Source organism: Schistocerca serialis, chromosome 6, assembly GCF_023864345.2.
Source record: "Schistocerca serialis cubense isolate TAMUIC-IGC-003099 chromosome 6, iqSchSeri2.2, whole genome shotgun sequence".
In the NCBI taxonomy this organism is placed as follows: domain Eukaryota; kingdom Metazoa; phylum Arthropoda; class Insecta; order Orthoptera; family Acrididae; genus Schistocerca; species Schistocerca serialis.
This window is the reverse complement of record NC_064643.1, coordinates 751,821,619-751,893,707: the sequence shown is the minus strand read 5'-3', so window position 1 is coordinate 751,893,707 and position 72,089 is coordinate 751,821,619.

Sequence of the window (72,089 nt, the reverse complement as noted above, 5' to 3'; positions counted from 1 at the left end):
TCGTGCGTTTGTCCGTATAGCGCCCTGTCTATTTCGAAAGTTGGTTGGTTGGTTGTTTCGAGGAAGGAGACCAGACAGCGGGGTCATCGGTCTCATCGGATTAGGGAAGGACGGGGAAGGAAATCGGCCGTGCCCTTTGAAAGGAACCATCCCGGGATTTGCCTGGAGCGATGTAGGGAAATCATGGAAAACCTAAATCAGGATGGCCGGACGCGGGATTGAACCGTCGTCCTCCCGAATGTATTTCGAAAGTCACTACATCCCTAGTACAGACGGATTCTTTTCGCACGTGTCGTGGATTATTTATATATGTTGCGCAGACATTTTAACAGTAACCATTTGATACTAGGGGTAAACCAGCTACGTAAATTTTAAGGGCAAGTGATATTGCATTCTGCTTCTTTGTGATAGGTGCCACAGTTCAGATGCACTCGATTTTTGGTAGTTTTCGGTATGATACGGCACTTAATAGTATTACAGAGCCTGACGTACATTTTTGCAGTGATAGTCTTGCAAAACGACTTGACAGTACGCTAGTACTTTTGCAAGTGTCCGAAAAAACACCGAATTTGGCTTACATTAGTGATTATGTCACTGCTAATTCGTCCTTTTTTCTGCTATTTCTGCGTATTTGTTTTCTCGTTCTTGCGACCTAAAGCACAATTTTCTTACTGGTGACACTTTGAAGTGTTTATTTAACGCATTTTACGTACTTGCTCCCAGTTTATTAAATAAATGGTAGACTGAGTAAGAACGGGGAAAAAAGGCGATCGGAGAATAAATGTACTGTAAAGGAAAAACAGTTGGTCATGTAACAGTCAACCCACATAACACCATTAAGGGAAGTGGAAAGTGACACAAATGAAAGAGTTTGGGGACATGTTTACTAATATTTTACACTTCTTAATCAAATGGTGAAGAAAATAAATTGAAGGCAAAATACACCAAAGAAGATGAATGTGTACTTTGATTAGCTACACTATTGTGTTTTTTATTTGAGTTGTGCAGAAAATGTATTTAAGCTGAATGCAGAAATTGGTAGTAGGTGCTGTGGAAAATTAAAAATAGTTGGTATAGAATCTACCTTCAGCCACACACGTCCAAATTTTTCTCTTTCTAAACATTCCGCTTCAAAGTGTTTTGACCATACTTTGTAATATTTTGTGGGGACAAAATTACTCCTCCATGTTTTTTGGAGCCACGTCTTTACTCATTGTTCATACTTCGGGAAACTAAAATATAAATCACACATAATCATTCTCCATGTTCTAGACACACTTAACATGGTCTCCTACTGTAACTTTATAGTAAACAAAAGGTTTCGACAGACATATTATACGAAGACAATTACAGACTCCCACTCCATTGAATTTATCTGTCTCCTGTCTTTCAAATCTATATACATAATCGACAAGTCACTGATAAATGCATAGAGGATAGTATTTGCTGAAACAACTAACCTTTCCTTTTTCCTGTTCCACTAGCAAATTTACGAGAAGAAGCGATTGTTTGTAAGCTTTCGTACAGGTCGTAATATCTATTATATAGTCATAAAATCGTAGAAAAATAGGTGTAAAGTATCAAGCCTTAATTACAATCAGTCTCGAAATTTTTAAACATAGTACCCATGAAAAGTTACTATCCCTCCTTTCGCATATTTTTCTTTGTATCCGTAGCAACAACAGTTATTCACCATCGCTATTACTCTATCAACAAACGGTGAAAACACAGCAAAAACTCTTTGATATTATAAATTTCATACTCTGAGGAAAGCACACACGCACAGCGAAGTCTCGAAAACACGTGACAACCCTGGTTTAATGTTGACAACATGCGCAGAACGCAGTGCTCACTCCAGAGATATTTACTCTATGGTAGCAGTCAGTGGTTCACAACGCCACAACAGGCTGCAGCAGTCCACTCCACCTCTCCGCCGCCCCACACCGAACCCAGGGTTATTGTGCGGTTCGGCCCCCAGTGGACCCCCCTGGGAACTTCTCATTCCAAACGAGTGTAACCCCAAATGTTTACAACCGGCTGCGGTGACCGAGCGGTTCTAGGCGCTTCAGTCCGGAACCACGCGACTGCTGCGGTCGCAGGTTAGAATCCTGCCTCGGGCATGGGTGTGTGTGATGTCCTTAGGTTAGTTAGGTTTAAGTAGTTCTAAGGTCTAGGGGACTGATGACCTTAGATGTTAAGTCCCATAGTCCGCAGAACCAACCCAAATGTTTACATGGTAGAGTAATTATGGTGTACGCGTACGTGTTTACGCAGCTATCGCCGACAACTGAGGCAGAATAAGGGGAACCAGCCCGAATTCGCCGAGGAAGATGTAAAATCGCCTTAAAAACCAACCACAGGCTGGCCGGCACACCGGACGTCGACAATAATCTCCGGGCGGATTCGTGCAGGGGACAGGTACGCCTTCCCGCTCGGGAAGCATCGCTTTAGACCGCGCGGCTAGCCGGGCACACTAAATATAAAAATTGTTTCCTGAAGAATACTAATTTTATGTTACATTCATGTTTTCTGTTTATAATGTACAAGACTATTTTAGATATGTTGCCAAGATTACACTTAATGCATAATTAAAATCTGTGTAGTCTTTGATCATGTTATAAATTTTTTCGTGTATGATATTTTACAATACGTGCAGAAAATAGGCGCACTGACCAGTTCCATTACACTAGCACAATACACAGATACTGCGTTATCAGCAGGCATCGTTTTTACTGTTGGTCGATTACGCCAAAGGGTTCTGGCTACTCACCAAATCAAAATGCACCCCAAATGTGTCCTTTTATGCACGCTACAAAACCAGACTGTAACTCAAATTTGGATGCAATCCTGTTCCTTCCGCTGCATAACAAGTACTGTGCAAGCGAATGGAGACCAGTGATAAACGTTACGTGGCCAGCGAGATCATTAGAGAACGAGAACGACCTCAATTTGGAGAAGACCAGGTAGAGAAGTGAACTGCGTACTGAGAACTACCTACGTTTCTTTGTAATGACGTGAATTCCAGTATCCGCTAATAACGTGGAACCTCAAATCCACTACTTGGTTACCCAAGGTTGCCGAACAACGGATCCATCTCATGCTCGATGTGGTCTTAACTTTATAAATAACAAACGAAAACTTTGAGTAATGTTTTCTAATACTACGCAATATAAAAACGACAACACAAGTGAGATACACTGGTACGTCTTGTTACATCAGTGCTGCCACCTTCACATTAGGCAAAAGCAATACAACGCCTTTCTGAGTAATACGTAAATTTGTAGCTGTCAAAACGTCTGCTTGTCACACCAGTCGATATAGCCAAGACTCCCCGAACTGCTGCTACTGGCCACCTTCGGGTGGGGTTGTTTTTCTGTTCTGGTGGCTTATGACGTTGTACCCATGACGTCAAACAAGCGCCACGTCAGACATACCAGGTATCTTGTGAATCAAATTATGTGATGCTGATGGCAAATTATGTGGGTAATTTCGTGTCACTAGAAGACATATGTAGTCTCTGGTCTGTTCGCAAATAATGACCGTACCGGGTAAGAAGCGGGGTGGATGATCTAAAAAAGGTAAGAGCGAAAATCACAGGAAAAATGCCAAAATAAAATTGAGTGTGAATGTCACCATGATATATATCAAATAATATCAGTTGACGAGAGGATTACGAAACTTGATTTGGGTTTTGTCTAGGTAAAGTACACACATCAAAAAAAGTTTTGCATCAACTGAAGATAGACGTTGACTGGATATTGTATCACAGACCCAGTCCCTTTCACTGTTCAGAAAAGTCACTAAATCCGCCCAATGATTTAAACAACAACCATGCATGAATGCATGAACAGCGCCTATTAGACGGGGGGGGGGGGGGGGGTCCGACAGCCGATCAGCTCCAGTCATTCCACCAGGAAGGAGGTACACGGCTCGTGTTGTCTGTAGTCCAACCATGCCTAAACGGTCAGTACCGCGATGCGATCGCGTCCGCATTGTTACTTTGTGCCAGGAAGGGCTCTCAACAAGGGAAGTGCCCAGGCGTCTCGGAGTGAACCAAAGCGATGTTGTTCGGACATGGAGGAGGTAAAGAGAGACAGGAAGTGTCGATGACATGCCTCGCCCAGGCCGCCCAAGGGTACAACTGCAGTGGATGACCGCTACCTACGCATTATGGCTCGGATGAACCCTTGCTGCAACGCCATCATGTTGAATAATGCTTTTCGTGCAGCCACAGAACGCCGTGCTACGACTCAAACTGTGCGCAATAGGCTGCATGATGCACAACTTCACTCCCGACGTCCATTGCGAGGTCCATCTTTGCAACCACGACACCATGCAGCGTGGTACAGATGGGCCCAACAATGTGCCGAATGGACCGCTCAGGATTCGCATCACGTTTTCTTCACCGATGAGTGTCGCACGTGCCTTCAACCAGACAATCGTCGGAGACGTGTTTGGAGAAAACCCGATCAGGCTGAACGCCTTAGAAACACTGTCCAGCGAGTGCAACAAGGTGGAGGTTCCCTGCTGTCTTGGGGTGGCATTATGTGGGGCCGACGTACGCCGCTGGTGGTCATGGAAGGTGCCGTAATGGCTGTACGATACGTGAGTGCCATCCTCCGACCGACAGTGCAACCATATCGGCAGCATATTGGCGAGGCATCCGTCTTCATGGACGAAAATTCGCGGCCCCGTCATGCACGTCTTGTGAATGACTTCCTTCAAGACAACGACATCGCTCGACTAAAGTGGCCAGCATGTTCTCCAGACATGAAGCCTATGAAACATGCCTGGGATAGATTGAAAAGGGCTGTTTATGGACGACGTGACCCACCAACCACTGCGAGGGATCTACGCCGAATCGTCGTTGAGGTTTGGGACAATCTGGACCAACAGTGCCTTGATGAACTTGTGAGTAGTATGCGATGAGGAATACAGGCATGCATCAATGCAAGAGGGCGTGCTACTGAGTATTAGAGGTACCGGTGTGTGCAGCAAACTGGACCACCACCTATGAAGGTCTCACTGTATGGTGATACAAGAAGCAATGTATGGTTTTCATGAGCAATAAAAAGGCCGGAAATGTGTTTATATTGATTTCTATTCCAATTTTCTGTACAGGTTCCGGAACTCTTGCAACCGAGGTGATGCAAAACGTTTTTTATGTGTGTATTACAAGAGTTGTCGGAGTATCTTTATATAAAAGTACCTAATAGTCATTCAAACGCAGTTTTTCGAGTAAAAGTAGTTATAAGAATCGAGATTTTTTGAACTCGTACTTCGAATGAAATACGTGCTTCAGAAATGATTACTGGGGGAAATTTCTAGAAGAGAAGCCAAATATGAAAACTCAAACAACACTAAGGGAGCTGATTAAGTAAATATAGGTAAGAAAAGTTTTGATAATTTCAAGCAATTTTATGTAGTAGTCTAATGTGTGTTATGTTACATCAGAACCCGCATTCAGTACGCAACGTTTCCAGGTTCGAATCCTGGCAGGATCGCCATATGGAACTTCCCCTTTGAATAATTAATAATGACTGTGCTGGTAAACTTCAATGTTGTTTTATACTGAAACAGCTGAGTAAAACTGAACGTACTCAGACAGTTTTCTCTTTACTTATTTTGATCATCACTAAACTGACACACAAAATTTTTTGCGCAACGCAATTTGACTTTCAATAATCCCTACGAAAGGATGCCCCTGACTAACAATAACCTATACCTATCATGAATCACTTACCTCACAAAAATCTTCGTGACTCGAACTACTTCAATACAGCGAGCCCCAATACTGCCAGCTAGGTAAAAGATTCTAACTACTGAAGGAACTAACTACTGATAGGCATAGTTAGCAAATCAAAGATTTTGATACTGAACAAGCAATGTATTTATTCGTAAACCATATCAAATACTGACGAACCGATTCCACAGACCGAACGTGAGGAGAGGGGCTAGTGTAATTGTTTAATACAAACCATATAAAAATGCACGGAAGTATGTTTTTTAACACAAACCTACGTTTTTTTAAATGGAACCACGTTAGTTTTGTTAGCACATCTGAACATATAAACAAATACGTAATCAGTGCCGTTTGTTGCATTGTAAAATGTTAATTACATCCGGAGATATTGTAACCTAAATTTGACGCTTGAAACCTCCGACGTTCAGTTGCGTGTTGTAACAAACACGGGCCACGGTCGGCGAGCAGCATCTGCAGGGACATGTTTACGATGACGACCGTGTTTACGAGTGTGGCCGTAGTGCACTGTTGTGGTTTGGTCTAGCTGTCGCAGTGTCCGCATGTAGCGCTTGCTGCTATTGTTATTCTGCATTCGTCTCCGCACGCAGATCAACTGTAGTACACCGTGTTACCAGACGTCTGTGATAGTGTAGTGTTGTAGGAACTGTGACCATGGTGTATTCGAACTCTGAAAAGGTGGAGATGATACTCATCTATGGCGAATGTCGACGAAATGCAGCTGAATACTGCAGGGTGTATGCAGAACGGTACCCGGACAGAGAGCATCCAACGTGCCGCACATTGCAAAACATCTACCGCCAACTGTATGCAACAGGTATGGTCGTAGCACGCAAACGGGTCCGTAACAGGCCCGTCACAGGAGAAGTGGGAGCAGTTGGTGTGTTAGCTGCTGTTTCCATGAACCCACACATGCGTACACGGGACATTGCGAGAGCCGGTGGACTGAGTCAAAGTAATGTCATGCGCATACTGCATCGTCACCGCTTTCACCCGTTTCATGTGTCGCTACATCAGCAATTACATGGTGATGACTTTAATCATCGAGTGCAATTCTGTCAATGGGCATTAACAGAGAATGCGTTGCAGTTCTACCTGTTTACCGATGAAGCGGGTTTCACAAACCACGGGGCAGTGAATCTACGGCACATGCATTACTGGTCCGTGGACAATCCTCGCTGGCTCAGACAGGTAGAGCGACAGCGACCGTGCACTGTAAATGTATGGTGCGGAATCATTGGTGACCACCTTATTGGTCCTCACTTCATTGCAGGGGCCCAAACAGCTGCAACATACATCGCGTTTCTACAGAATGATCTGCCAACGTTGCTCGAAAATGTCTCACTGGAAACGCGTCGACGTATGTAATATCAGCATGATGGTGCACCTGCACATTCCGCAATTAACGCTAGGCTGACCCTTGACAGGATGTTCGACGGGCGTTTCATGGGACGGGTGGACGCATAAATTGGCCAGCCCGTTCTCCTGATCTTACACCTCTGGACTTCTTTCTGTGGGGTACGTTGAAGGAGAATGTGTACCGTTATGTGCCTACAACCCCAGAGGATATGAAACAACGTATTGTGGCAGCCTGCGGCGACATTACACCAGATGTACTGCGGCGTGTACGACATTCATTACGTCAGAGATTGCAATTGTGTGCAGCAAATGATGGCCACCACATTGAACATCTATTGGCCTGACATGTCGGGACACACTCTATTCCACTCCGTAATTGAAAACGGAAACCACGTGTGTACGTGTACCTCACCCCTCATGGTGATGTACACAAGCGTCAACTTTAGGTTACAATATCTCCGGATGTAATTAACATTTTACAATGCAACAAACGGCACTGATTACGTATTTGTTTATATATTCAGATGTGCTAACAAAACTAACGGGGTTCCTTTTAAAAAAAACGTAGGTTTGTTTTAAAAAACATACTTCCGTGCGGGTCAGGGATTTTCTCTGCCTCGTGATGGCTGGGTGTTGGGTGCTGTCCTTTGGTTAGTTAGGTTTAAGTAGTTCTAAGTTCTAGGGGACTGATGACCATAGATGTTAAGTCCCATAGTGCTCAGAGCCAGCCAACATACTTCCGTGCATTTTTTTTTATGGTTTGTACTAAACAATTACACTAGCCCCTCTCCTCACGTTTGGTCTGTGGAATCGATTCGTCAATATTTGATATGGTTTACGAAATATATCCAGCGGTAATGTTAGGTGACTCATCCTGTATATGTTCATGATATCCAGTTTTACAAATTTCCTTTTTCTGACGGACACACGTCCAGATCGGCCGCTCATAGCAATGTCTCAGAACTCTGGCATCTTTCTCCCCACATCCACCACTGCTGGCGGCTCACTTCCAACTGCCCAACGCTACGCAATGTTCACATCGAACTGCCGAACACTATACTAGCGAATATTCCAACAATGAGTCCAACCGGCCACAGGCTGCACACAGTGCAGTCAGCGATTTTCATACAGAGCGCTACGTGGCGTTACCAACATAAAAACCGAAATAGCCTACTTACAGTGTATCAGAGTAACCGGACGCTATTTCTACAGTCATCCAGTCTTAACCACTGTGCCTCTTCATTCGGTTATAAAAATGGAATGTACTGAAAACTGGCGGAGTTCGTCGCCCTCAGCTGCCCGTTCTTTGTCGACAGATAGTTTCATTGCAGTCTGAATTACGGAAGATTAACATTGTATTCAGCCTGGCACCTTTATACCAGTCTGATAAATCTCCCATCCGCACATGGTCTTCCGTTACAATTGGTTTAAATATTACCCCGGTGCCATCTGACGTGGTCCTCTGACTTGCAAAACAGCAGCTGCTGTGGTAATCTGAAACATACGGTGTCCGTCTGAGTACAGATTACGCAGATTGCGCCACAGGTGGTACGTGTGTAATAGTTTTCTGCAGCTGCTGTGCGCTTTTTTCAGTTATATACCTATCTTTCCTCCAGTTATCAGTGGCTTTGTGATTTTCTCTAATTTATGAAAACTAAGAGTAAAATATAAAGAAAGATAGCATAGTTTTGCTATAGTAGACTGTGGTGGACTGGCACGGTAATGACCTTAAGGTGAACAGCTCAGTGGCCAGTAGAATGGCTCCAGTGCGGCTTGAAGGAAGTCGGCAGCAGCCCTTACGTAACGAGGCATGGCATCGCTGCCTCTGTTCCAGTATTCGCCGATTTGCTTCCAGACGGTGCCCGACCTGGATTCCTGAGGCGGAGCGGCACCGACGAAACGGGCGCAGCTTCAGCCGCCGGCCGGGTTACCGCGGGCCCGCCACATTGTATGCAAATCCTGGCGGCTGGCTGGCGAGGCAGCGCGCAGGTGCCCTCGCGGCGTTCCAGCCCCGGGATCTGCCAGCGATACTGTGGCCTGAGGACGCTTCCTGCACTGACTCCGAAACATTGCGGGTACAGCTGTCCACCAAACGTGGCCTCGGTTGCTTATACTGAATCAGGGGGACTTCTAATGCATTACTGCTTGATTCTACTTCTGTTTCTATGCGGCAAGCACGCAAGCAGCGCGACTATAAGGACCGTAAATGTGGAGATCGAGTAACATTAGCTGCACATCTTTCCATAAAATTATTGTTTGTTATAATGCATGACGGTGAGCCTTATCATTTCCTTGTTTTTTCGCTGCTTACTACGCTGACATTTTAGATTTGTGGTAATTTTTATGTATTCTGTTTACGTCATTTGAGCCCGTGATGTATCATACATATGTCGATTTTCTTTGCGTGTATATGTCACAATTAATTTTTATCAATATTTTTACTGTTTCTTATACCCTGTTCATTCATTTTGCCTATGTTACTCTTTCAAATTTTGAAGGTGGCAGGAGTCAAATAGAGAGAGCGAAAGGCTATCTACAATTTGTACAGAAACCAGATGGCACTTAGAAGCGTCGACGGGCATGAAAGGGAAGCAGTGGTTGGGAAGGGAGTGAGACAGGTTGTAGCCTATCCCCGATGTTATTGAATCTGTATACTGAGCAAACAGTAAAGAAAACAAAAGAAAAATTTGGAGTAGTAATTAAAATCCATGGAGAAGAAATAAAAACTTTGAGGTTTACCGATGACATTTTAATTCTGCCAGAGTCAGCAAAGGACCTGGGAGAGCAGTTGAACAGAATCGACAATGTCTCGGAAGGAGGATATAAGACGAACATCAACAAAAGCAAAACGAGAATAATGGAATGTAGTCGAATTACATCGGGTGATGCTGAGGGAATTAGATTAGGAAATAAGACACTTAAAGTAGTAGACGAGTTTTGCTATTTGGGGAGCAAAATAACTGATGATGGTCGAAGTAGGGAGGATATTATATGTAGACTGGCAATGGCAAAGGAAGCGTTTCTGAGGAAGAGAAATTTGTTAACATCGAGTATAGGTTTAAGTGTCGTTTATGAAAGTACTTGTATGGAGTGCAGCCATGTATGGAAATGAATGATGGCCGATAAATAATTTAGACAAGAAGAGACTAGAAGCTTTCGAAATGTGGTGCTACAGAAGAATGCTGAAGATTAGATGGGTAGATCACATAACTAATGAGGGGGTACTGAATAGAATTGGGGAGAAGAGAAATTCGTGGCTCAGCTTGACTAGAAGAAGGGATCGTTTGGTAGGTCATGTTCAAGGGATCACCAATTTCGTGTTGGAGGACGGCGTAGATGGTAAAAATCGTTGAGGGAGACCAAGGGATGAATACACTAAGCAGATTCAGAAGGATGTGTGGTGCAGTAGGTACTGGGAGATGCAGAAGCTTTCACAAGATAGAGTAGCATGGAGAGCTGCATCAAACCAATCTCTGGACTAAAGATCACAACAACAATACGTTACATTGGCTTGTTGTCTAAAACGTCACATATTGTTATATTATTGAGAGTTATCTAGCCTATTCGCATACCACAGCTCGTTTATATTTTATTATACTTTCAAATGAAGTGCTGTAAGCGCTCTGACCAGCCAGTTGAGACTTTGTGTATCTTCGCTGATAACGATGACAGTTTACTTGCTTGTACACCGTTGTCGCCCGCGTCGCACCGCGCCTCCAGACCTCTGGCGTGGCCTTCCACTCAGTCTTGGTTGGCGTTCCTACGCTGCGCCTACCGACGGCGGACAGCGGGAGTACAGTGTTCGTTCTCGGTTTCTTTTCTCTTCGTCCCACCATCCCGGACGTTAGATTTTTATGTTAGTTTATCAGGCCTTCTCCATTCTTCTAGCTCCGCCGAAATGCAGTGATTTGGAGTCCTTGCACCGACTGACCCTACCAAATGCAGTAAGTCTTCCTTCCTAACCTTTTTATGTTACAGTTTTATTCCCCTGAAAATGGGATTTAAACATCCAAAAACTGGTCGTGGTTTGAACAGTCGTTAGTACAACTGGAGCACAGCCCTTTAAATTAATTAATATAAGTAACTTTTACCAGAGCAGGCTGTCATGATCTGACTCCTGGGAGCTAGCAGTGCGGAAACGGCGAACCTGGTTGGCTGCTCGCGTGCTACTGTCGTCGGCGTCTACATAGATGCGTCACGACTAGGCGACAGGGTGTTGGACGTCCGCGCCTTGTCACAGAACACTGAAGTTGGAGCCTTGCGGGCTCTGTGAAGGAGGATAGGCGGCGATCTGTGGTTGATCTGACCACGGAATAGAATGTCGATGCAGGCTCAAGTGTTTCGGAGTTCACCGTTCGGTGAACATTGATGACCATTGCGCTTCACAGCAGGCTATCAGTACGTGTCCCCACTACGACTTCAGTCAGCACGTGATCGTCGAGAATCGGCCTTGGGAGAACGAAAACGCGTCATCTGGTTGGATGTCGTTGCTCATAACACAAGGTCGTTGGCCGTGTCCAGATTCACCGTCATCCAGGCGAATGGCTGCTCGGAGGTGGAGAGTGCGTACTATTATGTTATGGAGGACTTCAGCATTGTCTTCCATGGGACCCATGGTAGTAATCTAAGATACCATAACAGTGAAGTACGCGAAAATCACTGCAGACCACCTGCATCCCTTCTGGTTTGATGTCTTCCGCGACGGTGGCAGCATGTTCCAGCAAAATAACTGCCCGTTATTCACAAAGGTTGTACTTGATGCTCTTGACAGAGATGAGTGTATCACAGGCATATTTTTGGATCTTTCTAAGGCCTTTGATACAGTTGACCACAAGATTCTATTAAACAAATTAGAAGCATTAGGAATGAGAGGTGTAGCTAGTGACTGGTTTCCATCATACCTAGCAGATAGGGCACAAAGAGTAGAGATAATATATACTTCAAATAGATCCAAACATTTAATAAAAGACTTATCAGAACCAAAATACCTTAATGTAGGTGTTCCGCAAGGTAGCATATTAGGACCAATACTATTCCTGATATACATCAATGACTTTCCCAGTAGTGTTACTTATGGCGAAAAAATTCTCTTCGCTGATGGCAGTCACTGAGGAAACAAGAGAACTCCTTGCAGAGAAAGCAAATGAAGCTCACAAGGAAGTTTACGATTGGTCAATAAGCAATAAAGTGACACTGAACATAAACAAAACTAATGCCATGAACTTCAGTTTGAAGAGGGAAAATGACAATGTTAATTTATATATAGATGGCACCTCTATAGACTATATAACAAATGAAAAATTTCTCGGAATGAATATTGATTCTCAGTTGAAGTGGTGTGAACACACAAAGGTACTTGCAAAAAGAGAATGTCATTAGCATGTTATGCCCTTAGAATCCTATCATCAGTGTGTAACATGCAGTGTCTTTTAGTTACGTGCTATTCATATGTACACTCAATTCTTAGCTATGACATTCTTTTTTGGAGAAGAAATGCACACAATATGAACACAATTTTCAAACATCAAAAAAGAGCCATAAGAATCATAACCAAAAATGGTAGTCGAGCTCATTGTAAAGATCTGTTCAAAACACTGGAGATTTTAACTGCTTCGTGTGAATATATTTACCAGTCAGTTGTACACATCAAAAAAACATTGGTAATTACTGTTACAAACAGTTCTGTCTATGACCATGGAACAAGAGCTAGACTCAACTTACGTTTGCCAAGGAAAAATGAACATAAAACTCAAAAGAGCATTTTCTACCAAGGAATAAAACTGTACAATAAATTACCAAAAGAGATAAAAGAAATTTGTAAAATACACTTAATCAAAAAGGGAGCTAAAAATTACCTGTTATGCAATACATTTTATACACTGAATGATTACTCAGATAAAACAGAGTAGGGATTTGGTATAAAAAATGTTATACAAATAAATAATAATAATGATTATAAAACATCCAACATTCCACATAACACCTTCACACTAGGTCTTTTCCCTTCTTTTTTCCTTTTCTAGAAAAACGTGCCCCCGAGCTATGCATTGCACAATACTAACACCTCTTCCTCTTTCTGAGCTCAACATCTCACTCATTATAGAGGGATGCTAACTCGGTTTTTCAGGATATCAAATGGGAAGCTGTGGTACAGAAAATGGCCAGAGATCACCCGTGTGTGTGTGTGTGTGTGTGTGTGTGTGTGTGTGTGTTGGTGTGTGTAGTGAGTGAAGTGTTATGAAACAATGTGTGTGTATAGTGTGTTCAGTGACTGCTAGTGAGGTATGAGTGAACAGCGTGGCATTACATCAAATGGTTCAAATGGCTCTGAGCACTATGGGACTTAACATCTATGGTCATCAGTCCCCTAGAACTTAGAACTACTTAAACCTAACTAACCTAAGGACATCACGCAACACCCAGCCATCACGAGGCAGAGAAAATCCCTGACCCCGCCGGGAATTGAACCCGGGAACCCGGGCGTGGGAAGCGAGAACGCTACCGCACGACCACGAGATGCGGGCGGCATTACATCATTTAATAAGTTATTTGTAGCAAAAAAATATTGTATACCAGGATAAATCTAATGATTGTGTCTAACTAGAAGTCTGTAAATGTATGTGTATACGAATTAGCTTATTTTAAATTGGTCTAAACTTGTAAATACTTTGACATGTCCTATGTCCTTGTAAAAAGAGATCTACGGATGAATAAAGCTGCTACTACATCTACTACTGTTACAAGGCCAGAATCATTCTGCGGTGATTCGAAGAACAAGTTAGTGAGCCCACGCTGACGTCTTGGCGCCCAAGTTAGCCTCAGCTGCTCACGTTGGAACACACCTGGTACGCTGTCACCCGCCACGTCCGTACCGTAATTTAAGGGAATTGTGTGGCCTGTGCCGTAGACGTCTGGTGTCACGTGCCTCCACCAAGCTACCAAGGATCTGCTGAATCCGCTGTGTTCCTTCCCAGATGTTAAGAAGATTGTGCAAATGTTTTCGTTCATAAGAGTAGAACGAGACGTGTTCAAAGGTAAATTCATTGTTTTAATATTTTTGTTTTCCTCACACCTTTGTCTCTTTTCAGAGCTACACACATTAGAAATTTGTCGTTGTTAGCAAGAGTGTATCGAAAATCAGAGCTAGAGAAGCTAGGGAGGGGGAAGCGGCAACTCCTATTTGTTTCTCTGTGACCTGTGACACTCTTTTGAGATTTCACTGTAAAAGAGTCAGAAACATTTGCTTTTCGTAAGGATCTAGTTTTCTTCAAACTGATACCGAAGTGATTCTTTTGTCTGCCTCGCGGTGCAGTATGCCAATTTGGTTTTCGACGACCTTTGTTTTTGTTTTTGGTGAGATGTGGGTGGGGGCTAGAGAGCAGGCAGCTGCCCTTCCCTGCTCCTCGCTGCGTGTGCCTTTGATTTGTAAGCTGATTCTGTCCGCTGATATTAAGAGTTTGCTAACTGTATTTTCTTCGTATTCGGACGAATGAATCCCAGCTAAAACGAGAACGGACAGGTGTAGGAACGTTTTTGACGTCGTACTAGGCACAACTTCTGAAACTGTGCTGTGTCTCGTTATGTGTCGAATGGGGACGAAAGAAAAGAAATAAAGAGTTCAGATGACAGCACAGCATTGGAAAGACGGTTGTGTAACAAAAGTTAGAATTTTATTTTCCACTTTTTGTTGTCGCTGCTTAAGTACACTTCCAGCAGAACTTCACTCATGCAAAACTGTTGTGATTAAAAGAGAAATCTATGAGGGCGTTCACTAAATAATGCAACACTTTTTTCCTGGCCAATTTCGGTTGAAAAAAAAAAATGCGGAATATGTTGTCGGACATCGCAGAGTATTCTCGCACCAGCCCCTATAGTTTCGTAATGTTCTGATGGGTGGCAGTGCTATACGCAGCCTTTAAAATGGCGTCTGTAAATTAGCTGCGTTCCAGGTAGAGAACTGTCACTGAGTTTCTTTTGGCGGCAAACCAGAGCATCGCAGATATTTATAGGCGCTTGCAAAATGCCTACGGAGACCTGGCAGTGAACAAAAGCACGGTGAGTCGTTGAGCGAGGCGTCTGTCATCATGGCAACAAGGTCGCGGAACCTTTCCGTTCTCCTGCGGCCTGGCCGGCCTCGCACAGCCGTGACTCTTGCATCGTTGGAGCGTGCGGACACTCTCGTTCGAGATGATCGGTGAGTCTCAATCACCTTGCTGCTCAACTGGACGTCCCTGTTGGTAGTGCTGACACACTAGTCCACTGGTTGGCGTACTGAAAGGCGTGCACCCCCTTGGTTCCTCGTCGCTTAACAGAACATCAGAAAAATCATCGAAGGGTCATTTGTGCGGAATTGCTTGGGCCTTACGAGGCTGATCGTGACGATTTTTTGTCGAACATCATGACAGGATATGTAAGATGAGTTCATAGCCTCGAACCGGAAATAAAACGGTAATCTACGGAGTGGCGCAACACTACCCATCCTCCGAAGAAAAAGTTACAAGCCGCACACGCAGCCGGTATAATCATGCCGACAGCCTTCTGCGACTCTGAAGGGGTTCTTCTGTTTGATGTCCTCCCAGGTGCAATGATTAACTCTAAAGCGTACAGTACTGCCCACAGGAATCTGATTAAACGGCTTCAGCGTGCTCATCGCCAATAAAATGCAAACGAATTACTCCTTCTCCATGACAACGCAAGGCCTCACACACAGTAAGCGCACCCTAGAGGAGTTCACGAAACTTAACTAGACTGTTCTTCTTCATCCGCCCTACAGGCCGGGCCTTGCACCTCCCGACTTCCGTCTGTTTGGCCCAACGAAGGATACACTCCGCGATAAGCAGTATATGCATGATGGAAAGGTTACTGATGCATCAAGGCTTTGCCACCGACGTCGACCAGTGAAGTGGAACCGTGAGGGAATACAGGCCCTCCCAGAAAGGTGGCCCAGTGGTAGTCGTCGCCTCGCACCTTACCTACCTGTGAGGTAACGTAAGACATCTGTAAGCAGGCTGTTTAGGTTTTTATGTTGGTAACGCTACGTAGCGCTCTGTATGAAGATCACTGACTGTGCTGTGTGCAGCCTGTGGCTGGTTTGCATTGTTGGAATTTGCTATTGTAGTGTTGGGCAGTTGGCTGTTAACTAGAGATGGGCAAACTGAAACACGTAACTGTTTCGAAACAAATGAAACAGTACAATGTAATGTTTCGATACGATGTTTCGAAAGAGTGAAACAGTTTGTGTTTTGTAATCTAATAAACCTACACATTTTATCATCTTAAATGTCTAGTGTATGAATATGTCCATATAAACACAAATGAGGTGCGAGAGCGCTAATCATATCGCAGAAAGTATGAAACTATCACTTAGGCGTCTTGGCAGTTTCGTATTTCCTGCAGCAAATGCGCTGCTTTCGTGTCGTGTGACTTTCATACTTTTCAATTGGCTGAGGACAGCCGTAACTGAAGACAGAAGAACCACCACGAACGGAACTGGAGATGGGAGCAAACTGCAGAAACAACGGATATGCTACTGGGATTCCCACATTCCGTTAGTATGGGTAATATACCCATCCTGTGCTAATTTCCATGCACACAAAGGGTATCATTGTGGATAATAGGCACGCCAAATAATTCGAATAAATAACAAAATATAACAGATAAAAATTTTGTCTATCAAGGTATTTCGAACCGTTTCTATAAATTCACCATGCTTCCCAGCCCTTCCCGTTCACCATTACACTATCAGTGATATGTCAAACAGATTGCTTGCAATTATACCTACATAAAATTTATGTATGTGTCTAATAACTGTCGCTCTACGCCTTTTTTTATTCAAAATGTTGTAGACTTACTTGCGTTTCTTAATATGATTACTGTACATGAATAGAGAAGCGTACGTTATAAAAAAAAAGTGTAATTTAACTGAATGATTTTCACATATTTATTACTTTGAATGTGAATAGTATGCGTTGTTTTATTGTTTGGTTAGTGTTTATAAAGCAGGTGCAACGCCATTTCGGAGTAGGGCAGTCAGCTAGAAACGAAGCTTTATTTTCGGATATCTTAAGCTTCATGCTATTGCTTGTCAAAAAGATTTCGGCACTCTTGACAGTGTTTCATGAAGTGGTATGTTGTGTTTCAGTACCTGTGGCGAGCCCGAATCTCATCTGACACAGAGCGGAATGAGACATCACTGTTTTGATACAATTAGTCCGTTCCAAGCACAGGTGGACTGAAACAACCTTATTTTGAAACAACGATACAGTTTCTGTGTCTGGCTCGAGATCGAATCGGGTCCGGTTATCCGAGACAGGGACGGAATGAAACACCACTGTTTCGAAACAGTGAACCACAGCCGTTCCGAAACACTGAAACAGTTCCACGTATCGATACACTGTATCGAAACATAGAAACAGTGGCCAACTCTACTGTTAACAGCACGTAGCGTTGCGCAGTTGGAGGTGAGCCGCCAGCAGTAAATAAATTGTTTGTTCTCTATCAAAATCTTTCATTTGCTAAGTATGCCTATCAGTAGTTAGTGCCTTCAGTAGTTAGAATCATTTATTTAGCTGGCAGTATTGGCGCTCGCTGTATTGCAGTAGTTCGAGTAACGAAGATCTTTGTGAGGTAAATGATTCATGAAAGGTATAGGTTATTGTTAGTCAGGGCCATTCTTTTGTAGGGATTTTTCAAAGTCAGATTGCGTTGCGCTAAAAACATTGTGTGTCAGTTTAGTGTTGATCAGAGTAAGTAAAGAGAGAAATGTCTGAGTACGTTCAGTATTGCTCAGCTGTTTGAAAATCAAATAACGTAGAGGTTTATCACCACAGTAATTCAATAATTTTTGTAAGGGGACGTTTCACATGGTATAGAGTTATGATGTTCACACGGACAACATTCAAGAATTACCATTGAAGGTAAGTATTCAATTAGTTCCTGTACTAAAATGTGTCTTAAACACGTGTGCATTTTGTGTTGTAGTGAGAGGAAATCGGCCACCTGCCTATCGTACCACCCTCTCCTCATCCAGCCAGGAACCACAAAACAATACAGGAGGGCACAGCCACAACACATACAACCTCCGACAGGACCACAAGCAGTAAAGAAGTGCGGTGTCAAACCAATTACAGCGCGTTAATGACAGCATTTCCTACCATTTTTGCATAGAAATACTGCTCGTATAACTCTTTTTACCAGTTGCTTTTTAAATGGGTGGTAGCTATCAAGGTAACATCGTATCTTGAAATTCAAAGGAAACCTATTGAACTCAAATCGTTAAAAAGGAGAAGATCGTCTTTAACATCTAGCGACTGCGTGCAGAACTCTACCAGTCATGCTCGCTTCCCGCGCCCGAGTTCCCGGGTTCGATTCCCGGCGGGGTCAGGGATTTTCTCAGCCGCGTGATGACTGGGTGTTGTGTGATGTCCTTAGGTTAGTTAGGTTTAAGTAGTTCTAAGTTCTAGGGGACTTATGACCATAGATGTTGAGTCCCATAGTGCTCAGAGCCATCTGAACCATTTTCTACCAGTCATGCCAACCCTTCTATAAAACCGTTCACAGGGAATGTGAGTCGATTTTAATTTTAGATTACAGTCACATTCGTCACAGCTTAAAAGGAAACGAGTGTTATTTTTAATGGGTCCGAAGTTTATGAGTAGTAAAATCTATTAAAAACGCGCCAGGCATTCCAACGGCGTCGCTTCTGCCTCCAGTGGCAGGCATCTGAGGCTGTGGACTACATCTTCACGTGATGCGAAACCCGCTTCTTTCACTGACGTGGTGGTTTTTCTATGAAAGCCAAATGTACGAATGTCCTAAAATATAATTTCTTCCTTGACGAATCAGATGTAGGAATGCTTTTTATTGATGTTTGCATTTGGCTTTTCCGTATTCTGATGAGACCACAAATGGCTTCTTGGTGACAGTGTCAACAGAATTAGGTTAAATGGGCACCGAACAGGATCCACTCAGCCGGTTTCCGCCACATTATCCCAGCAAAGAACCGCCATGACACAGATTTCTATGACTTCTCTTCGTCGACACATTGCCCCAACTTTACTCGTATCCAGTGTACATCGTGATGTCTTAAATACTTTTTTTTATCGATTGTATGCATTCAACAGACGTATTTCTATTATTGTACAGGGCACATAAAATAACGTTTCTAAGACTCGCTACAACGCCCAACACGGGACTCAAACAGAGGACCTCTAGTTTATGAGGCAATGGCATCTCCGAGGCCATGAAACACAGTTACTATAGTTGTTATAGTGATCTCTGTTTCAGTAGAGAAAATTATTGTGGTGGTCGTAGCTGAAAAGATATTACAGAAATAAAGTTTCCGAATGTGCATTTTACTCCATTACTCATTTATTCTGTCAAAACCGGTTTCGAGACTAAAATAGCATTCTATAATGAGCTTTTAACCTTGAAACCGTTGATGACAGAGTAAATAAATTAAAAAGTTAACTGTACCTTTGGAAGTTTTAGTTCCTGAAAAAAAAATTCTTCGTTGGTTCATTGGCTACATATCCAACAAGTCGTTTGTGCGACACGCCGTAACACTGTCCAACAGGCAATTTGTTAGCGTGATTCATTTTTGTAAGTAGAAACATACTTCCCACTTAAAAATAATACACCTAATCATGAAACATTCTTTAGTCTGACGACAGTCAGTGAGCTGTTTATTACGCTTTAAATGACAGTTACTGCTAAATAAAATTTTATGTCAACTACAAGGAAGGAAATGTCAATAAAAAAGTTTCTTTCAAATGTTAAGTTTTTTCTCCGTCATGCATTGTGCATCGTTATCGAGGTGTTGTTTCGGCATTTTCAGCTCGTAGTTTTAGAGTTAGTCGTCTTCAGAGAAGAGTAATGAACTTTTTTCACATTGTATATTACCTGGTCTTACACAAAGAAAAAACTACTGATTTTCTGCAATAATTTATTGCGGTACAAACCGCTTTCCTGCTTCTTCCACTATCGCCCGACAGACTCCCTCAACACAGATTTACGTTATTTAAGAACACTGTGATTTTCTTCCACGGAAGGAGATTATAAAATCGAAAATTGCTGTATTTTAAAACAAAGTTAATAATATATTTACGCTTATCTCATTTAATATACATATCACTCTTACGAGGTGTGTGTAATATTAACAAGTGCTTGAATATTGTGCCCAATGTACAGTGGCGTTGTGATAAACATGTAAATAACGAAAAGGTCTTTAATGGTGAGGCGACGAGAAAAGGAAATGAGAATCGTTTATTTACGAGGGAAATACACTCCTGGAAATTGAAATAAGAACACCGTGAATTCATTGTCCCAGGAAGGGGAAACTTTATTGACACATTCCTGGGGTCAGATACATCACATGATCACACTGACAGAACCACAGGCACATAGAAACAGGCAACAGAGCATGCACAATGTCGGCACTAGTACAGTGTATATCCACCTTTCGCAGCAATGCAGGCTGCTATTCTCCCATGGAGACGATCGTAGAGATGCTGGATGTAGTCCTGTGGAACGGCTTGCCATGCCATTTCCACCTGGCGCCTCAGTTGGACCAGCGTTCGTGCTGGACGTGCAGACCGCGTGAGACGACGCTTCATCCAGTCCCAAACATGCTCAATGGGGGACAGATCCGGAGATCTTGCTGGCCAGGGTAGTTGACTTACACCTTCTAGAGCACGTTGGGTGGCACGGGATACATGCAGACGTGCATTGTCCTGTTGGAACAGCAAGTTCCCTTGCCGGTCTAGGAATGGTAGAACGATGGGTTCGATGACGGTTTGGATGTACCGTGCACTATTCAGTGTCCCCTCGACGATCACCAGTGGTGTACGGCCAGTGTAGGAGATCGCTCCCCACACCATGATGCCGGGTGTTGGCCCTGTGTGCCTCGGTCGTATGCAGTCCTGATTGTGGCGCTCACCTGCACGGCGCCAAACACGCATACGACCATCATTGGCACCAAGGCAGAAGCGACTCTCATCGCTGAAGACGACACGTCTCCATTCGTCCTTCCATTCACGCCTGTCGCTACACCACTGGAGGCGGGCTGCACGATGTTGGGGCGTGAGCGGAAGACGGCCTAACGGTGTGCGGGACCGTAGCCCAGCTTCATGGAGACGGTTGCGAATGGTTCTCGCCGATACCCCAGGAGCAACAGTGTCCCTAATTTGCTGGGAAGTGGCGGTGCGGTCCCCTACGGCACTGCGTAGGATCCTACGGTCTTGGCGTGCATCCGTGCGTCGCTGCGGTCCGGTCCCAGGTCGACGGGCACGTGCACCTTCCGCCGACCACTGGCGACAACATCGATGTACTGTGGAGACCTCACGCCCCACGTGTTGAGCAATTCGGCGGTACGTCCACCCGGCCTCCCGCATGCCCACTATACGCCCTCGCTCAAAGTCCGTCAACTGCACATACGGTTCACGTCCACGCTGTCGCGGCATGCTACCAGTGTTAAAGACTGCGATGGAGCTCCGTATGCCACGGCAAACTGGCTGACACTGACGGCGGCGGTGCACAAATGCTGCGCAGCTAGCGCCATTCGACGGCCAACACCGCGGTTCCTGGTGTGTCCGCTGTGCCGTGCGTGTGATCATTGCTTGTACAGCCCTCTCGCAGTGTCCGGAGCAAGTATGGTGGGTCTGACACACCAGTGTCAATGTGTTCTTTTTTCCATTTCCAGGAGTGTATGTGGTCATTTTAAGATTATAAGTGTACCTCAGCCTAAGAAAAAAAAAAAAAAAAATCAAGATCCAATTTGAACATTCAATAACTACCAGTTATCAGTACTACAAGACTGCTGCCTTCACCATTTCTAAACGAGAACTGGATGGTACCAATTTTTCGCTACATATTGTAAAAACCGACAAACGCGTTACATCTGTAAAAGCATCCGAATTCGCTTTATTTCTGATATAATCGTTTACGCAGTATGTGTCTAAAAATGTGCTCTGCAAAAACACTGGAAACAGATCGAACAGTTCATTTTCCGCCTCAACTACATTCCACTTAGCTGGAGCACTCTGATATTTTCTCCGACAGATACAACACTTCTTTCGTGTAAACTTGTACTAGAAAACGATTTTGACCGAAACGCAGAGCTGTTTCTCGTACCGAAGCGCTCAGCTAAAGCTGTATGGGGCTGTTCGTAGCTCGTACATGGATTTTTTAGTCTATAGGAATAATATCCGTCAAAAGCAAGTGCAGGCGCTTGATTCCCGACCACACAAACAGTTCTTACGTCAGAAAGTTCACTCCGCGGTGAGAGATTTGTTTCCCCGGCGCCGGTACTAGCACTTAACTGACGACCGCTCGCTGGTGTTTTGTCTGGTGTGTGCAGCGGGGTCGACAGTCGCGGACATGTGCGTCAGGGGACAGGTGACCAGTAAGTCGTTCTCCGTCCGTCGACGTCGCGACAGAGCGTGGGAGACCGCCGAGATTTATGGCGCGTCCGCGACTAACGAGTCCTTTCTTTGAAGCTGCACTCTACATTTAGTTCCATTACCTGACTGTTTTGCAGATGTCTTGAACCTCTGTAGCGGGCTGTGAACGAAGAACTTACCGCATGACCTCATTTATGACTTCAGCTGTACAAACGCCACATCTAAATTTAACACATGACAAGTGAACTCAGGCTGTCACTGTCCTATACCGGAAATTATGTTGACAGATGTGCACACAGACGATAACATAAAGTATATAAGTTTAAATGTTAAATCGAGTCACCACGAGTGCCAGCCACTACTGGGAAGCTTGCGAGAGAATTACGAGGGTGGGTCACATGAAAACCTTAAATTTGTAATAACAAATCGAAATTTCGCGCCGTTATTATGTAAGTTGGTAGGCGTGCTACAAAGAGCGCGCAGAATGGCCTGTAGGTGGCAGCGTAGTGCAGATGCACACATACCGTCGCAGTATCAGTGTAAAGATGGCCGCCCCACTTGCGACTTGCACCAGGGAAGAAAAGCGTTCTGTTATTCGGTTTTTGCGTAGTGAAGGTGTGAAACCTCTTGACATTCATCGACGAATGAAGGTTCAGTTCGGTGATGCATGTTTGTCACAGCAGCAAGTCTACAAATGGAGTAGGAAGTTCGCAAATGGTGTGACTTCAGTGGAAGATGCTGCTCGTCCAGGTCAGGCACAACGAGCTGTGACTCAACAGATCATTGCAGCATTTGAAGCTATAGTGAAGGAAAACCGCCGAGTGACACTGAATGACATTGCAGCATGCACAGATTAGTCATGGGTCAGGACACCACATTGTGCATGATGTGCTCCAGTTTAACAAAGTGTCTGCAAGGTGGGTGCCATGGCAGCTGACTCCTGAAACGAGAGAACGACGTGTTGATGCTTGTGAAGAACTTTTTCGGCGCTTTGAACCAGAAGGTGATGGCTTCCTTGCAAGAATCATTACCGGGGGCGAAACCTGGGTTCACTTCCACCAACCGGAAGCGAAGAGAACGAGTAAGGAATGGCGCCATTCCTCATCACCAAAATCAAAGAAGTTTCGAACAGAACCATCAGCAGGGAAGGTTATGCTGACTCTGTTTTGGGACGAAAAAGGCGTCATTTTGGAGAATTACATGCCTAGAGGGACCACTGTCACCAGTGCATCACACACAGATCTCTTAAAAATCATCTGCGGCCTGCAATCAAATCAAAGCGACGTGGGTTGCTGTCAGCAGGTGTCCTTTTGCAACATGACAATGCAAGGCCCCACACTGCCCGTACAACGCTTGCAACAATCACAGACCTGCATTTTGAGTGTCTTCTTCATCCATCATACTCTCCAGACCTTGTCCCAAACGATTTCCATATGTTTGGACGACTCAAAGACGGAATGGGAGGAAAGAAGTTCCGTTCTGATGAAGAGGTACGCCACGCGGTGCATGAGTGGTTGCGCGGATTACCAAAAGAATTTTTTTCTAAAGGAATTTATGCACTTTGTAAGCGCTGGAGGACTTGCATTGAACGTGGGGGAGATTATGTTGAAAATTGATACAGCTTTGTACCGCTTCTGCACAATAAATAATATTTTTAAAAAAATTAAGGTTTTCATTTGACTCACCCTGATTTGTCGGAATGATTATTATTGATTATTGTCAGTTAGTTGACATTGTTCACTTCTTCAGAGCTTAGATAAAAAACCACGCCACTTCCCTGAGTCATATATTAGCATATCAGCTGATTAAGCTGTTTGGTTTTATACAAATTCTCTGTAAACATTTTAAACTTTTTAAATCGTTGTTCAGTTTGTCAAGCATAGTATTGTTGAGACCAATGTTATGTGTCAAGATTAAGCGAAATTTTACTCTGTCTTTTTTAATACATGCTTCATTCTATAATCGTGGTCTTGGAATATCATTTCTTAGGAATAGTTACGCTCCCCATACCACTGTTTAAGAAAGGTTTATCATTACGCATTACCACATTCCCCCATGTGGTGTGCAAAAGTTCGGAAATTTCATTTAAAAATAGAAATCTAGCTTAGCCGCTACTTACTTGCAGTTTGCTGTTGTGCTTTCTAGAAATGTGCAACAATGTTGTCTGGGCGCGAGGTAAGTGGAAAATTTGATTAGCACCAGATAATTGTTTCACTGCAGTTGCGCGTTTAATGTAAAGACAAGTTGCATTCAGACTAGTTACAGTTCAGGTCAAATTACAATCTGTACAGTCATAGGTTACCAGTTTGACAATACACTACTGGCCATTAAAATTGCTACACCACGAAGATGACGTGCTACAGACGCGAAATTTAACCGACACGAAGAAGATGCTGTGATATGCAAATGATTAGCTTCTCACAGCATTCAAACAAGGTTGGCAGCGGTGGCGACACCTACAACGTGCTGACGTGAGGAAAGTTTCCAAGCGATTTCTCATACACAAACAGTAGTTGAGCGGCGTTGCCTGGTGAAACTTTGTTGTGATGCCTCGTGTAAGGAGGAGAAATGCGTACCATCACGTTTCCGACTTTGATAAAGGTCGGATTGTAGTCTATCGCGATTGCAGTTTATCGTATCGCGACATTGCTGCTCGCGTTGGTCGAGATCCTATGACTGTTAGCAGAATACGGAATCGGTGGGTTCAGGAGGGTAATACGGAACGCCGTGCTGGATCCCAACGGCCTCGTATCAATAGCAGTCGAGATGACAGGCATCTTACCCGCATGGCTGTAACGGATGGTGCAGCCATGTCTCGACCCCTGAGTCAACAGATGGGGACGTTTGCGACACAACAACTGTGGTGTCACCGCCAGACACCACACTTGCTAGGTGGTAGCTTTAAATCGGCCGCGGTCCATTAGTACATGTCGGACCCGCGTGTCGCCACTGTCAGTGATCGCAGACCGAGCGCCACCACACGGCAGGTCTCGAGAGACTTAATAGCACTCGCCCCAGTTGTACGGACGACTTAGCTAGCGTTGCAACACTGACGAAGCCTCGTTTATTTGCAGAGAAGATAGAATAGCCTTCAGCTAAGTCAATGGCTACGACCTAGCAAGGCGCCATAGCAATTGATAGTTATCGTATGAAGCATGTCTCATCAAGAACGATGTATACAAATGATGGATTAAAGTTAAGTATTCCAGGAGCTACGTACTTTTCTTTATAGCATTCATTACGTATCCTGTTTCAGACCTCACGCCATCCTGCGTGAGTTTAAGCGCGTGCCTTTCGGTTACCCGTCACTGTGGACTGGCTGTCTTGTCAGTCCACAACAACAACCATCTGCACGAACAGTTCGACAACGCTTTCAGCAGCATGGACTATCAGCTCGGAGACCACGGCTGCGGTTACTCTTGACGCTGCATCACAGACAGGAGCGGCTGCGATGGTGTACTTAACGACGAACCTGGGTGCACGAATGGCAGGCAAAACGTCATTTTTTCGGATGAATCCAGGTTCTGTTTACAGCATCATGATGGTCGCATCCGTGTTTGGCGTCATCGCGATGAACGCACATTGGAAGCGTGTATTCGTCATCGCCATACTGGCGCAGCTCCCGGCGTGATGGTATGGGGTGTCATTGGTTACACGTCTCGGTCACCTCTTATTCGCATTGACGGCACTTTGAATAGTGGACGTTACATTTCAGATGTGTTACGACCCGTGGCTGTACCCTTCATTCGATCCCTGCGAAACCCAACAATTCACCAGGATGTTGCACGACAGCATGTTGCAGGTCCTGTACAGGCCTTTCTGGATACAGAAAATGTTCGACTGCTGCCCTGGACAGCACATTCTCCAGATCTCCCACCAACCGAAAACGTCTGGTCAATGGTGGCCGAGCAACTGTCTCGTCACAATACGCCAGTCATTACTCTTGATGAACTGTGGTATCGTGTTGCAGCTGCATGGGTAGCTGTGCCTGTACACGCCATCCGAGCTCTGTTTGACTCAGTGCCCAGGCGTATGAAGGCCGTTATTACGGCCAGAGGTGGTTGTTCTATGTACTGGTTTCTCAGGATCTATGCACCCATATTGCGTGAAAATGTAAGGACATGCTAGTTTTAGTATAATATATTTGTCCAGTGAATACCCGTTTATCATCTGCATTTCTTCTTGGCATAGCAATTTTAATGGGCAGTAGTGTATGAGACCTCAACTTTTCCCGGCAAATCGAACGTTCAAATAACTTACGGGTTTGCTGCCGGGTGACGTCGTCGAACACCGCCGATATTTCGACAGGAGCACACCCTGCCATTCTCAAGGCACAAATGCAAGGCAGGAAAAACGTACAAGCAAATTTAATACCTCTGTTCATTGAGGAGAAACAGGGAAGACACCACACACAGAACAAGTGTCAAGACAACCAAAGATAACCAACATCAGAAATATCGATGGTTACTATTAGTCCACAGGTGAGGTAGCACTAATTCTGTCCCTCGGTTTTTTGATGAGAGACAGAGCCGGATTCCAAGCAGCTTGGAATCCGGCTCTGTCTCTCATCAAAATATAGTGGGGAGACTACACTGTTCATTGCTTTCTCCTTACTAGGAACTGAAACATTTAGAACGGCCAAACCAGGCGAGGATTTGCTATATAAAAATGCAATGTGTGGATGAATATGAGCGACAGTTCTTCGAAGATATCGTATCACGTAAGTAAAATACTCAAGCAACCACTCACGTTGGGCTGAACTTGTGAAAAGTTGAAATCATGCTTCTGCCGGGGACTCTAAAACTGTTGGGAAAAATTTAAATTCACTGATTATCACTAGATGTGTCAGTAAATGTTAATTTTTGACGAAAGGTTTACAGTCAGGGTAGAAACATTGATCTAATCCTTAATAAGTGATGTAACCTTTTCCAAAGGGTAACAACGGCATTGGAGAACCGTGGAGGAAGGATATGGCTAGCTACAATGCAAAAACGAGAGAAAGAGTGCGGATCTCTGAAAACGGAACATTATAACTGAATTTATTGGGCTCTAGCTTACAGAATACAGTCAGCTCATACATAAAACACACAGGTACTGATAGCAAATTAGCGTTAGAATATTTCTCTGTCTGCATGGACGCACGCACGCGCGTCCACACGCACGCACACACACACACACACACATACACACACACACAAACACAATTTGTAGGCACAACATATATAGACACAAATAGACTAATACGGTATGATCACTGGCGACATCAAATTTCCCGATCTTTCTGGATAACAAATCGTAGCGAAAACTAGGTGTTTTGGACAGATCTGTAATACACCGCATCAACTGACGTGCATATTTTTGTAGTACGGAAGTATGAAGACGAAATCGACTACATACGGCACTTGTGCCTTACGAATACACTGGTGTCCAAAATTAAAGCAACAAACGGAAATTTGGCAAGGTTGCGTTTATTTAGCCACAAAACAATGAAAACAGGTAGAAGAAAATACTGATACGAATTCCTTACAGGCGAATGGAAAAACTGGTAGAAGCCGACCTCGGCGAAGATCAGTGTGGATTCCGTAGAAATGTTGGAACACGTGAGGCAATACTGACCTTACGACTTATCTTAGAAGAAAAACTTTGTAGCATTTGTAGACTTAGAGAAAGCTTTTAACAATGTTGACTGGAATACTTTCTTTCAAATTCTAAAGGTGGCAGGCGTAAAATACAGGGAGCGACAGGCTATTTACAATTTGTACAGAAACCAGATGCCAGTTATAAGAGTCGAGGGGCATGAAAGGGAAGCAGTGGTTGGGAAGGGAGTGAGACAGCGCTGTAGCATCTCCCCGATGTTATTCAATCTGTATATTGAGCAAGCAGTAAAGGAAACAAAAGACAAATTCGGAGTAGGTGTTAAAATCCATGGAGAAGAAATAAAAACTTTGAGGTACGCCGATGACATTGTAATTCTGTCAGAGACAGTAAAGGACTTGGAAGAGCAGTTGAACGGAATGGACAGTGTCTTGAAAGGAAGATATAAGACGAACATCAACAAAAGCAAAAAGAGTATAATGGAATTTAGTCGAATTAAGTCGGGTGATGCTGCGGGAATTAGATTAGGAAATGAGACACTTAAAATAGTAAAGGAGTTTTGCTATTTGGAGAGCAAAATAACTGCTGATGGTCGAAGTAGAGAGGATATAAAATGTAGACTGGCAATGGCAAGGAAAGCGTTTCTGAAGCAGTGAAATTTGTTAGCATCGAGTACAGATGTAAGTGTCAGGAAGCCTTTTCGGAAAATATTTGTATGGAGTGAGCCACGTATAGAAGTGAAACATGGACGTTAACTAGTTTAGACAAGAAGAGAATAGAATCTTTCGAAATGTGGTGCTACAGAAGAATGCTGAAGATTAGATGGGTAGATCACATAACCAATGAGGGGGTATTGAATACAATTGGGGAGAAGAGAAATTTGTGGCACAACTTGACTAGAAGAAGGGATCGGTTGGTAGGACATGTTCTGAGGCATCAAGGGATCACAAATTTAGCATTGGAGGGCAGTGTAGAGGGTAAAAATCATAGAGGGAGACCAAGAGATGTATACACTAAGCAGATTCAGAAGGATGTAGGTTGCAGTAGGTACTGGGAGATGAAGGAGCTTGCACAGGATAGAGTAGCATGAAGAACTGCATCAAACCAGTCTCAGGACTGAAGACCACAACAACAACAACAACAGAAGCAAAGTAAATAATACAGATCAGAAATAGCTGCAAAATGCATAACGGTAGACAAAAACGTTCTTCCTTTTTTTTCAACTTAATGGATTTGCAAACACAGTCCAACAAACCGTGCTCAGCACGGGTTGTTTCTACGTCGGACCGCAGCGACGGGACACGCTGTGAGTGATGTCATCAGTATCATGATGAGGCAATAACGCCCATTCTCCCTACAGAGCTGCTCACAAGTCTTGGAGAGTGGTTGCGGGATGCTGACGTGATGCATTCTGTCTCCCTAGAGCATACCAGACATGCTCTATGGGACTCAAATCGGGGGAGCGAGCAGGTCACGCCATGCGTGCAGTATCTTCCGTTTCCAAGATAACGTCAACCACCCGTGCTGTACGAAGTCTGGGCCCACACCACGTCGCAACAACCGCACATAAAATCTCAAGATCTCGCCTCGATAGCTGACAGTAGTTAAACACTGCAATTCCATAAAGAGGCGATCGAGTGACAGACATAAACCATTAAGTATCGTCCTTGATAACGGCCTCTTTCCGCATTGTATGGATTCCAGAATCATATTCCACGTTCCCTCCAGATGTGCATGCATCGAGAATTACTCTCCAGACCAAATCGGAACTCATCAGAAAAGAGAACTTTGTCCCACTGTTCGACCGCCCGCGTGACGTGTTGACGACTCCAATCTAGACGCTCTCTTCTGTGAAGACGCATCAGAGGTACACATTCAGAAGGTCTCTGACAATAAAAGCTGCTCTGTCGAAGCCTTCTGTACACCGTTTGGATCGATACAATACGTCGAGTGGATGCTGCGAGGTCAGATGCAAGTTGCCTTGTGATGCTAAAGCAGTACCGTAATGCCCTTAAGGCCAAATAACGGTCCTCTCCTTTTGGTATCACACGTGGTCAGCCATGCTTTTGTCTTCGGGACACTGTTTCTGCCTTTATAAATTGTCGTCACATCCATGCCTTTGTCTTCGGGACACTGTTTCTGCCTTTAAAAATTGTCGCCACATCCATGCCTTTGTCTTCGGGACACTGTCTCTGCCTTTATAAATTGTCGCCACATCCGAGAAACAACAGAACGATTCACATTGAACCTTCGGTCCGCATCAGTTTGTGACTCTCCTGCTTCCATTTTTCTCATGCCTCTCCACCGAAGAGAGACTGGTAGGCGTCTTCTTTATGCCATACTACACCGTCTGCGGTTGTGAATACGGGACCACCCGGAAAACATTACGCCGTTTGATAGGTGCCCTGACGTCATCGTTGACGTGGTTGTCCATTGACTGGAATGCCATCCTCCACGAAGAACACGATTGTATGTACATCTGTTGACATTTTATATGATTGTACTGTGACTTAGACACAACGAGGGGAAATAGCGATTTATTGCTTTAATTTTGGACACCAGTGTACTTAACTGTGCTACAGGTCAAGATGCCGCCACAGACTTAGTTTCACAAACTAGTAAAAATAATATTGAGTAAAGACTGACCTAAAAATTCTCAGTGTTCTGAACCGCCAGAAACACTTTTGCGTGACCTCATGTGTCATGTGCTGTCAGTGGATGATGCAATACCAGAAAAAAATGAAACGGCCCCATGGACTGCCGTTCGGTGGCAATATGCTCCCACTGAGAAGTTGTAGTCTTAGTTCTAAACATTCTGCATGGTGTCTGTCTGTTCTATATCGTGTCTCCCTACCACTTTCGCGCAACGGCACTCTGAGCGTGTTTTTTAGGGAATTGACTAGTTTGAACCTGGGACCTGTTGCTGGTAAGGAGACATCAGACCGCACATGACATGTAGAATTCAGAAGAGTTCAGTGAGACTAGCGATGATATAACCAAATATTTAATGATTTCAGCGTCAGCTCCACTGCACTCCCTGTAAAAGAATCTTAATACTAACTAAATTTTGTGGAAGGGGTTCAAGGCTTTCCTATTTTTAGTTAGCTGGTAAAATAAGGTCGAAAAAGCAGTGAAGTTTACCATTGGAAATTTTATTCTACTCACAAAACATTGTTTATAAATTGCACTATTGATAAAAGGAAATGTTTTAATACAGGATGGTAAAAACCAACTGCGCTCAACAAAAATGTGAACGAATATTCCCTGAATGGGTTTCCAAGTTCTACAATGGATCGAAGGATGACCTATGCCATATCACATCTATAATCTAGGTTTAAATTAAGTTTCACAAAAGAGAAAACTATCAAAATGGTCTACAGTGACCCTCAATTATCTTTAATTACTTATCTAACTTGTCGTAAATTACAGTGGCTGATGTGGCTCCTCAATAACTATATAACAGAAAAATCATCGCCTTTCAGATCTTTACTTCAAGTGGCAAATGTGAACACTATGAGCTTTATTTGACGATCGGCACTAGTATTACGCATAAAAGGGGGTGTAACAGATGAGACTTCTGCAGTTCTGAGTGAAGCTTTATGCGCTGTTATGCGGCATCGCGTGCGTTCATTACCTTGTCGGTGTTCGTCAGGGGACGGCGGACAGCACAGCTCCGCTCACCTCGCCGACTCGGAAGCAACTCCCTCCTAACTTCTCCTTACTACAATTTACCGAAGTTGGTTTAAAAAAAGTATCTGGCTGTGTTTTCATCTGACCAATCAGCATCTCAATGTTAACCTTAAGCTCCGCCTACAAAAATTCTGTCTATCCAATGAGAAACGTTATCGTAAGATCTATACTGTTCTTCTGGAGGGCTCTATCTTTTAACATGGTCCTAACGTAACAGAGACGCGAAAAAGGTCTCACGCTAAAACTTGCGGGTGGTGTAGCCCTTTTTGTGTTATCGTAAGATCTATACTGTTCTTCTGAAGGGCTCTATCTTTTAACATGGGCTGGGTGGTGGTCTTGACGTAACAGAGACGCGAAAAAGTCTCACGCTAAAAAACTTGCAGGTGGTGTGGTCCTAGCAGTTAGCTGGCGACGTGGGTGTCCGTCCGTCCCTTATCGTAGGGCCTTCTAGCTTAACACGGTTCTGCACTCGGCTTCTGTTCTCGTTTCTCCCCTCGGAACTGCGTCTGTCTCACGGTGGGAAGGTATGACATGCATTTAGGCATTCTTGTGTTAGTCTGTAGTATTCCATTTGCTCACTCGTTACTCGTATTACTTTGGTTAATTTAATGTCACGATTTATTCGGAGCTATGTGACATACTACTGGATTTGCTTGTCATGTCAGGGTTTTCATGGAAGGTGTTGGATTTGCCTGACGCCTTACATAGTGATTTATTTTTCACGGTCATTGGCGATCAGATGATGTCCTGGAGGCCTGTCTGTGCACCCTCTGTTTTAGCTCTGCAGGTAGAACTGTGCTGAGCTGAAAGATGAAAAGTGTGTGCAACATTCATTCTGGGTCGCAACCATGCCCTGGCGACGCGTATGTACTCCTGCTGAACAGCTTCAGCCATTTGAACAAGGCCGCATTATGGACCTGCAGGAAACTGGATGGAGGTATCGTCAGGTTGCTAGACATGTCGGGCACAATGTGTCAATGGGGTGTGGCTGCTTACAGAAGTGCTCTTTGGAAGAATCCCATACCCGTACACCAGGATCTGGACGTCCGTCTAATACAGATGGATATTAAGATGGACGCACTATGAGAGCGCAGTAGCCGACCCAACATGATCCAGGGAAGAATCATGGGCACATGGTGCACTTGATGTTCACCAAGGACCAGTGAAAACTGTGTGCTCGCAACAGGACTAACATCACGCATGCCTCTGTCCAGGCTACCACTGGCACAGTGACGTCCCAAAGCACGGCAACTCTGGTGTCGTGATAGAGTCGAAAGTGAGTGCAAGGCTCGTTGTTGCCTTCAGTGATGGGAGCGGGATCTGTTTGTATGCGAGTGGTGGGCTCACACATGTGTTCGCCACAATCCACAATACACAGGACCCATCCCAGGCTTCGTGGTGTGAAAGGCCATCACGTATTACTAGTGCTCACAGTTGGTGTTCCTGCTGGGTAAAGTAAACAATGCCCGTTACATTACACAGATTGTTATCCCGTTTTACTGACATTTATTCGACAGGAAGCTCATGTGCTTTTTCAGCAGGACATTGGACGTCTACATGCGGTTGTTGCGATGAAACGTGCTCCTCATGGTGTACATCAACTGTTGTGGCTAACAGGATCACCAGAGCTCTACATCTACATCTACATCTACATTTATACTCCGCAAGCCACCCAACGGTGTGTGGCGGAGGGCACTTTACGTGCCACTGTCATTACCTCCCTTTCCTGTTCCAGTCGCGTATGGTTCGCGGGAAGAACGACTGTCTGAAAGCCTCCGTGCGCGCTCTAATCTCTCTAATTTTACATTCGTGATCTCCTCGGGAGGTATAAGTAGGGGGAAGCAATATATTCGATACCTCATCCAGAAACGCACCCTCTCGAAACCTGGCGAGCAATCTACACCGCGATGCAGAGCGCCTCTCTTGCAGAGTCTGCCACTTGAGTTTGCTAAACATCTCCGTAACGCTATCACGGTTACCAAATAACCCTGTGACGAAACGCGCCGCTCTTCTTTGGATCTTCTCTATCTCCTCCGTCAAACCGATCTGGTACGGATCCCACACTGATGAGCAATACTCAAGTATAGGTCGAACGAGTGTTTTGTAAGCCACCTCCTTTGTTGATGGACTACATTTTCTAAGCACTCTCCCAATGAATCACAACCTGGTACCCGCCTTACCAACAATTAATTTTATATGATCATTCCACTTCAAATCATTCCGTACGCATACTCCCAGATATTTTACGGAAGTAACTGCTACCAGTGTTTGTTCCGCTATCATATAATCATACAATAAAAGATCCTTCTTTCTATGTATTCGCAATACATTGCTCTCGTCAACTGAATGTGGGTGAGACGTGGTGAAGCGGAAACTAACTCATTCTGCAGAGCATGCACGAACTATTGCCGAATAGCAACTAAAGGAGCAAAATGCTTGGGACGGTCTGTGGCAGTATGTCATTTGGCACCTTCCCGATCGTTTGCATGCGAGTATCCAAGTCTGCGCTGCCACCACAGGAGGTTCACTGTGTATTTGTGCACAGTTTGGACATCCTTTACTGTGACATGTGTGTTTCATTTCATCTGAATTTGTCATCATGTATTCTTACGGTAATGAACAACCTGTCGCTAATTTGTCAATAAAACAGCCCTGTCCTTGAGCGTGCTGCAACATTTTTGCGGCACTGTGGAAGCAAACGAAGCAGGCCTCATGTTGAATTCGTATTTGCCAAGCCAAACTGCTGTATTTGGTAGTTTTAGTACCTGTAGTTGTGTACTACAAAAATACAGAATTTAATTGGTGCACCGCGTTAATGACCTCTCCAGAAAGCAACGTTTTTGCCACGATTTGTTCTGCAAAAGAGTTTCACGATAAAACTGTTTGGAGATGGATTCTTTATTTTGGGAAAAGGTATTTCTAACGATGAAACTACCACACTTTTAGAAAACGTGAGAAGAAGTACTTCAGGCAGGGATTTTCTCTGCCTCGTGATGGCTGGGTGTTGTGTGCTGTCCTTAGGTTAGTTAGTTTTAAGTAGTTCTAAGTTCTAGGGGACTGATGACCATAGATGTTAAGTCCCATAGTGCTCAGAGCCATTTGAACCAGCCAACTTCAGGCAGACGTGAAGAAAACATTGAAACGCACAGGTTTGCACCTTCCCTTTTGCTAGGTTACCAGCTCTTGTAGCCACAGGTCCATACTAGTCTATATTCACTGACCTGGGTTCTTGTTTCAGTCCTTAGGTTCAAAATGGTTCAAATGGCTCTGAGCACTATGCGACTTAATTTGTAAGGTCATCAGTCCCCGAGAACTTAAACTACTTAAACCTAACTTAAGGACATCACACACATCCATGCTCGAGACAGGATTCGAACCTGCGACCGTAGTGGTCGCGCGGTTCCAGACTGTAGCGCCTAGAACCGCTCGGCCACTAAGGCCGAAGTTTCAACCTTAGGCTGAGAATTAATTATATTAATGCTGAAATGACAGAGAGACTTTTATGCATGCATGGACTGTCGGGTCTCTACACTTCCTTTTTCACTACCTGTGAAGGGAGTACAAATCCCTTGAGAAATTAATGAAAAAGAAACTTTCTGTGCCAGGAGGAAATATTGACATTGTCAAATGGTTCAAATGGCTCTGAGCACTATGCGACTTAACTTCTGAGGTCATCAGTCGCCTAGAACTTAGAACTAATTAAACCTAACTAACCTAAGGACATCACACACATCCATGCCCGAGGCAGGATTCGAACCTGCGACCGTAGCGGTCGCTCGGTTCCAGACTGTAGCGCCTAGAAATGCACGGCCACTCCGGCCGGCGTATCGGCAGAGAACTGATAAGTAATGACAGGGCTTTTATTTGATTGCAGAGTTATTTTTCTTGAACTGAGTAGGTTTAATAGCCTTAACATAAGGTTTCTTTTCCCGATAATGAAAATACAGACATAAAAAAAAAAAGTTATGCATCACATCGGTTCCGAGACTTCCGAAGCCTGTACAGAGAATTGGAATAAAGATCAACATAAACATCATTTCCGCCCTTTTCGTTGCTCATGAACACCATGCATTGCTTGTTGTATCACCACACAGTGAGAGCTTCAGAGGTGGTGGTCCAATTGCTGTACGCACCACCCACTAGCACGTCCTCTTCCATTGATGCTTGCATGTATTCGTCGTGGCATACTATCCTCAACTTCATCAAGACACTGTTGGTCCAGATTGTCCCATTCCTCAACGGCGATTCGGCGTAGATCCCTCAGAGTGGTTGTTGAGTCACGTAGTCCATAAACAGCCCTTTTCAATCTATCCCAGGCATGTTCGATAGGGTTCATGTCTGGAGAACATGCTGGCCAAACTAGTCGAGCGAAGTCGTTATCCTGAAGGATGTCATTCACAAGATGTGCACGATGGGGGCGCGAATTGTCATCCATGAAGACGAATGCTTCGCCAATGTGTTGCCGATATGGTTGCACTATCGATCGGAGGATGGCATTCACGTATCGTACAGCCGTTACGGTGCCTTCCACGACCATCTTGCTCCACTCGATGGACAGTGTGTCTAAGGCGTTCAGCCGGGGTTGGCTCCATACACATCTGGTTGAAAGCATATGCGACACTCATCAGTGAAGAGAACGTGATGCCAATCCTGAGCAGTCCATTCGGCATATGTCGTGGATGGAAAGATGGACCTCGCCATGGGCGTCGGGAGTGAAGTTGAACATCATGCAGCCCATTGCGCACTGTGAGTCGTAACACGACGTCCTGTGGCTGCACGAAAAGCATTATTCAATATCGTGGCGTTGGTGTCAGGGTTCCTCCGAGCCATAATCCGTAGGTAGCGGTCATCCACTACAGTAGTAGCCCTTGGGGATCTGAGCGAGGCATGTCATCGACCGTTCCTGTCTCTCTGTATCTCCACCATGCCCGAACAACATCGCTTTGGTTCACTCCGCGACGCCTGGACACTTCCCTCGTTGAGAGCCCTTCCTGGCACAAACTAACAATGCGGAAGCGATCGAACCGCGGTATTGACTGTCTAGGCATGGTTGAACTACAGACAACACGAGCCGTATACCTCCTTCCTGGTGGAATCACTGGAACTGATCGGCTGTCGGACCCCCTCCGTCTAATAGGCGCTGCTCATGCTTTGTTGTTTACATCTTTGGGTGGGTTTAGTGACATCTCTGAACAGTTAAAGGGACTGTGTCTGTGATACAATACCCACAGTCCACGTCTATCATCAGGGGTTCTGGGAACCGGGGCTATGCAAAACTTTTCTTTGTTGCGCCTAGATATGTGATGTCAGTAACGTGTAATAATAAATAATAATTGTGTAATATAATTGATAGGTATATTTTCGTTTCCTATATATCATGGGAAAAGCAAAGAAACACGACAAAAATAACTTACTTGGGAAATAAGCCGATAGAAAATGACAACGACATTGGAAAAAAGGTGACAATGATTTTGACAAAAATAACGCCGAAATTGGCGAAAAAATGAAACAATTTCTCGGGACGTCCACATCTTGTAAGGTAGGGTAACGCAGAGGTGAATTTGCTGCCAACTCTTTTTTCCATCTTTCCTGTTCTGTTCACGAATGAGATGTGGGAAGACTGACTGTCGGCAAAACTCTGTACGATCTCTGATTTCGCTAGTTTTCTCTACACTTCCTTTTTCACTACCTGTGAAGGGAGTACAAATCCCTTGAGAAATTAATGAAAAAGAAACTTTCTGTGCCAGGAGGAAATATTGACATTGTCAAATGGTTCAAATGGTCGTTTCCCGATACGTATGTTGGTGGACGTTAATATGTCCCCGACCCTTCTTGCTACATGTGCTCTTGAGATTCCCACAGTAAACCTCTCCATGACGCACAGCGCTTCTCTTGTAGCGACTGCCGCTGGAGCGTGTTGAGAATCTCCGTAGTGCTCTCACGCCGACTAAACGGTCCGTTGACGAATTGTGCAACTCCTCGTTCGATCCTGTCTATCTGTTCTGTTATTCCTAGCTGGTAAGGGTCCAAGAGTGACGAAAAGTACTCAGTAATCGGTAAGCCACTTTCTACGTGGATATATTACATATCCTTAATGTTCTTCCAGTGAATCTCAGCCTGGCATCTGCGTTTCCTACAGTTAATTTTACATGCTTATCCCTCTATAGGTTGCTCCGGATGCTTAGCACTACGTATTTTACAGTTCTTACTCTTTCCTGTCATTTATCGTCATTAGTATAATCGAACTGAATCTCATGTCGTTACAGATACGAAGAACTGGATAAAGCCGGAAGTAAGTTCAGCCAAAATTTTTACAAAGGTCCTAACCGTGTTCAGAAACGATGCATTAAATACGATTGGTGGTGGAGTGATTTTTGTTGTGAGATATACCTTACCTTGTAGTGAAATTGAAGTAAATAGTTACTATGAATTGATGTGGGTAGAAATTATACTTGACAACGAAATAAATTGATAATTCGTTCCTTTTATGGATCCCCCCCCCCCCCCTCCCGACTCAGATGATACATTGCTGAACAGTTCAAAGCAAACTTGAGTGACATTTCAAATAGGTACCGCACTGATATAATTATAGCTGAAAGCGACTTCAGCAAAAATATATTTTTAGAGTCGGTGGTAGGCATAAAACGTCATCCGAAATGGTACTAAATACCTACTGAGAAAATTATTTCGGACAACTAGTTTAGGAGCCCACTCGAAGTGTTAATGGTTGCGAAGACGTGCTTGACCTCGTAGCAACAAATAATGCTGACCAAATATGGAGCTTAACGATAACACAGGGATCAGTGACCTTAAGGTTGTTGTAACTAGACGAATACTGTAACATCCAAACCCACCAAAAATAAACGCGAAATATATGTACTTAAAGAAGTAGATATTCGCTTGAACCGTCCTAAAAGACAATCTCCACTCTTTCCAGTCTGGCTTTGTGGAGAAGACCAGATATGGTTTAAATTCAGCACTTGAGAGATTTATACCAAATAAATTAATAAAAGATGTTCTGATCGCCCATGGTGCACAAAACAGGTCAGAAAACTATAGCAGAAACAAAGAAAAACGCATGCCAAATTTAAAAGAACGGAAAATCCCCAAAAATGGTGAAGTTCTACAGAAGCTGGAAATTTAACGCGAACTTCAGTGCGAGACATTTTTTATACTTTCCACAAGAAAACTGTTTCTCGAAACCTGGCAGAAAATCCAAAGATATTTTGACCATATGTAAAGTACACCAGTGGTAAGACGCCATATATACTTTGACTGTGCGAACACAATGTAGTGACAGTGCCGCTAAAGCAGAGTTACTAAACACAGTTTTCCGAAATTCCTTCACAAAAGAAGATGAAGTAAATATTCCAGAATTCGTATCAAGAACAACTTCTATTATGAGAAACTTCGATATACCCGATGCACCGAACCACCTAAAAATACTTAAGAAAGGCAAGGTTTCTGGTCCAGATTGTATACCAGTCAGGTACCTTTCATTGCTGATACAATAGCTCCATACTTTCAAATCATATACAATTGCTTGCTTGTAGAAAGATACATACCCTAAGACTGATACGTTGCACAAGTCACATCAGTAGCCAAGAAAGAAAATAGGAGTAATTCGCTGAATTACAGACCCATATTACTGACATCGATTTTCAGTAGGGTTTTTGAACATATACTGTCTTCGAACGCTGTGAAATACCTCAAGGAAAATGATTTACCGACAAATAGCCAGTACGGATTCAGAAAATATCGTTTTTGTGAAAGACAACTAGCTCTTCATTCTATCGACAGTGGAATCAATCAAATTGATTCCATAATTTTAGATTTCCGGAACGCTTTTAACACCGCTCCTGACAAGTAATTTCTAATTAAACTGTGTGCCTGTAGAGTATTGCCTCAGTTGTTTGACTGCATTCTTGGTTTCCTGTCAGCAAGCTCACAGTTGGTAATAATTGACGGAAAGTCATGGAGTAGAACAGAATAATATATGACGTTCCCCAAGGAAGTGTTAGAGGCCTTCTATTGTTCCTGATCTACAAAAACAACATACAGGGTGTTTCAAAAATGACCGGTATATTTGAAACGGCAATAAAAACCAAACGAGCAGCGATAGAAATACACCGTTCGTTGCAATATGCTTGGGACAACAGTACATTTTCAGGCAGACAAACTTTCGAAATTACAGTAGTTACAATTTTCAACAACAAATGGCGCTGCAAGTGATGTGAAAGATAAAGAAGACAAAGCAGTCTGTGGGTGCGCCATTCTGTACGTCGTCTTTCTGCTGTAAGCGTGTGCTGTTCACAACGTGCAAGTGTGTTGTAGACAACATGGTTTATTCCTTAGAACAGAGGATTTTTCTGGTGTTGGAATTCCACCGCCTAGAACACAGTGTTGTTGCAACAAGACGAAGTTTTCAACGGAGGTTTAATGTAACCAAAGGACCGAAAAGCGATACAATAAAGGATCTGTTTGAAAAATTTCAACGGACTGGGAACGTGATGGATGAACGTGCTGGAAAGGTAGGGCGACCGCGTATGGCAACCACAGAGGGCAACGCGCAGCTAGTGCAGCAGGTGATCCAACAGCGGCCTCGGGTTTCCGTTCGCCGTGTTGCAGCTACGGTCCAAATGACGCCAACGTCCACGAATCGTCTCATGCGCCAGAGTTTACACCTCTATCCATACAAAATTCAAACGCGGCAACCCCTCAGCGCCGCTACCATTGCTGCACGAGAGACATTCGCTAACGATATAGTGCACAGGATTGATGACGGCGATATGCGTGTGGGCAGCATTTGGTTTACTGACGAAACTTATTTTTACCTAGACGGCTTCGTCAATAAACAGAACTGGCGCATATGGGGAACCGAAAAGCCCCATGTTGCAGTCCCATCGTCCCTGCATCCTCAAAAAGTACTGGTCTGGGCCGCCATTTCTTCCAAAGGAATCATTGGCCCATTTTTCAGATCCGAAACGATTACTGCATCACGCTATCTGGACATTCTTCGTGAATTTGTGGCGTTACAAACAGCCTTAGACGACACTGCGAACACCTCGTGGTTTATGCAAGATGGTGCCCGGCCACATCGCACGGCCGACGTCTTTAATTTCCTGAATGAATATTTCGATGATCGTGTGATTGCTTTGGGCTATCCGAAACATACAGGAGGCGGCGTGGATTGGCCTCCCTATTCGCCAGACATGAACCCCTGTGACTTCTTTCTGTGGGGACACTTGAAAGACCAGGTGTACCGCCAGAATCCAGAAACAATTGAACAGCTGAAGCAGTACATCTCATCTGCATGTGAAGCCATTCCGCCAGACACGTTGTCAAAGGTTTCGGGTAATTTCATTCAGAGACTACGCCATATTATTGCTACGCATGGTGGATATGTGGAAAATATCGTACTATAGAGTTTCCCAGACCGCAGCGCCATCTGTTGTTGAAAATTGTAACTACTGTAATTTCGAAAGTTTGTCTGCCTGAAAATGTACTGTTGTCCCAAGCATATTGCAACAAACGGTGTATTTCTATCGCTGCTCGTTTAGTTTTTATTGCCGTTTCAAATATACCGGTCATTTTTGAAACACCCTGTAGGAGGTTCAAATGGTTCAAATGGCTCTTAGCACAATGGGACTTAACATCTGAGGTCATCAGTCCCCTAGACTTAGAACTAGTTGAACCTAAATAACCTAAGGACATCACACACATCCATGCCCAAGGCAGGATTCGAACCTGCGAACGTAGCAGCAGCGCAGTTACGGACTGAAGCGCCTAGAACTGCTCGGCCATTCCGGCCGGCTGACATAGGAGGCAATTTGATCAGTCCTCTTAGATTGTTTGCAGATGATGCTGTCATTTACGCCATTTAATGTCATCAGATGATTAAAACGAATTGCAAAATTATTTAGACAAGATATCTGTATGGTGTGAAAAAGTGTCAATTGACTCTAAATCATGAAAATTGTGAAGTCATCCACATGAGCAGTAAAAAGAACCTGTTAAATATCAGTTACACGATAAATCACACAAACCTAAAGGCTGTAAACTCACCTAAATGTTTAAGGCTTACGGCTGCGAATAACTTAAATTGGAACGATCACATAGGTAATATTTTAGGGGAAGCAAATCAGAGACTACGATTTATTGTTAGAACACTTATAAAATGTTACAGGTCTAGTTTCTGAGACTGCTTACGCTACGCTTGTCCGTCCTCTTCTGGAGTAGTGATGAACGGTGTGGGATTCGCATCAGACAGGAGTGACGGAGGACAACTAAGAAGTTCAAATAAGGACGGCTCGTTTTCTATTATCGCGAAATAAGGGCGAGATGTCACGTATATGATACACGAATTGAGGTGGCAGTCATTAAAACAAAGGCATTTCTCTTCGTGGCAGAACCTTCTCATGAAATTTCAGTTACCAACTTTCTCCTCAGTGCGTAAAATTACTTTGCTGGCTTTCACCTACGTAAGCAGACACGATTATCACAGCTCGCACGGAAGTATTTGAGTGTCAGGTTTTCCGAAGCGCTGTTCGAGAATGGAACGGTAGGGCGTAACTCAACGGTGGTTCGGTGAACCTTCTGCCGAGCAGTTCATTGTGAATTGCAGAGTAATCATGTAGATGTAGTGTAGATGTGGATTTCTTCGCCAGCTTAAGGGCAATACGTTACGTTTATTTACGTTCAGGGTCAGCTGCCAATCCTTGCAACAATCCTTGATTTAGCGCGTGCAACGGCCAGTTTATTAGCGACCTTTTAGTTTACGTTGTCTTAGCGATATTTAGTTGATGTTAACTACATAGCAAAAGGCCAACACGTGTTTGCTGTAGTGTTGTGTCAGATGTGCGTTACGGTAACGTACGTAGAATTGCCTTAAATATGAGCAGTGACAAACACAGTACAGAATTCAGAGACAATGTTTAACCTCAAGTTGCTGATAACACCCAGCCACTTCCAGGAATGTCGCAGGCTTAAACATTTCCTACAAACCGAGATAAGTGGTGACTTCACAATCTTGGATCTAAAGCTGAGGAGAAAAAACTAAAGAGAGAATATATTTGTCATAAATGGTGGTACAGGATACGAGACTATTGTTCATGATACTATACAAACTCTATTTTTGGACTGTTCAACTCCCTTCAAAACCACTTTCGAAACACTTAATCAGGATAAACTTTGTCAGATTTAAAATCGAGTTATATTGCACGGTATAGCAATAGACTGTAGTTCACTGCTAATGTTAGTGCCACTGTAAGGGCCTTTGTTTTGGAAAAAAGCAGTAGCTAATTTATCTCTTCAGGATGCATGAGGTCGTTTACGTCTCAGAATTTGAAAGCTCAGTCTAAATAGTATGTAATTTCAAAGAATTTTCCATAGGCCTCTTTCTGGATGCACGAAAAGGCAGCTTCAGCTAGGAATTGTGATCAATGAGTAATGCCGTTGTGATGGATAGTGATGAATTGCCTTTGAACCTGAGTTTCGTTGGTGTCTATAAATCGTATTTTATTGAAGAAATATTTAGTCTAATATGAAGCTGCTGTATATTAAAATATGTTGCATTTATTACCCACATAATCAATGCTGGTTAGTACTTCGTGTACTAAAAATGTACTTTTCCAGAGCAGTACGCAGTATACTCCAATGTTTTGTGAATAAACTGGGTTAAATCTACCGACACGAGCAGTACAGTTTACACATTATAAATATTTTTACCTCTCGTTTAGCGCAATTAGCGAATACGTTAAATAACTATATAAATTATCTGTTGCAGCCTAGAAGGTTGCATTCTTTCTCTGGCCGCCTGCTTTCTCTCTTCTGTCGAACTATTGTTCTGCTTTTGCTCTTCGTCGAACGCCTTCATCTTGATGATCAGTGATCTGTACTTTGATCGGTTAGAGATGTATTCCTATTCAGTCCAATTCTCTTGAGGCCCTCCCTTACTTCCTGAACCATTTATCAGAAACTTAAAGTCTATTCATCAATACATTAAAAATCTGCTGCGTTAGTCTGGTTGCAGCCATCCTGAAGACTGTCGTAGAACATTAGTCGTAGTTTCGTTATTGAGTCCATTAGCGTTCATTATCCATATATAATTCTCGTTCCTCGCAGTCTTTACTTGCCGTTTGTTGTTTAAGAACACTTTATTTTCCGAAGAATCTTGCGCTCAAACTTCTGGGCTCCTCTCAGTCCAGTTTTTCCTGAAGTATTCACTTTAACATGTGTATTACTGTCTCTTGTAGAAATTATACATGTATAATCCTGACATTTGCAATGTAAAATGTTATTAAGTTTTTCACGCCTCCTGAACAGTTTCGCAATTTGCGAATGCCTGGCTCTAGTGCAGAGCTCTTGAGTTTTGCTGAACCTCGCTCCTGTTTTCGAAATTCTGGTATACACCTGGCTGAACTAGCACTTTTGAAGGTAAGGAAACGACAGAGTAAACCTAGGAGAGCTTCTCAGAAGTTTAGGAAGTACGAGGGACATTCAAGCAGAACTGAAAGAATGGAGACAGGAAACTGAGCACCGTGAAGCAATGTTCCCAAACGAGTTAAACTTTCCTCACGTAATATGATACTTCCGCCCAATGTAATAAGCAAAACCTAAAGTATGGTGTAAAACATACTATAGCTTTATAGTAGTCCTGCTGCTGTGTGCAGACGTAATCACTGAACTTTTTGACGTGATCTAGAGAAGTACTGCTTCACGATGCGTCCATGTGTAACTCTACAAATGTTCTTGAGGAAGACGAAGAGATCCGGTGATCGTGCTGTCAAAAAAAGTTAACGTCTAATATTTATTGAAATTGAAAAACTAAGGAACAACGTTTATGTTCTGTCAATATTTGTTTATTTCGAACCGGTTTTCGACTTATTAGCAATCCTCAGGTAGCACCAGACTAGTGTCTACAGGGGAACTATAGTGTAGGAAACCAAGCAACAGAAACAAAGATACTGTCAACAAACAGAGAATCTTTGATCGTGACAGTAGGTGAAGATCAAATTTAGTGCTCTTTAATTGTTATGAACCAAGCATGCTAAGATATAGTATTAAATTACAATAGACGAGCTGGACAGAGTCAAACACAGTACACAACGAAACCACACAATATTAAATTATACAAGTTTTGTTAATACCGTAATAAAGGTTTTGAGAGAAAAACAATGCAAGTTATATGAAAATTCTGTTGTGGTACAGGTTTCTGCGGATGATTTTGATCATTGAGGATGACGCATGCGATATGTGACTTGTCGACTGGATCATGTTAAGAGTTTGGAGCCTAATAGTTATGTGTCTTAGGTGCTTCTAAAAGGCTGAGATTTTTTCCTTTTTTTGGCTATATGTTGCACTTCTGTTTCGAATATGTTCAAATGTGTGTGAATTCCTAAGGGACCAAACTGCTGAGGTCATCGATCCCTAGACTTACACACTACTTAAACTAACTTATGTTAAGAACCGAGGGAGGACTCGAACCTCCGGCGGGAGGGGCCGCGCAGTCAGTGACATGACGCCTCAAACCGCGTGGTCTTCGAATTTTTGTATATGACCTTCTTTCTGCACTTTTTTTCAGCAAAAATGAAGTCTGACTTGGGTAAACTCGAGCTATGTTCATGCTCATTCAGTCTAGCTGCAACAGTCATGCTTGTTTGAGCAGTATACAATCTGTTACAATCAAGGCAAGTGATCTTGTAGACACCACCATTACTTAACACATCTGTTTCATCCTTGACATTGAATAAGATATGAGCTGTTGTTTCTCTTATATAAAATGAAGTTTTGGAGTTGCAAAACTTGAGAGTTTTGTTGGGTGGATTTTGCAAATATTGGGTAGTACACCATTTGACATTAGCTATGACTGTTGCTGCAGACGCGGCATGGAAGTAGGGCAAGATTTTTCTTCTTCGTTTCCTGTCTAGGCACGATCACTGAAGAAATGACTGACGAAGTTTTCAGTTTCTTAAATCGGGAGAGTGAAGGTATAATTAGTGCTTCTGATTCTGATTTCTCCGTAAAGGAATGCTTACAATCGGTGGATATGAACAGTTTTACTTGTCGCTGTGAGACATGAGCTTTTAATGTGTAGATTGCTCAAAACCATAAGGTTGCTTAGCGTGAAATGGAGAGATACATGTTGGAATTTACTAGGAGAAGCATGAAAAAAAAAAATTGAGCACGGAACAGGCTGGAGTAGAAAAAGTTAATCATGACTGTAATGAGTATGCAACAGTGGTGGATGGCGCGTGTAGTTACACGAACGAGTGGCAGATAGGCGTGGTAGTTCTTTGCTAGATTCCAACCGATGAGAGAAGATCGAGGGGCCTGGAAGTGGGTAAATGACACTGGACAACATGCAAGAAGAACATGAATACGTGTAGATGAAACCTGTAATGAATATAAGGTTTTAGAGTAGAGCTTTTTACATTAGTGTATACTACATCGCTGGAGACGATGATGTCGAAGGTGATGATGAATCATATTTAGAAACTTGATCTTCACATAAGCTCACAGAAATATGTCACTCGTTCAGAAAGTATACTGGTCGCTTCGGAGTGCTACAGACTGTGTGGAACCGGTAGGACGCGGTCGGTAATATTTCCTTTCTTCGCTGACGTAACTCATGGCATCGTATGTGCTAGATAGTTGTATGGAACCAGCAAAGTAAGATACTTCGATGTGGAGACGTGAGGTAATGGTGGAAAGCAGATGAGTTTGGACGCGCCTATGACCTCAGCGTTAACGAAGTTTCTCGCATTGTTGGTGTATCAACACATACTGCCCAATGTGTCTACAAGAAATGGTGCACAACTCGCAACAATTTAAAACCGTATAAGAACAGCGGATCTGAAACGATCTCAACCGATAGGGTCCAGAGACGAGTGTCATTCCTTGTCAGTGACAATCGGTTCAAAATCCTACTTTTAGTGGGTGCAGGTCCATCTCCAAGTTGGCAATAAAATACTTCTGGAGTCGATGGGGAATCTTTTGAAGATGTTGAAGGCTGCCTAACAGACTCATTTAGGGAGCTGAGAGCCTATGACTCTATCAAACAACTTCGTCCAAACCCAGATAAAACACAATGCGCGCATTTCATCTTTAGAACAATCAGGCACGTCTCAAACTTGACATTATGTGGCAAGAGATACAGTTAATAAAGACGACCCATGCGTAATATCTGGGAGTCACTCTGGATCGTGTTCTGATGTATAAACAGCGTTTGCGTGGAAATGAGAAGAGGGTGGAAGCCAGAAATAATATCCTTCGCAGGATCACTGGCAGCACTTGGCGCTGTCGACCGCAAACCCTGAGAATGACAGTACTAACAACGAGGGATTGTCGACCTGGAAAAAGCTTTCGACAATGTAAAGTGGTGCAAGATGTTTGAAATTCATAGAAAACTAGGGCTAAACTGGCGGGAAAGGTGAATGATATGCAAAATGTACAAGCCGCGGCAGGGAGCAATAAGACTGGAAGTCCAAGAACGAAGTGCTCGGATTAAAAAAGGTGCATGACCGGGATGTAGTCTTTCGCCCCTACTGTGCAATCTATACATCGAAGAAGCAATGACGGAAATAAAAGAACGATTCTAGACTGGGGTCAAAATTCAAGGTGAAAGGACGTTAGTGTTAAGATTTGGTGATTACGTCGCTATCCTCAATCAAAATGAAGAAATAGTACAGAATCCGTTGAATAGAATGAACAGTCTAATGAGTACAGAATCTGGATTGAGAATGAATGGAAGGAAGACGGAAGTAAGGGGATGTAGCAGAAATGAGAATAGCAAGAAATAAAACATCAGAATTGTTGATCACGAAGTAGACTAAGTTAACGGAATCTGCTACCTAAGAAGCGAAATAAATCACGATGAACGGAGCAAAGCTAGTATAAAACGCAGACTACTTCTGCAGAAAGGGCCTTCCTGGCTAGAAGAAGTCTACTAGTATCAAACATAGGACTTACTTTGAGGCACAAATTTCTGAGAATGTGCGTTTGTAGCAAAGCATTGTATGGTAGTCAAACGTGGACTGTGGGAAAACATGAACAAAAGAGAATCGAAGCATTTGAGATGTGGTTCTACCGATGAATGTTAAATATTAGGTTGGACTGATAAAATAAGGAATGAGGAGGTTCTGCTCAGAATCGGAGAGGAAAGGAATATGTGGGAAACACTGATACGGTGAAGGGACAGGATGATAGGATATCAGTTGAGACATCAGGGAATAACTTTCATGGTACTAGAGGGAGTTTTGGAGGGTTAAAACTGTAGATGAAGGCAGAGACTGGAATGTATCCAACAAATAATTTAGGGCGTAGGTTGCAATTGCTACTTCGAGATGAAGAGTTTGGCACAGGAGAGGAATTCATAGCGGGCCACATCGCACCAGTCAGAAGACTGATGCCTCAGAAAAACAAAAGAGAAAAAAGGTTACAGTGCTGCAGAGTATGCGTGGCCAGGATGCATTCCCTGAGGCTTGACGGAATACCTGTAAAGTGCAGCAGTATTTGTAGATATTTAGATATTCTTCTAGCCAAGAAAATAAACTTTGTAGTACGCGTATAATCAGTTACTCAGAAGGCGGCCAACATTTTCGTAAGATTGCCCGTGCTGGCACTGAAGGCTATTGATTACTGTTGCGTGTGGTACAGTCATATCATGAAGCGATCTTCAACGCCACTGTTTGCTTCACTGTCAGCGTCTGGGCGCATCACCTTAGACTACGCAGCTACATAACAATACTGCGAGGATTTAGCGGAGCGTACAGCTGAGCCTCACCGGTGCCTTCCGCACTGCGCCTGTAGAGTGTTTACTGGTAATCCTCGGGATATGTCCGATGGATGTCGTGGTAGGTTACAAGGCACTGCTGTATTTGTTGGGGCGTGAGCAATATGATCGTGTGTACGAGATTACAGCAAGGCATGTTACTGATAAAAGACATTTACGAGCCTGAAAGTTAAATGAATGGAAGTCTGGTGGGACACTAGGACCACGGCAACGTGTGATTACAGCATATTCCCAAACACCAGGACAGCCTCAAACTGCGAGAGATTGTGCCTACACCAAGTATGGTGCACCTACTAACAGGTCAAGGTCGTTATCCCAAACATCTGCGTCAAGTGGGATGCAGTAACAACACCAATACGTGAATGTGGAGGGAAAAGTTCCGCTGATCATGTCGTACGCAGATCCCCCCTTTTCTGATAGACTTCGATGTGCAAACAATTGTAAGTGAGCAAAACTTGTGCACTAAAGCCAATATGCTAGCACATCGCAGATATAAACGGCAATTGCTTAACTTTCAGTCTATAAGATAAAGTGGACCCTCTGAATATCAGAATAATGTCAGCAGGTCACAGGAAGCGTTTCCTCAATTATAGATAATTTCAGGTACATATAAATTTAATTAAGAGAATATATATATAAAGAGTTGAGGACACCCAAGGCTCGTACATACCAGTGTGGGGAAGTAGAATAGTGTAACAGCAACAGGTGCACTAAAGTCAATATGCTAGCACATAGTAGATATAGAAGGCAATTGCTTAACTTTCAGTTATAAGATCAAGTGGACGCTCTGAATATCAGAATAATGTCAGCAGGTCACAAGAAGCGTTTACTCGATTATAGATAATTTCAGGTACATATAAAAATTCGGCAAACGTCCAGTTCTTCAGAGGCTGTCTGTAACATATCTACTAATGTAAGATGGAAATTGTTCATTTGGACATTGAGTTAATATCTTTTATTTTATGTTTTTAAATTGATTCTTATTTTTCAAGTGTTCTGTTTTATTTCTACTTTAATACTACCAATGGGGTTACTGTTAACACGATTTACTACTACATATATAATATAAAACATTGTATGTCACCATGATTAACGAATCTATGTGACCTGTTTAGAGTTTCCGGATAAGAAATCTAAAATTGGTATCAGTAAAATGAATTGAAATGAACTGAATGTGGTGCAAATCCACCAACTCAAACACAGTGGACGAGACGCTAATCGAAACGTGTGTGCTTTATGTCTGAAACCTAACGCCACTTGCAAAAGTCTACCAACAATGGTGGCGTAGCGCCAGGAGATAAAATATTCGTCAAATAGCTGCCAACGCGGAGAGAGCAAACGAGGATCATGAGGAAGACTATCCAGCGCCAAGGGCACGTTCCAACAGTCCATAGGTTGAGGTTCGGAAGAAATTTTGTCAAAACACGTCAGTCTTGCAAAGTACAGAAGATACAGCCAAGAAAACAACTGCAGGTGGTTCAACTAGAGAATATCTCTGCCTGGGCTCTCGATACGGAAATCATCGTACTTGGACATGAAAAGAATTCGATCGTGTGGAGGTTACTAAACCATCTTTGAACTGTAGTTGGAAGATCCAGAAGTAACTCCACAAAGGACACTTGCCTGTGGATCCCACCAGCTGTGACTGCGAAGAACCACAGACCGTTTAGCACCTACTGGACTGTCACCTATGCCCTGTACCTTGCACAGAAAATCTGCGTGCGATACCGGATGCAACTGAAGCTGCAAGATTTTGGTCGAGAGCACTGTAGCTTGATAATTCCTTTTTCATTTCTTTGTAATGGTTTAACATGTACTGTATTTGTTTTGTGACTCGAATAAGTTATAATCCATCTCATCTAGTTTCCGAGCAGGCATTGAGAAGGACACTGCATGCATTGGACATCTGGAATCGAGAACCTCACAGAAGACAATGGTTCAGAGTCGCACAGAATGTTTCACGTCTCCAATGCGCCAAACAACACATAAACTGGACAGCAGTTCACTGGGGACGTGTGGTGTGATCGACGAGTCACTGATCTATATTAACGTCATAGGAAACAATCTGAGTAGCCGTCTTAGATTGTTTGCAGATGATGCTGTCATTTACCGTCTTGTAAAGTCATCAGATGATCAAAACGACTTGCAAAATGATTTAGATAATATATCTGTATGGTGCGATAAGTGGCAATTCACCCTGAATAAGGAAAAGTGTGAAAATACTCACATGAGTACTAAAAGAAATCAGCTAAATTTCTATTACGCGATAAGTCACACAAATCTGAAGGCTGTAAATTCAACTAAATACTTAGGGATTACAATTACAAATAACCTAAATTGGAACGATCACATGGATAATATTGTGGGTAGAGCAAACCAAAGACTGTTATTCATTGGCAGAACACTTAGAAGGTGCAACAGGTCTACCAAAGAGACTGCTTACACCACGCTTGTCCGCCCTTTTCTGGATTACTGCTGTGCGGTTTGGGATCCGCATCAGGTGGGACTGATGGATCACATCGAAAAGTACAAAGAAGGGCAGCTCGTTTTGTATTATCGCGAAATAGGGGAGATAGTGTCACAGACATGAAACGTGAATTGGAGTGGCAATCATTAAAACAAAGGCGTTTTTCGTTGCGACGGGATCTTCTCATGAAATTTCAATCACCAGTTTTCTCCTCCGATTGCGAAAACGTTCTGTTGGCACCCAACTACATAGAGAGAAATGATCATCACGATAAAATAAGAGAAATCAGGGCTCGCACGGAAAAATTTTAGTGTTCGTTTTCCCGCGTGCCGTTCGAGAGTGGAACGATAGAGAGACAGCATGAAGGTGGTTCATTGAACCCTCTGCCGGACACTTTATTGTGAATAGCAGGGTAATCACGTAGATGTAGATGTTTTGTCTCTTATCTAATTATGCAAGGTGTAGGGTGCTCAGACGCCCCATGAGGCGTATGTGGAGGCCATAGTTGAGATCAGAAGTGATTCTGTGATATTTGGGGAAGTTTTAGTAGCATGAGTAGGTTCCAGTCTGTCAGGTTACATTGAAGACAAATCATAATCCTTATTTCTACATCCTTGGAGTCCACATTTCGTCCTTTCATGTACATCTTCATGACGAGTATATTGTGGACACTTCCATCTTCCACGCTGACGACTGCCGTGTTCACACGGCTGTGCGCACACATTCCTTGTTTGACAAACCCTCTGGCAGTCTATGGCATCACCACTGGTCTGTTAAATTAACCTGTCCACGTTATTTGGCAGGGGTACAAAAAAAATGGTTCAAATGGCTCTGAGCACTATGGGACTCAACTACTGTGGTCATCAGTCCCCTAGAACTTTGAACTTCTTAGACCTAACTAACCTAAGGACATCACACACATCCATGCCCGAGGCAGGATTCGAACCTGCGACCGCAGCAGCAGCGCGGCTCCGGACTGGAGCGCCTAGAACCGCACGGCCACCACGGCCGGCGGCAAGGGTACAGGATCTAATCATTGATGAGAGGTTTCTGTTGGATACGACGTTCATGATTAAACTGATGGTCGCTCTCCGTCGTCGAATTGAGACAATTTTCAAAGCTAGGTGGAGTCTCATGGGGATGACTAATTGCTTGCAGGGTGAGCTAAATGTTTCGCGCAGTACTGAGTCTGTGGTACTACTCTCGTCGGCAGCCGCTTGCACGACGTTGCCGGTTCGCAGCTCCTTTTTGCTGTCTCTACTCGCAGCTGGTCACAACGAGTGGTTGATATTCTTGCGGGCAGGAGGTCGCGACCGCCCAGCGCGGCCCGGACGGTCAAAGGAGACCGCCTCTTTGTTACGCCAACGGCGAGTGTCGGCTGCGGAGCAGTGCGTCTGGGCTGCGCCTGCTTGCAGTAACGGCGGCTTTTTATGCGAACCGCCGCGGCAGGGACGTGGGCAGCGGGCGTCAGAAAACAGGCCACCACTGAGAGCTGCGCGCAATTAGTTCCCGTATGTATGATGGCGTAGGCACACAGCCGCGTCATTCAAGTTTGTTATTCACCGAGAGGCAAGCAGCATTCACAGTAAACTGAATGGTGCTGATCTCTCTCCGTCATCCCCAGTATCTACTTAAGAAACTGCTAGGCTGGGATCTACATCTACATCTACATTTATACTCCGCAAGCCACCCAACGGTGTGTGGCGGAGGGCACTTTACGTGCCACTGTCATTACCTCCTTTTCCTGTTCCAGTAGCGTATGGTTCGCGGGAAGAACGACTGTCTGAAAGCATCCGTGCGCCCTCGAATCTCTCTAATTTTACATTCGTGATCTCCTCTGGAGGTATAAGTAGGGGGAAGCAATATATTCGATACCTCATCCAGAAACGCACCCTCTCGAAACCTGGCGAGCAAGCTACACCGCGATGCAGAGCGCCTCTCTTGCAGAGTCTGCCACTTGAGTTTATTAAACATCTCCGTAACGCTATCACCGTTACCAAATAACCCTGTGACGAAACGCGCCGCTCTTCTTTGGATCTTCTCTATCTCCTCCGTCAACCCGATCTGGTACGGATCCCACACTGATGAGCAATACTCAAGTATAGGTCGAACGAGTGTTTTGTAAGCCAACTCCTTTGTTGATGGATTACATTTTCTAAGGACTCTCCCAATGAATCTCAACCTGGTACCCGCCTTACCAACAATTAATTTTATATGATCATTCCACTTCAAATCGTTCCGTACGCATACTCCCAGACATTTTACAGAAGTAACTGCTACCAGTGTTTGTTCCGCTATCATATAATCATACAATAAAGGATCCTTCTTTCTATGTATTCGCAATACATTACATTTGTCTATGTTAAGGGTCCGTTGCCACTCCCTGCACCAAGTGCCTATCCGCTGCAGATCTTCCTGCATTTCGCTACAATTTTCTAATGCTGCAACTTCTCTGTATATACAGCATCATCCGCGAAAAGCCGCATGGGACTTCCGACACTATCTACTAGGTCATTTATATATATTGTGAAAAGCAATGGTCCCATAACACTCCCCTGTGGCACGCCAGAGGTTACTTTAACGTCTGTAGACGTCTCTCCACTGATAACAACATGCTGTGTTCTGTTTGCTAAAAGCTCCTCAATCCAGCCACACAGCTGGTCTGATATTCCGTAGGCTGTTACTTTGTTTATCAGGCGACAGTGCGGAACTGTATCGAACGCCTTCCGGAAGTCAAGAAAAATAGCATCTACCTGGGAGCCTGTATCTAATATTTTCTTGGTCTCATGAGCAAATAAAGCGAGTTGGGTCTCACACGATCGCTGTTTCCGGAATCCATGTCGATTCCTACAGAGTAGATTCTGGGTTTCCAGAAACGACATGATACGCGATCAAAAAAACATGTTCTAAAATTCTACAACAGATCGACGTCAGAGATATAGGCCTATAGTTTTGCGCATCTGCTCGACCACCCTTCTTGAAGACTGGGACTACGTGTGCTCTTTTCCAATCATATGGAACCTTCCGTTCCTCTAGAGACTTGCGGTGCACGGCTGTTAGAAGGGGGGCAAGTTCTTTCGCGTACTCTGTGTAGAATGGAATTGGTATCCCGTCAGGTCCAGTGGTGACTTTCCTCTGCTGAGTGATTTCAGTTGCTTTTCTATCCCTTGGACACTTATTTAAATGTCAGCCATTTTTTTCATTTGTGCGAGGATTTAGAGAAGGAACTAGAGTGCGGTCTTCCTCTGTGAAACAGTTTTGGAAAAAGGTGTTTAGTATTTCAGCTTTACGCGTGTCATCCTCTGTTTCAATGTCATCATCATCCCGGAGTATCTGGATATGCTGTTTCGAGCCACTTACTGATTTAACGTAAGACCAGAACTTCCTAGGATTTTTTGTCAAGTCGGTACATAGAATTTTACTTTCGAATTCACTGAACGCTTCACGCATAGCCCTCCTTACGCTAACTTTGACATCGTTTAACTTCTGTTTGTGGAGGAATACTCAGGGAACATACAGTAATTCATCCATAGAAGAGGTGACTTACAAAACGCATATTCGACCGATTCCTGAATATTGCTCGTCAATTTGGGACCCTGATCAGATCAGATTAATAGGAGAGATCGCGAGGATCCATCAAAGACGACGCGTTTCGTGCCGGCCGGAGCTGCCGAGCGGCTCTAGGCGCTACAGTCTGGAACCTCGCGACCGCTACAGTCGCAGGTTCGAATCCTGCCTTGGGCATGTATGTCTGTGATGTCCTTAGGTTCGTTAGGTTTAAGTAGTTCTAAGTTCTAGGAGACTGATGACCTCAGAAGTTAAGTCTCGTAGTGCTCAGAGCCATTTTTGGACGCGTTTCGCCACAAATTTGTTTACTTACTAATTGTGATACTACTACGGAGAACGTCATCAAACTCCAGTGTCAGATGTTGAAATAAGGCACAATTGGATAATCGTTATCAAATGATGTTTTGGCGTATGTTATCCAAAGACATAGAACTCTTAATCAGGAGAAGACGGGTTCAAATTAACATATAACTATTGCAATTTAGGTTGTACGCTGTTTCCTAACTCCGGCGAATGTGGATATTCGATTTCTTCGAAGAGGCCGCGTTCCATTTCCTGTACCCCTCCTTCTCAAATCCTCCTTCACTGACATAAACACACGCACACGTACATACAGAGAGATGGAGAGAGAGAGAGAGAGAGAGAGAGAGAGAGAAGGAGGGGGGGGGGGGGGGGAATTCTTTGCTTACACCCGACCCCGTGCTGTTGAGCAGTCTCTTAAAATCACATGCTCACTGAATGCTGGGCATTTCTTAAAAATATTCTGTAGCTAATTTTTCAAAGTGGACTAGCACTATACAAGGTGCGTGTGAAAAGTTCGGTGAACGGCCTCAGAAAGTAAAAGTAACAGACGTTTACTGGTCTTCAAAGAAATGACCATTACGTGTAACACACTTCTAACATCGGTTGTAACGCTGTTGGAATCTCAGCAAATGCTTTTCGTGGACTCTTTCGAAGCGTAATGGTAACGCATTGTTGGATATGCACATCATTGAAGGTAATGAAACTTGGTGCTACCACTACGATCCGAAGACCAAGCGACAGTCAGTCGCATGGTGTTCATCGTCTTCCCTACCTCCCTCGGATAGAAATTCATGATGTTTGAAGGCCTTGCCGTCGAAAAAGCTGATCGACGTCATCTTAAACTTGGATTTTGTCAGACGACTATTTTTTTTTAGAGGTAAAGAAGACGATGAGGACAATGCCACTGACTGTCTCTTTCTCTCCGAGTCTTACTGCTAGCACAAGGTCTCATGTTCTGTGTTGATGTGGATATCCAATAACGCGTGACCTTGAGTGCTCCGAGCGATTCCGAAAGACGCGTTTAGTGACAGTTTGCAGTAACCTTACAACCGACGATAGAAGTTTGTTGTAGCTTAAACTGATCACTCTGAAGGCTAATAAAGCTACTTCGTTTGTATCTCTTGTTTCCTTCATTTTCTGAGATCATTCACGGAGCTTTTCAGACGCACCTTGTCTGTGCTTGCTACACTTGCATTATCCACGACAGGGGGAAAAAATTCCTATTGTGGCAGTAGAAGTGAGCAATCTGAATGTACACTCTAAGACAGAAAAACGGCAAACCACGAGAGAATTATCCGAAAGGGACGAAAATCGGAAGATGCGATGTACATGTACGGAAAAAAAGGTCATTATTTCATCGAGCGAGATGGCTCAGTGGTTAGCACAATGGACACGAATTCGGGAGGACTACGGTTCAAACCCACGCCCCGACATCCTGATTTAGGTTACCGTGATACCCCTATATCGCTTCAGGCAAATGCTGTGATGGTTCCTTTGAAAGGGCACGGCCTCATTCCTTCCGTAATCCAATGGGACTGATGACCTCAGTGTTGGTCTCTTCTCTCAAATCAACCAACTAAACAACCATTTTTCAGAAAAATTGCTCTATTTATTCAGGAGAAAAAGCGTTACAAACTGGGCAAGTTAGTAACAACATGGTTCAAATGGCTCTGAGCACTATGCGACTTAACGGCTGAGGTCATCAGTCGCCTGGAAATTAGAACTAATTAAAACTAACTAACCTAAGGACATCATACACATCCATTCCCGAGGCAGGATTCGAACCTGCGACCGTAGCGGTCGCCCGGTTCCAGATTGCAGCGACTAGAACCGTTCGGCCACTCCGGCCGGCAGTTAGTAACACGTTGGTTCAGCCCTGCCTCTTATGCAAGCCGCTATTCGGAATTAATTGACGGAGTAGTTGCATGTCCTCCTGAGGGATATCGTGCCAAGTTCTATCCAATTGGGGCATTAGATCGTCAAAGTCCTGAGATGGTTGGAGGGCACTGTCCATAATGATCCAAATGTTCTCAGTTGGGGGGAGTTCCGACGATGTTGCTGACAAAGGTACGGTTTGGCAAGCACACAGAGACACATGCCATGTGTGAAGGAGCATTGTCCTACTAAAAACGTCACCACGATACAGTCGCGTGAGAGGCAACAGCTGAGGACACGATGTGTCCATGACGTACCCTTGTGGCGTCACAGTTCCCTCAATTGCGAGGGTTACCCAGAAAGTAACCGCATTTGTTTTCTCAGCTGAAAAAAATGCCATGAATGCGAAACATTACGTGCGTATTATCTGAAGTCTTCCGAGTAAGCACGCCAAGTTTCCGTCACTTCGCCGGCCGGAGTGGCCGTGCGGTTCTAGGCGCTACAGTCTGGAGCCGAGCGACCGCTACGGTCGCAGGTTCGAATCCTGCCTCGGGCATGGATGTGTGTGATGTCCTTAGGTTAGTTAGGTTTAAGTAGTTCTAAGTTCTAGGCGACTCATGTCCTCAGAAGTTAAGTCGCATAGTGCTCAGAGCCATTTGAACCAACCATTTCCGTCACTTCTGACAGATAGCGCAACAGCAGGCCAGTTTCGAAATGCCGTCTGTAGGTGACGTACGCTACAAGCCACGTGCCGTCATTGAATTGCTCACTGCAGAAAAAAGAAACTGTGGGGAATATTCAGAAACGCTTGTGCAAAGTCTACGGAGCATCTGCTGTCGACAGAAGTACAGATAGTCGCTGGGCGCGGAGGCTGAGAAGGCGGTTCGGGGAGACCATCCACGGCTGTCACACCTGACATGTTCCAGTGGGCTGCTGACGTCATTCGCGAGGACAGATACATTACGACTCGGCAGTTGGCGCTTTATTTGTCAATCAGCAAAGGAAGTGTCGATGCAATTATCCAAACTCATGGATATTCAAAAGTGTGTGCGAGATGGGTCCCGCGGTGTCGAACGGTGGACGACAAATCGGACAGAAAAAACATTTGTCCTGATTTGTTGCAACGCTTTGGAGCTGAGAGGGTGGCCTTCTTGTCCCGGATTGTGACGGGTGATGAAACCTTCGTTCATCATTGTGATCCCAAAACAAAACGACAGTCGATGAAATTGCGCCATTTCCGCTCCCCACAGAAGAAAAAAATTCAAAGCAACTGTTGGCGCCGTAAGTTGATGATCATCGTGTTTTGGGACTTTGTAGGTGTGATTCTCTATGATCTGATCCCAAGAGGCGATGCCATTAATTCAGAAGCATACGCCAACACATTAACAAAACTCAAGACGTGCTTCCAGCGACTTACGAACCACAGCACTCCAGGAGATGTTTTGCTGCAACACGATAACGCTCGACCCCACACAAATCTGAGGACTGCTGAACACATCGCAAAACAGGGTTGGACAGTGTTACCCCGTCCAGCCTACAGCCCTGACCTAGCCTCCTCGGAGTTTCATTTGTTTGGGCCATTAAAGGAAGGACAAGCATTGGTGCCGACAGGGCGTACAGGCACCTGTTTCGCGCTAGTGGAAGGGGACAGAGATTACGTGAAAAATGTGTAGATAAAAACACCATTCTTTCGTGTGTGTAATTATTATTATTACGTTCAATAAAGAGTTGTTGAAGGAAAAAAATGCGGTGCATTACTTTCTGGGCAACCCTAGTACTAGCAAAAGTGGCACCTGGCGGGCCCCCACATTTTGACGCCTGGACGAACAGCGCTGTCTCTCTCCAAAACAGTGGAAGCTTGGCAGCTCTCCCTTCTTTGCCGCCATACCCACCGTAGATGGACATTGGGGTTAGTACAGCAACGTGATTCGCCGCTAAACACTAGGCGACGACGTTGTTCAGTGGTACTTGCTTCACGGTCATGACATCTCTGAAAATGCAGTCGCTTGTGTGTTGGTGTTAACTGCGGCTTACGCATGGGGTAATAATTCCCTAGTTCGGCTGCAACCATTGGTGCGGGATGACACAGAGTCCATTACTTGCTCTCCGTTGGCAGGCGCACATGTAAAGGAGTTACGATGTGCTCGGTGCACAGTACGGTGATCCTCTCTTCTGGCGATCAGGTATGGTCTACGACAACCTTGACGAGGCGTGTGCCTGCCCTCAAGTTCCCATGCCGTCCAGTACTGGGCCACTGTCACGTCTGAAAGCCGCAACACTCGTCTGCCGACCAACTGGCCACCCCCAGCAATGCCCCATTTAAACGATGTCAGCTGGAGATAACGCTGTCTCAAACGAGTACGCAGCACCTCTGTGACCTCTGCAGTGATCACTCAACATCTGAAGTTGCTCACGCCCCTTATATACCGTACAAAATATACACAGCAAAACCGAGCGAGGTGGCGCAGTGGTTAGCACACTGGACTCGCATTCGGGAGGACGACGGTTCAATCCCGTCTTCGGCCACCCTGATTTAGGTTTTCCGTGATTTCCCTAAATCGTTTCAGGCAAATGCCGGGATGGTTCCTTTGAAAGGGCACGGCCGATTTCCTTCCCATTCCTTCCCTAACCCGAGCTTGCGCTCCGTCTCTAATGACCTCGTTGTCGACGGGACGTTAAACACAAACCACCACCACCACCACACAGAAAAATATATATTTACACGTGTTGCTTTGTTTCAGTCAAGAACAATAAGCTTGACTCTGTTTGCTAGGAAGTCCTGAACCTACTCAAAATGTGTTGGCTCTGGCTCTTGTAACGCCGGAAATGCATATCCTCCTATTTCCATCTATTGTACTATTATTTTTTTCCTTGTTTTGTTACCTCAAGATATGACATTTCTGTCTCTTTATATATTGTAATTGCTTTACTGTTTGGATATATATATATTTATGCACTTATGTCGATGTATAATTGGTTTGTTTCGTAAATATTATTTGTATTTTTACGCTGGGTCTTGCCTAGGGAAAACTGCTATCGAACGATTACGTCGATAGGTCGTGTGAAGAATCAAAGTGTGTAGGATCTTTGGTAGTGTTAACTCTGCCGCGTGGAGCGCGGGCAGAGCAGAAGTGAGAGGCTGGCTGGAGTAGCGAGTGGAGCAGGTGTGTTGTGTGACGCTCCCGCGAGTTGCCGCGCTTTCGGGGTTTGGCAGCATGTAATTGCGCTCGACTCGCGATGATAGTTTCTGACATGGTGTCGCGGACGGGAAGCATTAGCTGGCGCACATCAAGAGCCCGTTTCGCCTGGTGACCGTGTAGAGAAGAAGGCGCGCCAACATCCAGCTTCTGCAACAGCGACGGCCGACAATGAGTGACTGTCGCCACCTCCTCGATCGACGGCTTCAAACCTTCAATCAACCAACAAGGAAGACTAAAAGCACGAAAAGTTTCAGAACTGTATGGCAGACCTCAGCTTTTCAAATTGTTCCATTTGCCTCGCAAAATTACAGCAACTTAGCATGAACCTTTGTTGCTCATTGTCCCAATTGCATTGCCAAGCAGGGTCCCTTCCTTTTCCGAAATGAACCCGAGTGTCGTTGAAATTCAAACGCCAGCATTAAAATAATATAATTAGATTTCACTGCTTTAATTTCAAAGTTCAGTTAAAGTCTCAGAGCTGGCTACAATAGTTAGATTACACAAGCACAAATTAAGAGTGCGAGTTTTGTTACCGTATTTTAGTTACCTGTGACTGCAGCTCAGCTTGGTACGTACTAAATTTTACATTGTTAATTGTTCAGAATCATTTAATTCAAGATCAAAGTTAAATCTCTTATTTCTAAATTGCGTAGATTCAAGTAGCTTTTGAAATGATTGTTGAGGTAGTCCAAGACTAACTGTATTTCGATGTGCTTCAGAAAGAAAGCTCACTATTAACTTCAGTCACTAAATCAACTTTCGATTTTCCGGTTTTATTAATTCTTTTGCTAAATTAAGTCAGGGTGTAGCGAAATTTATTACTTCTGACAAACTTTCAGTTTTCACACTACACGTGTCAACCTTCAGTTGCCACGCTTCTAGTGTTAATTATATGTGTAATAACCTTTCTTTTTCAGTTACTATAGTAATTGTCCTTAGGACTGGCGACCGTGATTTCCCCAAATCTCAAATACCTAATTACCGCTAGTTAATTGTTAATGTAACGGCTGCACATTTACTTTCTTTATTAACTTTACCCCTTTTCAAAATTAATTTCCACCAGTTTCATTAGCACATTTCCTTTCATTTAGATGTAACCCTTTCCTCCCTCTTTACCGACAGGTTAACTTCGGTGACGATTGCTTTTCCAAAATTACCATTAGGTACACGCGGTTTAATTTTTCACTGTCATTAAGGTCGATAAGTGAGGGGGGAGGTTACACGTGGCGACCTGGTGACAGGACAATCTTCGGTTTTGAGGTTGTTCTGGACACGAATTTGGCATTGTGCAAATCTCGTAACAAAGTACTGGTTACGTACAGGCCGTTACGTCAGCGAGAATAAGTAGTGGGAGTAATCCTAATTACATTTGAGATTTGTCATTTATATTGAAAATTATTAAAATGAGTGAAGGCAACAATTACCAAAATTTGGTAGACTTGGATACGGAACAATCGGTCGAACAGTGGGAAACGCGCACGGCGGTTCCCATTGTTCAGGGGCAGGCGGCTAGCATGAAAGACGCGACCGCCGAAACGCAACAAAGAGCAGAAATGGAATTCCAAACTTTAGAAAATGTTTCGGAATCGGAAGCGAAAATCAAATCTGTACCCCTTGATGATGAATACGGGGGAACATGTATAGAGGAACCAGCTACGGAAGTAAAACCGGTAGTCTCCGGGAATTTAACTGATTTATTGAATGTTTTGATTAATGAAATCAAGAGTCAATCGGCAGAAATTATAGCTCTGTCTGCCAAGCAAGAAGCTCAGTCTGAAAAGATTGAACGAAAGCTAGACAATCAGAACAAAGCTATTAATGTTGTTAACAACAATGTTGGAGTTGTTAATACAAAAGTTGATAAAATCAAAGAAGATATTGTTGTAATTAATACCAAAATCGGTAATCTTAAACAGGAAATAATAGGCGTTCAGGCGGAAATTGCGAGCATAAATACTCGTTTTGATTCCGAAATTAGCAGAATCGAGAAAAGTGTAGGAGAATCAGTTGCTCCGATCATCGAGAATAAGGTGACGGAACAAATTCAATTAGTGAAAAAAGAGGATCAAAAGAAGGTGGAAACTTTAAAGGCTTTAGTATCCGAAGTAGATACCAAAGTGACGAAGCAGGCTAATACCTGCGAAGAGAAAAAGAGGGAAGTGGAAACGCTTGCGACAACCACTTGCCAAGTAATTATGAGAGTGTCGGAATTAGAAAAGAAACTTGACGAAAAACAGAGCTATGTGCCAATCTGTGCACATAGTTCGGAATTGTTGACGAAAGAGGAGCGGTTCGACCCCTTGAAAAAAGGCGGTATACACGCGACGGATTTCATTAAGAATTGTGAAAGAGTTTTACCCAGATCATGGACTAATGAGAGAAAAATTAATGCGGTTATTGATGTGCTGGCTGGTGATGCCAAGCGTTGGGGCTTAAACCTCGACATTACGAACCTGACTTTTGACGAGTTTAAAAATTTGTTTCTGGCTGAATACTGGTCAGAGCAAAAACAGCAAAGTGTCTGGCGCGAATTTGTCGTATCGAGGCCTTTCGATGCGAATTCGCGCGGTTCGATGAGGGAGTTTTGTGAGGGCTGGATGCGCAAGTTGGAATATTTGCGTGATCGCCGCACGGAATCCGAAATAGTCTGGGAACTCTACAAGAAGCTTCCAGATGATACAAAACGCTACGTAGGAAGCAATTATAGGACAGTCAATGATTTCCTGGAAAGAGTTGAGGACGAGGACAATTGGCGCAATAATCGCGACAGTGGTAGAGGCCGTGGTAACAACAACGGGTACCACAGCAACCACAACAACGATAACCATGGAAATAATGCATACCGCAACCATGGCAGCAATAACAATAATGGTTCGGACCGTAATAACAATCGGTACAATGCAAATAATAACAGGAATGACGGAAACCAGTATCGTACTAACGTGATACGGGTCTCACAGAATAGTAATAACGCCAGAGGGTGTGATGAACCGCCTCAGCAGCATCCGGGGAGCGTATCTGCTGGGACGAGACAGGGAAACCATTAGCCGCGCCGGTGAGGGGCCGAGCGGGCGTGGAGAAATTTTGGCGGCCCAATAACAGGAGAAAACCCAGGTATCGTCATTATGAAAATTCCGTGTGGAATAATCAACGGCGGGAGAGTGTGCCAGTGTTAAGAGAAAAGAGTGCGCCCACAAGTAGTAGATCAGCTGTATACACGGCAGTAGAAAATACATTCGCTGTCAGTGAGAACAATTTAAGTAGTGTTCCGGAAATCGATCATAAAGTGGCAGCTGTAATACCCGCAGCGGAACTGGAGATTGAGTTTAAGAATGATTCGCAATTGTTGAGAGAAGATCAGATGTCGGATAACACGTCCGTCATTGAGCGAGGGGATGCAGAGAGGGATGAGGTCTGTTTACGGCAGTTCGGTCGCTTATACGACGAACTAAGAGATTATAGGGGCCTGTACGGGAGAAGTGTGATTTGCCGCGTCTCGTCCCACAGGAGGATAGTAGTTGTGAAGTGATAGAAAGTTCTGGCCCTAACCGGCAGACTTTACTAGAAATAGTTGATGTTAATGGGGAGCACGAGCAAGATGCGTCGTGTTTCGTCCCGCAGGAATTGAATGTTGAAGTAGTAACGGAAAGTTCTGGCCCTAACCGGCAGACTTTACCGAAAGTTGTAGTGGTAGAAGTAGCCGACCCATCCGACGCAAACCTCCAGTTTAAATATTGCGAGAGTATTAAGGAGAAAGATTACGAAAATTTTAGTGATAGCCGGACACGATTGGTAGAAAAGCACATAGATTACAGCGTGTATGAGGTTAGAGTTGACATTATACAGTCAGACGATAGCAGTGTGGGTTGCGCAGATCCAGAGGAAGTAATTGCAGATACTACTGGGCACATTTCTCCAGGTAGATTGGCAGATGAGATCAATCTGGCTAAAGAGGAATCAACGAAGGTGACAACTAGTGAATTGATAGCAAAGCAACATTCACTAGTTGACGAGTTACAGGAAAAGGTTTCGGTACTGGAGGCGAAGGTACAGACAAAGCCTCAGGACAAACGTGTTGAAATTAAAACTGTATGTGAACAGAGGCTGAAAAAGCCGCCAGATAAGCCGAATTTAGGATCAAAGCCGGATGGTTTTTTCAGGAATGACCTGGATATAGACGAGGATTTACTGTGGGAAAATAAAGAAACAGTCGAGGACAAGTGTAGACAGATAGTAGTGTCTGTTAATATGCACGACCTACAACTAAACGTGTTGATTGACACCGGTGCAGAATTGAGTGCTGTATCTGGGAAAATATTTGAGTTACTGAAAGACAGACCTGGCATAGTAGTTATGCCAGTAACAGGAGTGAAAATTATCGGTGCTACTGGGAAGGCCAGTAAACCGGTCACAAAACAGATTTTTGTCAACTTCGAGATATGTGGGGCACGATTTGAACAAGAGTTTGTCGTCGTGCCAGACTTAACTACGGAAGTAATTATCGGGTTAGATTGGCTATTAAAGTACCGTGCAGTGATTAATTGCGAAAGCAAAACTTTGACATGTATGTCACTAGATAAAACAATGGTAGTTGGTTTTGACGAGGCAGGAGACGGTGTGCATAGGCAATACCAGCCTATACACATTGTTAACTGGCCGGATGACATTGACGTAGGAATGAGTTTGAACTGCCATAACATGAGGAATTTCGGCATTGACAAAAGTGTACAAAGTGAATTGGAAGAGATAATCAAATTCCCTCCACGGATTAACATTAGTATTGGTGTGAAAAAAGATCGTTTGCGAGAAGTAATGAAGCTAAAAGCTGATGCTCGCATAAGTCGTCATGACGCTAAAGCGCGTTTTGCTAAGTTTGCAATCGGAGACTTAGTACTTGTAAAAGCTCATGAGAAATCGAGCGAGATAGACCATGAAAACTCTAAATTTAAGTTTGTTTATAATGGACCATATAAAGTCATTGGTATGCCTCACACAAATGCTTACGGAATATTGTAGACTTGAAATTGTACCAACCTAGGATCGATTAATACCACACAATGGGTAATTTATACAGTATGTAAAATAGAGTGTAAGATTTAACGATTTGCTAGATTGCCATGCTTTTGACTGACCAAGGTCATTGAAGAAGTTGTAATTAATAAGTAATTAATTTTGATTAATCAATTTAATTTTAATCAATTTAATCATGATCTAATCAACTGAAAAATCCAAGCTGCTAGTTTAAGTTTTCAGCTGAGTCACAGTAGATTAAGGAATGTAAATATGATTTTGTAACTAGCTGTAAGATTTCATAAATATGTGATTTACTAGTCATTGCCGATGTACTTAGACGCTGTTTTAAGTTTCAGGCTAGTACATGCGTGTGATGATGGACAGTGTTGAGTTATCCACTGTGATAGTATTAAGGGACTCCTTGAGATTACTCGGGAGTGAGTTTTTCCTAAAGAATTCAGTGAAACGGACGTTCTGGAAACGCCGTCATAAGGGCGAGTGAGATCAAGCGTGCCGCACACGCGGGCGCAACAATACTGGCGAGGCGAGCCGCTGTCGGCTCTTGTGCCGCTGTTGGCTCTTGTGCCGCTGTCGGCATCCTTTGTACTCGCGAGTACGGAATGTGGAGTTGCTTTTCTTCCCGGACAGCTGATGTGAAAGGATTCTGCTGTCAATATTTATGTTTTATTTTATCTGCTGTATATTATTTTCTTGTTTAGCGTTAATTGGACATGACGAGAATATTAATTATGAAAAGGTTACATAAATATGAGTATTCTATGTAATTAATTATTAGTTTGCGTATTTTGATATACCTGTTTTTTATGACCATGTACTCTGATCAATTTTGCAAATAGTATTCCATTTCTTATAGTGTTACGAATTTTAATGATTTTGGAATAGCTAAACCGTTTTCTATGTTTTCTATGAATTTTGATATGTTGTCAACCTGTTTTATTTTGTGCAAGATGACAGAGTGGAATAAGATTAGGAGTTTCTCCACTCAATTATTATTGTCTACAAATTGGTTTATGGTTAATTAGACGAATGCTAAATTTTTTTGATGTTTTGAGCATATGCATTTCCGCTGTTTCTTTTTTGGGACATTTTCTGAGTCTGTTTACGTTACACGAACATCCTCAGACAATGTGGGGCACGTGTAACGCCGGAAATGCATATCCTCCTATTTCCATCTATTGTACTATTATTTTTTTCCTTGTTTTGTTACCTCAAGATATGACATTTCTGTCTCTTTATATATTGTAATTGCTTTACTGTTTGGATATATATATATTTATGCACTTATGTCGATGTATAATTGGTTTGTTTCGTAAATATTATTTGTATTTTTACGCTGGGTCTTGCCTAGGGAAAACTGCTATCGAACGATTACGTCGATAGGTCGTGTGAAGAATCAAAGTGTGTAGGATCTTTGGTAGTGTTAACTCTGCCGCGTGGAGCGCGGGCAGAGCAGTGGGAGTCTGGCTGGAGTAGCGAGTGGAGCAGGTGTCGTGTGACGCTCCCGCGAGTTGCCGCGCTTTCGGGGTTTGGCAGCATGTAATTGCGCTCGACTCGCGATGATAGTTTCTGACATGGTGTCGCGGACGGGAAGCATTAGCTGGCGCACATCAAGAGCCCGTTTCGCCTGGTGACCGTGTAGAGAAGAAGGCGCGCCAACATCCAGCTTCTGCAACAGCGACGGCCGACAATGAGTGACTGTCGCCACCTCCTCGATCGACGGCTTCAAACCTTCAATCAACCAACAAGGAAGACTAAAAGCACGTAAAGTTTCAGAACTGTATGGCAGACCTCAGCTTTTCAAATTGTTCCATTTGCCTCGCAAAATTACAGCAACTTAGCATGAACCTTTGTTGCTCATTGTCCCAATTGCATTGCCAAGCAGGGTCCCTTCCTTTTCCGAAATGAACCCGAGTGTCGTTGAAATTCAAACGCCAGCATTAAAATAATATAATTAGATTTCACTGCTTTAATTTCAAAGTTCAGTTAAAGTCTCAGAGCTGGCTACAATAGTTAGATTACACAAGCACAAATTAAGAGTGCGAGTTTTGTTACCGTATTTTAGTTACCTGTGACTGCAGCTCAGCTTGGTACGTACTAAATTTTACATTGTTAATTGTTCAGAATCATTTAATTCAAGATCAAAGTTAAATCTCTTATTTCTAAATTGCGTAGATTCAAGTAGCTTTTGAAATGATTGTTGAGGTAGTCCAAGACTAACTGTATTTCGATGTGCTTCAGAAAGAAAGCTCACTATTAACTTCAGTCACTAAATCAACTTTCGATTTTCCGGTTTTATTAATTCTTTTACTAAATTAAGTCAGGGTGTAGCGAAATTTATTACTTCTGACAAACTTTCAGTTTTCACACTACACGTGTCAACCTTCAGTTGCCACGCTTCTAGTGCTAATTATATGTGTAATAATCTTTCTTTTTCAGTTACTATAGTAATTGTCCTTAGGACTGGCGACCGTGATTTCCCCAAATCTCAAATACCTAATTACCGCTAGTTAATTGTTAATGTAACGGCTGCACATTTACTTTCTTTATTAACTTTACCCCTTTTCAAAATTAATTTCCACCAGTTTCATTAGCACATTTCCTTTCATTTAGATGTAACCCTTTCCTCCCTCTTTACCGACAGGTTAACTTCGGTGACGATTGCTTTTCCAAAACTCCCATTAGGTACACGCGGTTTCATTTTTCACTGTCATTAAGGTCGGTAAGTGAGGGGGAGGTTACACTCTGAGCACTATGGGACTTAACATCTGTGGTCATCAGTCCAAAATGTGTTCCTATAGTTGGTAAGCCAGTATTTTGTTAAAGAAACAACACTGTGGAACTGTATAGAATGCCTTCTGGGAGCCAAGGTAAGCGCCTCCGACGATCACTTGTTGGAAATCGGGATAACCTACAGCTCCTCCAGATCGCTTCGTATCTTTCGTAGCTGCAGCAACCCACAGTCAACTGCTGCTATAGGGAAACAACTTCTTTTGCGTAGCCTCTGTAGATTCTCACATGTGTCTGCTTTTTCATTTCTGAGCGATTTTGATGGAATTTCCATTCGGGAATCACTTACTTCAGCAGCTGCCATTTCATATTCTAGCAATTATTGAACGATGGAACAGTATTACGATTTTCCATAGAAAACCGAACTCAGTATTTCGGAGCTCTTTATTTACTTTCGTTTATGTGCCAGTACTGAATGGATGATCTAGATCCGCTTACTAATTTTACGACCGGCTAAAATTTCTTTGGATTGCTCGTCAGATCGGTTGCCAAAATTTTTCTTCAAAACTCAATGAACGCTGAACGCACTGATCTCCTTACGCTCATTTCGACTTCGTTCAACTTTTGTTTGTCAGTTAGACTTTGATTTCGCTTAAATCTGTGATGAAGCTCTCCTTGCTTTCGTAGCAACTTTGTAGCACGGCTATGAACCACTGTGCGCATTCCAGCCTCTTACCAGTATGCTAGGCAAATGCTGGCCTAAGGCCTCTTCTTCCTAAATATTTCCAAGGATTCTTGACGTCCAGTTTCTTCTTTTTTTCAGTTTCCAGATTTTGAAAATATTAGCTTGGTACTTCGTAAGCAGGAACGTGAACAACGGGTAAAAATGATAGCAAGAAACCTGTTGACGTCAGCTGTAACTTCGCCACTCTCTATGAACTTGGTTGTACGCTAGTGTGTGTGTGTGTGTGTGTGTGTGTGTGTGTGTGTGTGTGTAAGAGAGAGAGAGAGAGAGAGAGAGAGAGAGAGAGAGAGAGGAAGTACGGAGAAAGTGGAACAGAAGGATAAGAGTGAGAGGGAGAAAGGAGGAGGAGGAGGAGAGGGAGAGAAAGATATATGTTGCGTTGATAAACTATGTCGTAAAACTAAGGAAGGCGTTACGTTGAAAAGAAGCGTGTTTCCGTCTATTAAGAACCAGTGCTGGGAACTAATCGCCAGCAAAACACTTAAACCATGTGTATAATTTGTAGAAATAATAGCCCACATTATTTTCGTGTGACGTTAATTGTAACACTGCAGCAAACATAACAGCCGCATCTGAATATCTCATGAAATTCTGAGTAGATGCCTCTGGACGGATACATAACTCGTAGCACTTACGTAACACTGTTTCCTTATTTTTGTCATATACCAGCGTGTTTGTTATCACTTTACTGTGTCTGTAGTTTACTACTGAGCGAAGTAGCTATGTCCTTAATGCAGGCCGGCCGAAGTGGCCGTGCGGTTAAAGGCGCTGCAGTCTGGAACCGCAAGACCGCTACGGTCGCAGGTTCGAATCCTGCCTCGGGCATGGATGTTTGTGATGTCCTTAGGTTAGTTAGGTTTAACTAGTTCTAAGTTCTAGGGGACTAATGACCTCAGCAGTTGAGTCCCATAGTGCTCAGAGCCATTTTCCTTAATGCAGCGGAGAGCCATTTCGGAGAAGGGAGGTTCGACGCCCCGCCCAGCCATCCGCGTTTAGTTTTTTTCTGGAGTTTATTTAAATAACTTACGGAGAATGCGGCACTGGCGAGATGATTGCTTAGAAAGGCCTACGGCCGTTTTTCTGCACCGATTTTCCAATCCAAAGCTGCACTCCATTATTAATATTTCGTCGCCGATGGCACTTTAGAACCCGATCTTCCTTTCATCTTTCGGGTTCTCTTGCTACGCCGCCCCTCATTGAAGAAAACCAGCGGGAATCAAGACAAGAAGGATGACTTTTGTTACGCTCTCTTATTCTACCTCTTTTGTATCACTGTTGTCACTAATCGGCTAATAAATGCTGCTCCATTTTCTACAGGGTGAATCAGAACTTCACCAACAAAACTTCGAATTTTTTTGGATTAGGGACCTACGATCTCAAGTGGCTCGTTACAATGTAATGGTGTAATCATGATTTATTCCGTTAGTTACTCCAGTTACCTCTTTTTCTGTTATAACACTTTCACAACAGCGAAAAAGCCTGTAATGTGCAAGCACCAAAATGTACAACACAAAACACGGAGGACTGAAACAACCCTCAGACAAGGGATACTCATGTCATGTGGTTGCCGTCGCTTTGAGTGCAGCTCAGCATAGCGCCATTGCACCGTTTTTCCGTTGCATTCGGTGAACCCACACACGAGGTGCATATTGGTAAACTTTCCGTCAGCAAGCGTATCCGTAGTAATGTGTATCACTGTGAACGTACAAATAACACAACCGGAATAACAAAGCCAAGATAGAACTGAGGACAACTTATAGACTAAAGGGTGAAGAGAAAAGTGGATAAGGATTACAGCTATCAACAGCAAGAAGCGTTAGTGATTCTAGCAAATTTGTTTCCAGACAAGACATACAGCGGTTTTTCGACATTTGCACTGTTGTAGAGACAATTTCAGTGCAATACAATTACAAAGATATAGGGATAAGAAATCATATTAAGTGTGTAAGTAGGCTGTTTAGGTTTTTATGTTGGTAACGCCACGTAGCGCTCTGTATGAAAATCACTGACTGTGCTGTGTGCAATCTGTGGCTGGTTGACATTGTTGGAATATTCGCTATTGTAGTGTTGGGCAGTTGGATGTGAACAGCGCGTAACGTTGTGCAGTTGGAGGTGAGCCGCCAGCAGTGTTGGATGTGGGGAGAGAGATGCCAAAGTTTTGAGAACGGACGATCTGGATGTGTGTCCTCCAGAAAAAGGAAATTTATAAAGATGGATGTCATCAATTGAGATATATATTTGATGACTTTTGAACATTATTAAGGTAAATACACCGTTTATTTCTATCAAAATCTTTCATTTGCGAACTATGTCTATCAGTAGTTAGTGCCTTCAGTAGTTAGAATCTTTTATGTAGCTGGCAGTATTGACGCTCGCTGTATTGCAGTAGTTCGAGTAACGAAGATTTTTGTGAGATAAGTGATTCATGAAAGGTATAGGTTATTGTTAGCCAGGGCCATTCTTTTGTAGGGATTATTGAAAGTCAGATTGCGTTGCGCTAAAAATATTGTGTGTCACTTTAGTGTTGATCACAATAAGTAAAGAGAAAACGGTCTGCGTATGTTGAGTTTTGCTCAGCTGTTTGAAAATCTAATAACGTAAGAGTTTTTCCAGCATTGTCATTCTTTACATTCAAAGGGGAAGATTCATATGGCGACCCTTAGCTGAGGATACCTCACTGGAATCTTCTGATTTTTTCTTGTAGTTTGAGCAATTAGTGTAGTTATTGTATATTGCTGGCACGTAATTGTAGAATGAATTTCCTTTACAGTTGTAGTTTTTCGTTGTTGTACAGTAAAACTGTTGTAGATTTGCACCAAGTATTTTGCAGCCGCACTTGCAAATAATTGGATATTATTTTCAGTGCTATTTTAATGTGTTTTCTTACTTTGCTCGTCAAATTGTGCTTTTCTGTGTTGTGTGAAATATTTTGACAATTATGGCGTGTGAAAAACGTAACACTAGGCTGTAAAGTAAATTGAGAAATGACAGTGAAGACGAGAATAGTGTGTTAGCGCCACCGTGTAATGACATAACAAAAGGGGAAGTTTCATAAGTGTAATGACTCTGCACCGAGCCATTGGAGGCGATGTGGTTTCTATGCACCAAAATACTTGGAAAATATCCCTGGACAACCTCCGTTTGTCGGTAGAGTTCACGTTCATCCTATATCTGTAATTTGTTCTTCGTGATCTTGATGCTACGTTGTTCGTAACGCACAAATTAAAAAGGAAATTTGTGGTAAGGTCTTATGTAAGCAAACTGCTGAGGTCATCGGTTCCTAGGCTTACACACTGCATAATCTAACTTAAACTAACTTACGCTAAGGACGACACACACGCCCATGCCCGAGGAAGGACTCGAACCTCCGACAGGGGGAGCCGCGCGGACCGTGACAAGACGGCCTAGACCGCGCGGCTTCCCAGCGTGGCAAATTACAATGAGGAACGCGAAAACAGGGCAATGTGCAGTGCTCGAAATAACATGTCTGTTCTCGAAGAGCATTTACAATTCACCCTCCGTCTGTGTTCGCCTCTAGAATGAGAATTGCTCTCACTGAGGGGGTTGTCTGCCTTC